Genomic DNA, 70,339 nt, shown 5'->3' on the forward strand with positions numbered 1-70,339 from the left:
TCCATCCCTAATAAATGTTGTAAATTATTAGAAGGAGTCCTTAGCCCTGCTTACTGGAAAGAGAAGCAACAATGAGACACATATCATTCACGTGCATTTCACATGCTATTGACAGAAGACTCTGCCGAAGGGGTAACTGAAGTATGCAGGTATCTTTCAGGGTAAAAAAATCACGCAAAGCAATTTGAAGCGAGCTGAACATACAGCAACATATTCATTCTCTAGGCGTAGGCTATCCATACCATTAGAAATAATTGTTAGTTGGGTACCTCCATCTCTTTAAAAAATCTAATAATCTTTGTCCTGAGTATGTATTTCAATATACTGTGTCTGTGCATGGTTTTTAAAGAGGAAATTTAAAAAAATGTTGAAGTGAGAAAATAAGGATAAAGTAGCTGCCTCTGGTGTTTCTAATGTGCTGGTCCTCCCATTGTCAGGATTTGCAGAAATAAAGCAAAAGTATGAATTAAGGCCATGCACATCTGCACCAATAATGATGCAGTGAGCTTTTAGCTACAAGAAAATTTTAAGTAAAAAGGTAAAAGCAATTCAAGAGACACCTCAAGTGATGTTGGTGACAGAGCTCTGATAATGACACTAGAGGTGGGGGGAGTGGGGGAGGCTTCTGCATCACCAGGGGGCATCGCATCCCCCCTCCCCCAGCAATCTTTGGAGGGGCCTCGGGCCCCGAAAACCCCCGCAGTTGGAGCCTATGGACTAGGTCAAGACCTCTGGGGCCACGTGCTGATCATTTCGTTTTTGTTCTTGTCGTGATGCTGCCACGGTAAGATTCATATTGTTCGTAGCAAACTACATCTAGCTAAAAGCTCACTTTAAGTGAGATTGCTACATGTAGGCTCAACTGTATTTTGAACTTACAGTTCTTCCCTCTGTATGGCAAAGCTGGTCCAGCCTTTGTGCTACATGATCTTAGGAACTAAGGTTAAACAATCTGGATCCTTTTTACAGGTCATGGCTTGGCCACATACGGCCTAGGGCACCGAACAGGCAGGTCGTGCCTACACATGCTTGAAGTTGTGGTGCCCCAACACTGATGTCTGCTAACCACAAACGCCTGTGTTCGTCTCACTAAAGTTATTAAAAGTGATTCAAGCTCACACAAATTTTTTTATGCTGTGGCAACAGATGATAGGGTGACAAGCCACCTTCCAAGCACCATGCAGGTGTGAATAAACAAGTTTGTTCCTGAAAGAAAATGCGTTTTCGAACTGGCAACCGAAAGAAATGTTGTGAGCCTAAATATTTTGGCAATCTCAGACTGAAACTGTATTTATTAACCCATTAACTACCAAATAATATGTATGTACACTGTGTGGCCCTTCTTTAGAATTATTTTTGCCCTGTATGCACACTACACAAATATCTGGTGTCACATTTGTTTAGTGCTACAATACAGGTATACAAAGGGCGTTCATAAAGTTCATATTATCGGTAACATAATACTAGAACGGGCATACATGGTGGACATCAAAATGAGTGCATGTCTGTTTAGTTTTATAGGAATATAAATTTCTTTTTCTATAGTACGATGAAACAGAAGTGGTAGCATCCGTTGGGAACGTTGATTGAAACACGAGCCGGGATCAGCTTTCTGCGTTTCTAGGGACACCATGCCAACGAGATTCATGCCGAACTGGTGGTGGTGTACAATGACAGTGACCATACACTGCCACCTGCTTGGCATGAATATCTTTGCCACTGTGTCCTTTGAAATGCAGAAAGTGGATTGCTGCTCGTGCTTTAACCAATGTTCCTGATGTGCCCCACAGTATAGTACTAGCTATCACAGCATCCATAAATAGCTTTTTACAGCGAATCTGTTAGCCTCTAATAGGTCAGAATCTTTCGTGTCCACATCTGTCAGTAAAAATTATCATCATCAGTAATAGATCATAACCCCCCCTAAGCAAACAAAAAAGCAATGCCCCATACCTGCATAAGGCAGAGGCTACAAGCACTCAGCAAAGTGAGGCGAACAGTGCATACATTCATCGAATTTACACATGCAATATGCAGAACAGCATATGTTTCAATTAAGAACAGGCTCAAAACAACCATCCAAACCATCAATAAAGCATTGCATAACCTCTCAGCAGTTGTAGTGCTGGTTTTCCAACAGCTTTGCTGGACGTCCACTCTCACAGGGCCGGGTAGTAAGTCAGTTTTCCTAAACCAACAAATACCTCCCAGCTGGCAAATAGCCAACTTTGACAATATGGCTCCCATTCTTATGTTTGGCAGTTTGCCAGCTTTGGCAGCCAACGGCTTAAAGGGACCCTGAGCAGGTTTTTAAGGTTATATATTTCAATTGCTACAGAAGGACTCTGTGATTACAATAGCAAAGTTTAGGCATTCTGTGTAAACCCTAAAATTTAGAAGCAGTATTTGATATTAAACCATCGTGACCCAGACCATTCGCAACACTGCACTTGCTCTATGTTCCCAAATGACCCCCCCCCCCCCCCCAACACCTCAGAGTAGAAATTCGCAATTCATGATTATAAATTCAGTGCCTAGGCACATTACTAAATGTTACTGAACTGTCACTGCTCACACTGAGAGACAATGCTGCCTTCCACACAGAGTAGTCAAGAATCAGCATCAAGTCAAGGTGCTTTTGAGAATTCAGCCATCTTTTCCCACCTAAAGGCTAAAAGAACCCGTAATATCCCTTTGTACAGCATGTGCTTGGCAGCAGTGGTCACACAGTGGAAAATGTGTGCACTTCATCTTTGCTTTGAGGGTGCTATTCAAACTGTAATAAAGAACGCACTGAAGCAAGTGAAGCACTTTGATGGTACATTTGGTTGGTCACATTGATCCTATGGCTCTACTTACACAACATGCCTATGCATCTGGTTGCATCAGCATTGCATTGCATATGCATCAGCAGATGTGTAGGCCACTTACAATGTAATTGTGATGCATAGCTACCCAACCAAATGCGTTCTTATCTCACAGCAGTATGTGCCTGTGGCACCATCATGCACTTCGTACAGCAATTATAAACATTTACACTCGTTGCAGTTGACTCATCCACACAGCAGATGATGTCACATGACCCTCTCTTGGCCAGATTTTGCCTGCAAACTCACTTCAAACTGAGATCATACTGAGACACTATGAGCGAGTCTGATGGCCGCTGAGGTTGCAGGATCACAACAGGTTAATGGAGCTGCAATCGTTCACTAACACCTTTGCAGCAGCCCTAACAGTCACAGCTGTGACCACTAACCCACAATTCACAATGAGTTGCAAGTGCAATGGGTTCACACCAAAGGGGACAGGCACAAGTTTTTTTTAACTAAAGATGTTTATTTTCACCACAGTCAAACCATCGAGGGCAACAAAAGACAATAAGCCACATTGGTGGAATGTTCTGCAGAGCTGAAACAAAATTAAATATAGAAGAATGCCCAACAGGAAGCTGAGGACAGTTCAGCTGACCTCGTGTAACTCCACGCTCTCGACCCATCATAAGTCACTCACAATGGTCCAGCAATGCAAGGAACTGCAGGCAGGGCACTCCATGGCTGAGGCGAGTTGTGACCAGTCATCTCTGCAGCAGGTACGAAATTATCACATAACTATGCACAGTCATTCCTGGTAGATATTTGAATGCATTTACATCCCCAAATAGCTCTAACTAGAGAACCACTAAAAAACATACTTGGAGCACTCATTTTCAACTACTTTATTGTGCTGCCACATTTCAAAGCATTCAGGAGTGCTTGAAAGCAACCAACTAAGTACACTGCGACAATATAAGGCACTTGTTTAAACTAACTAAAAGTAGAAATACAATCGACTTCAATTAATTCGACCTTGATGAGACCAACCAAATTGATCAAATTATCCATTGTGTTGAATTAATGAATATGTAGAGAAAAACACCGGAGCACACCAGTGCTTCATTTGGCAGTACTTGCTTGATTATAACGTGTACCCGAGTTTAATGCACATCCAGTTTTTATGGGTTCAAAGCCGAAAACAATGTGCACCCAGATCAAATGCGCACACTATCTTTTAATGAGAAAAAGGCATCATGTCTGCGATCCTGGCAATTGAAAAAAGACGGAACCAACTGAGCTTACCTTCACGAAATAAAAATTTATCTACTCATAAAGGGTCCCTGAAAAAGTTTCGACAAATTTTGTACAAGCGTAGGGGTGCAGCTACAGTAATTCATTTGCACCATAATTTATGTGAAGCGTCTTCTATTAAGAGAGCTACAGATGATTACAAGTTACCTTCCTCCATAGCCATGCATTTTCTTCTCTACTTATTCGCCGAGTTATTGGGGCTAAGCTCCACCTTCACTGGCTCTGCATTTATGATAGGACGTCATGTCGTCTACTTCCAGTTGTCTTGGAGCCAGTCTGTGAAGCCTCTCCAACCTCTCTGCCAGCCACTTGGCAGCCAATCCCAAGTGAGAGCTATCAGAGCAGCGTGCGTTACAAACATTCTGTCGCAGCACCAAGCGTGTCCAGTGTACTAGTAACCACATGCGAGCTGAGCGTTCTGACAGATGAGCGGAGGCATAAACTAAAGCCTCTCCATACTACTACTGCTCTGATGAAGGACCCAAAAGGAGTTTTAATGCAGACGTATGTGAGTGGCCTGATCGGTCTGCAATATCCAGCCACTTGGTGGTGCAGTGCTTAATCAGCTAAACAAAGAGCTAATATTGCTCTAACCAAGTGCAAAACATCTTAAACATTTGCAGAAGCAATATGTTCACGATCACGCTTCCTGCCAAAAGTTTACACCAGCAGCCAAAGTAGAATACGCTTCGTTAGTGCTATATTAGTTCTGTATTTGGTTGAGCTCTGTGCCACACCAAGTGGCTGCATCGTGCAGACCGTTCACATTTGCGCCTCTGCTCAACCCGTGAAACGTCTGCTAGCACTTGTGTTTACACGAACACCAGACATGCGAAACACTATTGTGGCAGTAATCCTCCGGCATACGGTGACAGCCGCAAACGTGCAAATCCTGGTGCCAATCGGGTACCGACAGCACAATGTGCTGCAGCCACTCCACTCATCTGCTGCCTTGCAGAGGGACACCATGTCGCAGCTTGACATATTGCCAGTCACTATGTCTGCAGCCCACAGTGTAAAAAGGGTGAAACATGGTGCCCACGAAAAGAAGATCGAGACCAACAATGACCAATGAGCTCTCGTCAAGAGGGAGCACGTAGTAACACAAACAGACGACACTTGCTTTGTGCTGGAAGTCTTCAGTGTAGTGATAAATTGTCCTTGCGCATTCTCTTTTTGTTACTTTCTTTTTTATAGATATAGTCAACAAAGGCACCTCGCGTCACCTGTTATGGGGCAGAAAAAACTCAGGCGAGTGGCATGCTGCGATAGTTAGTGATGTACATTTTTAAGACTATCATAAATTACACACTTTATACGGAGCACTTAGATGCATCAAATAATGATCAGAAGAACCTATCTTAAGGACTCAGCACATTTCTACAAAATCGTCAAAATCGTTTCAGGGTCCCTTCAAAGTGCCTCTACCAGGTCTAGCCATTTTGAGCTTACAAGTGCCATGCATACAATGCGCACTAACAATCGTGTCTACTAAGTATTACATTGCTATGCGCCACAGAAAGAGCTTAAATTTCAAAATGAATGCCGTTTGCCCTTCTCCTTGCAGGCGCTGGGCTCCAAACCAGAGGGTTGACGTACATGTACAAGCGTGCCTACATACATGTGTCTGTGCTGTGACGTCGCTCACAGTGAGACGTGACTTCAAGAATTATTCAAGGCAACATCAGTTGTTTGTGTGATATGTTGCTTCAATAGACAAATTAAAGCTTAGATAGAGAAATAATAAAACACAAACTGAATGTCTGCATGTTTTTCTTTTACATCGCACAGCAGCAAGACAGATATACTTCTGTTTCGTCTGCTTGTTCCCGCGACGTACAGTCACGCACACACACACCGAAACTATGTCACTTTCTACTGTGTTCCAATGCCTGATCATGCTCTGCGACCTGCTTGTGTCTGCTTCAGTGTTCCCGTAGCACTGACTTATACTGCTAGTCAGGTGTTCTCGTGCACAGCACGCAAAATTGTGTGCTGCCTGAAACGAGACAAACACAACAGCTCACACGCGACGTTGTCAGTCGAATTGCACCATGCAATGAAAAAGCGAGGAGGGGAAAAAATGAAGGCGGGGCCCGTGAAGTACGTGTTGCGCCATTCTTGAGCTCCGGTATGGGAGAATGCAGGAAAGGAAGTTTGCTTCGCGGAGGCTAGACAGGGCAAGTGGAGAGAGTCTCGCTTGGCAGTGGCGCTCGCCTCCTGAAATCATGGGTTCGTGGCACTGAAATATTTCTATCTCAACTATTAATGAACCAATTTGGAAAATTCTTATGGCAGAATGCTCCCTAGAGGACACGTATCAACTTCTAGCATATAACCAGAATTAGCTATGTGGCCTGGTAATGGATCTTTTAAAGGCCAATTGCAACGGACTTTCACAATGGCTAAATTTAGTGCAAATGAGTACCTTATATAGAACTAAATTAATCTTGGTAAAACCACAGAGCTGGTAATTGTATACAGTCGAAACCCACGGTGACTAAATCCCGAGGTAACCAAATTCTTGCCGTAATGAAATATTTTTGGATCCCCGGCGACCACCCATAGAAGTCAATGCATTTCCTATCTCGCAACAACGGAACTTTCTTGTAAAGCAATCCCTCATTAAAGAATTTTTCTGAAATGGCAGTCCGCAAATAATCTAGTCACGTAGCACTAATTGTGTCTATAAACTGCTCAAATGCATTCGTTGTGCGCTTAAATTGCATGAACTACTGGCACAACACACTTGCGTGGCTACCGCCATTTTTGCTTACAATAAATAAAGAGCCCTGCAACACCTCGTGACAGGCGACAGCGATGGCACTTTATCAGTGGGCTTTGTGTACCACCGCACATGGTTGTGTGCTCGGTGTCATCAGCGCTAGAGTGCGTCAACTGTGTGTCTTTGTGCCAATCGGACCATGCGCTTTGCCAGCCTGCTAAGATGCCGCCTCCAGCCAAAAAGCGGAAATTTATGACACTGCAGGATAAGGCTGCAATTATTGCCCAAGCTGGAAAGGGCAGGAAGAAAATGGATAGTATCGTCAATGAATTTGTAATTGCAAGCAGTACGATATCTATGATTCTGAAAAACAAGACCTCCATTCTCGGCACGCTCGGAAATGACGTGAGTGAGAACAAAAAAACAGTGAGCGCTGCGGCATTTCCAGATGTAGACAAGGCGGTGTTCGCATGGTTTTGTGAGCAGCATGCCAACAAAGTGCCGTTGTCTGGCAGAGTGCTTCAGCAGAAGGCACTGGACTTCGCGTGCATTCTCAGGCATGCTGATTTTAAGGCTAGCCCTGGCTGGTTGAGTCGTTTCAAAGCCCGCCGCGACATAGTGGCCAAAGTCATTTCCAGGGAGGCAGCAGCCATTGACCCTGTGACAATGTTGTCGTGGCTGCTGACCAACCAAGAAATATTAGACCAGCACAAGCCCTCGGACATCTACAACACAGATAAGACGGCCTTATTCTACGAGATGCTGCCATCGAAGGCCCTGGACTTAAAAGGCCAGAGATGCCGCGGGGGGAAACACAGCAAGCAGCATGTAACAATTTTGTTGTGCACTAACATGGACAGCACAGATAAACGGCCACTGCTTGTAATTGGCAAAAGCAAGAAGCTCCACTGCTTCAAGGGAAATCATCGGCTGCCCATACAATACACCACAAACCTGAAGGCATGGATGACTCGGACCAGATTTGGCAGCTGGCTCGCGGCCTTTGATACGGACATGGGGAAGGCAGGCCGGTCGGTCTGCCCTTTTTTTGACAATTGCAGTGCCCATCATGTTGACGACGTGGAGCTTGGAAACGTGCGCTTGGTTTTTTTCTCCACCAAACTGCACTTCCGTGCTGCAGCCACTCGATCAAGGCGTCATTCGTAGTGTCAAGTGTGCCTACAGGGAGAGGCTGATTCGAGGCTGATTCAGCATCTGCTGATGAACCTCCAGTTGAAGCATCCTACTGTAGTGGATATGTTCATGGCACTTGAGACGGTGGCCGCCACATGGGGTGCGACGTTGCCAGCCGTGATAGCTAATTGTTTTAAACATGCCAGCTTCATTGCGACTCAGCAAGCATCATGCGCTGATCCAGTGGCATCGCAAGAAGGTTCACCTGAAGGCGCACTCTATGACAGTGCTGACGGCGCAGTGCCACCATTGTTGGCCCACGCATGGGATGAATTTTGTGCCTAAACAGATGGTTCTCCGGATGGCCTCAGCATCGATGAGTTCGTTCATGCGGATGAGGGTGTTGTCGTGCATGAAGAGATGACTGATGAGGTCATCATAAGTAGCGTTTGCGAAGGTGCCAACGATGCCAACGAGCGCCAGATACCTAATCATGAGAAGACGGCAAACACGCATGCCTTTGACACAATTCGTTCATTTTTCGGTAAGCACGATGATGACGTGGCAATGGACCACTTTTGCAGTGCGAATCGAGAGCAGTAAAATTGCTGCAAGACAAGGCTCGGCAAAGTAAGCTGACTGACATTTGGCAATAAACATTTTTTTTTTGCAACCCAATTCCCTTCTCTGTCTTTCCTGCCTCATTCTCGCGCTAACAAAGTTTTTGCAAAAGCAACATTTTTTTGCTTTCCCCGGCGATTTCGTTATTGCGGGTTTTGACTGTACCTTGTTTTTTTTGTTAGCAGCCTTTGATGGTGTCGCTGTAAAATAAGTCCCAGCTTCCCATGGTCAGTCACGGGCACCGGGCGCTCGTAGTGGCTCATGTCGCCACAGATGGAGAACCACAGGGACCAAGCGTCTTACGCAGGGAGAGGGCTTGTCATGGCACCTCACAGCAGCCCCGGTATCTACGCTACGCAGTAGTGCAGCATCCGAAATTCTCTGAGGTCATGTCGAAAAGCTGCATCACTTCTTGTGAGCAGTAATGTCTTCGATATCTACATTATCTTAAACTAGATTTTTTACATAGTCCACAATTTCATTGCATTTGGCATTTAATGTGTGTTGTTGTCAATCTCAGACAGCTTTTTATTGCCGTCCATGAACCACAACATGTCGTCTTCAGTGTTGGTCCACTGTGCATTTTGCATTTACAGATGAACTTAACAGGAATCGCTACCGGGATGGTGGCCGATGCCTAGACTAACCACTTCAACAGTTTGTCCAGCAAAGCATACAGTACTCCGGTACACTGAAAACACAACACGACTTTGTTGCTTAGTATCTAGAATAACTCATGGAAAATCTGACCCGTCTGTAGCTTCATGCTGTAGTCAAGTGGATAACAATTTTCCGTTTCATAAAATAACTTCTCTTTTGAATGAACTTTCATAATCAGAATAAAAGATGCAGTTCATCATTGCCATACTACCCGAAAATTCGTTCAGATGCCCCTTTGTGATGAAAATGGCAATAATGCTGGCCCTCCCAGTAGGCTGTTGTAAACACGGTTTCAGTTTGGTATCCAATTGCACAGCACAGACAATTTCCACGCCAATTTTCTTGAAAAATAAGTCATATGTTAGAATTAGGCAAATATGGTAACCATTATTGCAAGCTGCCCTTTTCACTTGAAAACCCTCCTAGGGCAGGCTAAAAAATAGGAAGCTATGGCAGGAGATAAAGCATTTTAGGTGAGCCAAGAGACGGTGGTACTAATGATCTGCTGATTTGGTAAATTGGTTTCAATTGGTTTCAAGACTTTCCGCGCCACTCACAGACTCACTGCACTATCGAACATGAAGAAGAACTATTCTTTTGTTTTCTAAGCAGCTCGGTCTTTTCCCCCAGGTGGTGATTTTTGAACGTGCTCCAAGTTTTCACGCTTGTCAAAGTAGAAAGCAAAAATGGCCAACCGTTATCTACTAGTAATGTAGTAGTACTACTAGTACTACTAGTAAATAGTACAGTACTAGTAAAGCTAGAAGCTTTACAGAGTGGAGCATGTTTTGAGGTGCCACGTAGGCTACCAAGAACACAGCCTTGTTACTTATTCTTGTTACACGTTCTCACCAAGAAAGGTCATGGGTTAGGGTGCTGGCCAAGTATTTTAGAGAAACAGCTGGGGTGTCCGACGTGTCTCCGGAGTGGGATGCGTGAATTGTTTTATGGGCAATGATACCCAGAGCTGGCCCCATTGACAGTACAGAGCGTGGAGTTAGGACAATCAGAATCAGAAGGTACTTATTATTAGAAGTTGGGCCACATTACAAGTATTAGTAGGCTTTCATTAATTTGACTGGCTAATCTGACCTTTTTGTTAATTTGATATGAACCAGTGCTCATACATTTCTACAGGCCAATAGTTTCATTATATTGATCTAAGAATTGGCTTCCACTGGTTAATTAGAACTTGTTGGCACAATGTGCCTCCTAATGGCTTCATTGTATCTTTTGGCGGTGCTATGGGACAGTGAATTCATCCACCAAACTTCCACAATCGATGCACATTTTGGCAAAATGAAAAAGCATTTTTGTTGAAAGGAAAACATGACATTAGTATCAACCAAACACACAACGTTACTACGGTGCTCTGGCAATCAGGCTCTAGCAGTCAATGCCTTCTCTCCACTACAATGTTGCAGTTATGCATGCATATTTAAATGCAACTATCATGGAGGAAAACAATAAATGTCAGCATCTGCAGCAGCCAGCAGCACAATTCTTATAATCCCTCCATCTGAGTGTATACATATGTTAGACAAGTCATCTTTGATTGTGCATTATACATGGATGATATGGCACAATAGCAAATACCTGTGACAATGCAATGACTTACGCATTTGCTACATCAAACCAAATGCCACTACTATGGCCAATCCAAGTCTCTCACAAAGATCAATTTGTGATCAAGCCAGACCTCCAAAATATAGCACAATATGCACCACTTACCAACACTTGCCCATTGCCCCAGAAGCTGAGTGATGTTACAAGCCAAGTTGATGTCACCACATGGTTGTGGTGCAGTAGCTCTCCAGGGCACTTCAGTCACATAATGTGTCATGTTTACCATTGCCAGTAAGTTTGTAACGTCACGTTTATTTTCTTGAGATGTCATACATATTCTGCACAGAAAAAAAAACATACCCAAAATCACTTTAAATTGTCTGAAAAACAATTTGTGCTCTTTTAGTTGTTGTTTCTTTAAATACAGGGTTTGTCTGTAAGGTAATGAGACTAGGTCTGATAAAAAGAATTTATTGATCCAGTTGGTACATATTGTCACGGTTCACAAGCAGCAAGAACTGATAAAAAGAAGGGCAGGACACTTTCATTGCAGGCCAACTAAAACATGATCGCGCAGGGACCTCTTCTTCTCTTCTGCAATGCGCGAGATCATCCTCCTCTACGTGCCACGTACTGAATGTCGCATTTGCCTCCCTGCAGAGAGGGCATCATCCCGATGCTCACCTAGTGGCAGGAAGATGTGTCTGACGACGTGTGGGCACTTCATTCCAAACAATAGGGCTTCATGCGAACAATGTGCACAACTTCTGGTGGACGTTGCCTCGCCCTGGAGGAAGCAAGACTGTCAGGGATGACCTTGTAGTTCAGGTCGCTGAGGCACCGTAAAACCTTGTACGGACCAAAGTACCGTCCGAGTAGCTTTTCTGAAAGCCCTCGCCGACGGATGGGACTCGAAACCCACACTTGGCTGATATGTGATGTAGTGGCACCGCGGAATGTAGTGTCAAGCGTCTGGTCCTCTTGTCGGGCGATTCTGACGCGGGCGAGTTGTCTTGCTTCTTCAGCATGTTGAGTGAAAGCTTCAGCGTCTGTGCCTGTATCACCACAGTCATGTGGCAACATCGCATCGAGCATCATCGTCACTTCACGGCCATGAAGAAGGCTAAATGGTGTCTTTCGCATTGTTTCCTGTTGAGCAGTGTTGTAAGCGAATGTGATGTACAGTAGAATGTCATCCCGATTCTCGTGCTCCACGTCTACGTACATACTCAGCATGTCAGCAATAGTCTTGGTTAAGCATTCTGTTAGGCCGTTCGTTTGCGGGTGATAGGCTGTGGTCTTTCGGTGAGCTGTGCCGCTGAGGCTAAGCACTGTCTTTAGAAGTGTAGCCATAAAGGCAATCGTCTGTCTGTTATTATCACCGCTGGTGCACCGTGCCTTAGAACCACGTTTTCAATAAAGAATTGCACTGCTTTGACGGCGGTGCCACTTGGAAGGGCCTCGGTTTCTGCATAGCATGTCAGATAATCGGTGGCAACTATTACCCTCTTATTGCCAGTATTGGAAGTCGGGAATGGTCCGAGAAGGTCCATCCCGATTTGGGCAAATGGGGTTGTGGGGACTTGGACTGGTTGTAGTTGCCCAGCTGGTTTCATATATGGTGGTTTGCGTTGCTGACAATCGAGGCACGTGTACACGCACGTAATGTATCACAAAGGTGGCGATCCTTGGCCAGTAAAATTTCTTTTTGACTCGGGCCAGTGCGCACGTGTAGCCGAGGTGGCCAGATGTCGGTTCATCGTGGCAGGCTTGCAAGACCTCATGAAGGAGGCACGTTGGGATGACAAGTAGGCAGCTGCTTCCGCTTGCAGAGTAGTTCTTCTTGTAAAAAACATCATTACAAAAGCAGAATGATGGCAAGCTCCTTGCAAATGTTTTGGGCGCGCTTGTAATCCAACCTTCTAAAAATTCAATAAGTGGAATCAGTTCGCTGTCTTCCGGCTGCTGACGAGCAATCATGGCCGTGTCTAGGACAGCTGTAAAAGCCATGTCTTAGTCATCTTCTGTGACTTCCTGCTCAATCGGTGACATTGAACGGCAGTCGGCCTCGGAGTGCTTTCGTCTGGACTTGTACACCACTGTCATATCGAATTCTTGAAGCCTTAGGCTCCAGCACACTAGTTGACCGGACGGATCTTTCAAGTTCGTCAGCCAGCAAAGTGAGTGATGATCGCTGACAACACTGAAGGAACAGCCATAGAGATACAGGCGTAACTTCATAACTGCCCATACCATCGCAAGGCATTCCTTTTCTGTGGTTGAGTAATTGGACTCGGCACGTGAGAGCGTCCTACTTGCGTATGAAATGACTCTCTCAGCTGAGTCCTGCCACTGCACGAGCACAGCGCCTAGACCTACGTTGCTAGCGTCCGTATGAATCGTGGTAGGAGTGTCCTCGTCAAAGTGAACCAGTACAGGAGGTGCTTGCAGGCATGGTAGGAGATCATTAAATGCTGCTTGTTCTTTGCCCCATACAAAGGCAACGTCTTCTCTTGTAAGGTGCATTAACAGTGAAGCTATATGTGAAAAATTGGCTATAAATCTTCGGTAAAACGAGCAGAGACCTAGGAAACGCCTCACTGCCTTCTTATCTGTCGGCGTTGAAAGCTTTGCGACGGCCGTGATCTCGTCGGGGTCAAGGCGGACGCCTTGATGACCTACAACATGACCTAAGAACTGGAATTCCTCGATACCAAAGTGACACTTTTCTGCTTTCAGTGTTAAGCCGGCGGACCGGATCGTTTGTAGAATCACCAGCAGCCATCTCGGGTGTTCCTCGAACGTTTCCGAAAAAGCTACGTCGTCAAGGGGTACTAGGCATGTCTGCCAGTTCAGGCCTGACAGAACCATATCCACGAGTCACTGAAAAGTTGCTGGAGCTGAGCATAAACCAAAAGGCAGGACCTTGAATTCGTAAAGCCTATCAGGCGTTACAAAAGCAGTCTTTTCTCTGTCTCTCTCGTCAACCTCAATTTGCCAATAGCCACTTTTGAGGTCTAGAGACGAGAAGTAGCGGGCATGCCTCAGCCTGTCGAGAGAATCGTCGATACGTGGTAATGGGTTTAAGTCTTTCTTTGTCACCCGGTTCAGCTTACAGTAGTTGACACAAAAATGTAGACTGCCGTCTTTCTTTTTGGCCATCACTACCGGCAATGCCCACAGGCTTTTTGATGGTTGGATAATGTCGTCGTCAAGCATATTTTTTTACTTGCTCTCGGATCACTTCGCGTTCTTTTGGTGCTACACGGTACGGGTTTTGTCGGATTGGTCTCGCTGTCTCCTCCATGATAATCTGGTGCTTTGTCAGTGGCGTCTGACCAACTCTAGATGTCGACGAGAAGCAATCGCGAAATTGGTGAAGCAGGTCCACAAGGTGCTGCCTTTCCGCTGGTGATAAGCTCGCACTCACGTAAAGAACACGCAACAGTGCCGAAGCGTCTTGCTCCCCTTGTTGTAATGCAAAGCATTCGCCGAATTCCGCAATCTCGTCAAGGTAAGCAACTGCTGCGCCTTTTGCAATGTGTCATTGTTGCTTGTTGAAGTTTGTCAGCAGTAGTTCTGTTTGCTTTGACGAGACTTCTGGCCGTGACAATACCTTGAGTAAGCAAAAGTGTAATTATCTTTTCGGCAATACCTTCCCCATCATACTCCGCGTCGCACCTGACGGAAACAAGACGGCAAGATAATGGTGCCACGGTCACGTCGTCTATGATGCGCAAAGACTTGCATTGTAGTTCTGCACTTTCATCCCCAGAAAAGGTTAGTATGCCTTCTGGTATGTTGATGACGCCGCCGTACTCACGTAAGAAGTCCATACCTAAGATTACATCTTTGCAGCAGTCGGGGAGAATAACAAAACTTGCGACGAATGATGAATCTCCTATATTGACCCTTGCAGTACACTTGCCAGTCGGTGTCAGTAGCTGGCCTCCAGCACCTCAAATGTGCGGCCTGGACCACTCCATTTTCCCTTTGTGAAGTCTGTCCGCCAGTTTTTCAGTTACGACTGAAAAGTCCGTGCTAGTGTCTACTAGTGCCATCACATTATGGCTGTCAGTTGATACCGTAACATCTGCACTAACAATATCGTCTGTCGTCAAATCATCCGGCTGTATCGGCTTCTCGTTTGATGGCAATGGGGGATTTTCGGCACTTCGACGTGTGGCAACTTTCCCCCCTGAGGTCGAGGCCTTCAGTTCTCCCGGCGTGGGCTGGGAGATCGCCCTCACGCCACGTCAGTGGAACTGCGTCTTGCAGCTGGAAAACAATGTCCCGGAGAAGAGGGAGCACAACTGGTAACCGGGAGAATCGGCTTGCCAGCTCGTCGAATTCGCGTCGATGTTGGCTCGACTGCCGTCGAAAGCATGACGAGAAGCAGTGGATTGGAACGCTTGGTACCCTTTGATGCGATAAGGGCAACGACAGCAGATATGGCCCACTTCCCCACAGTGGAAACACAAGAGCCTGTAGTCAGCTGTGCGCCAAATGTCGGTTCTGCAAAGCGGTGGTCACGTCGGTTGTTCCCTATGGTACCAAGGTGATGCCAGTGCTGACTGCTTGTTATACTGCGGCGTCGGTATCGGAGGTGTCGGTCGACGGACAACATTTTGTAGCTGGGCTGCCATGTCTGGGAATGGCAGCCCAGCATTCTTTAATGAATTCATCGACGCTCATTGGCGGGTTCCACACTAGACTGGCATGCAGTTGCTCTTTTACGCCGCCCATGAGGTGGCTGAGCTTTTTGTCTCGGGCATATCGGGGTCTGCACGACAACAAAGACAAGCCATGTCCTCAGTGAACATGGCAACAGTTTCATTCGGCTTTTGAATCCGTGATTCGAGAAGATGCTGTGCGTGGTCTCGCCTTTCGTTGCTCCCGAATGTATGGAGGAAATGGTGGTGGAACTCATCCCAGCTTGGCCAGATTCCCTCGCAATTTACGAACCACGTGCAGGCTCTGTTTTCAAGAGAGAAATACACATGGGATAGCTTCTGTCCAGCAGGCCACTCAATGTACTTGGTTAGGCGCTCGTATTCCTCGAGCCAGTCTTCTGCATCCTCGTAGGCATTGCCGTGGAAGTTCACGACCACAAATCCCGCCTCTGGGGAGCGCGCTACTGGCGACTGCAGCGTCACATGACAGGCAGTCTTATTACTTTACGGACAAGCCCTGTACACTGTCAGGGTTCCTACATGTTTCAGAGGCAAAAATTTAAGGGTATTCAAGGACTTTCAAGGCCCCATCAAAGCTTTTTCAAGTGTGCAAAGAGGCATCCGAAGTAGCAATATCTTACAATAAAAACATTTCAAAAGCACTACAGATAGCTTTATAGCACTAGAGATACAGAAATAAATTGGAAATGTCCAGACTTGATCACTTTAAGTTCTTGGCAAGGCGCGAAGAAAGCAGCGCATACATGGGAGGGGAACAAGCAACAAGCACTGTCATCCACTGTGCGGTTTTTCGGTTCCACATAAGTAGTTGTACAAAGTGGAATGCATGTGCACTCATGCCAGCTTTAAATTTTTATACCCTCATTTCTAAATAGGTAGTTTGCCGGGTTCAAGCTGAGCTGCCATAGAAGGCGGGTCACATAATCAATCCTAGATTGCATTACTCAAGACATTGTGTTTTCAAGGGAAAAAAAAGAAAGCGATTACAGGACTTTCAAGGATCTTGAAAACAAACTTTTCAATTTCAAAGCTTTTCAATAGTTTCAAAGATCTGTGTGCACCCTGACTGTGTTTAGACCATGGTGTCCAGCCACCAGCCTCTTCCAGGAGCACTGAAAGATTAATAGTGCTAACCATGAAAGCCTCAAGGACCTCTGGCCAAGTGGCCCAACAAGTATAGCAAAAGTAACATGGTGCAATACAAGATACTATAAACCTTGTTCAGAGTGTGAGGCACACACGTGGCCTGTATTTAAACATTTTAAAAATAAAAAGAAAAATAAGACAGCACAGTTGTAAACAATGCTGGAAGTGAGACAAATGCCACAGACCATGTGACGCGTGTGGAACAGGGGCTACATGAGAAAAGCATGCTGCACATTTACAGAAAAGAAAAAAATAATAGATACTGGGGTTTGCCCCATGACAAGCGCTGTACATGTTGGTAGGGATGTAACATTTCCCCCTATCATAGTCCTCTGGTTCAATGGAACACTTCAAAGAAAATGACTGCAGCTGCTTTCCACGACCGTTGTTTGTTATGCATGCTGCACACATTTGAAAACATTGAAGAAGGAAGCACTACGAGTCACACTAGAGCCGAGCACATGTTTTGGTCTACAAAGTAGGCCCAGCAACCAGTTCTAGGAAGACCACAGCACCTACAAACTTGCATGCTCCTTTTTTCGTGCCAGCCTGTGTCTTGAAATGGTGGAGCTTGCGTTGAACTTTTTTATTGGCCTTTGGCAGGTCACCACCAGGAAGGAACAATGGTAGCAATAAAAAGGACATGACAAGACACAAAGAAGTTCTCCAATTTGCTGACTGAAATTTCTGCCTGTTTGACATGCTGCTTTTGCTCTTGATCTTTTTGCCTTAGTGTGTGTAGCAAGTGAAGCAATCGAAGCAGACATGTAGAGCAAAGGAAAAGAAGAGGAGGATGACGACAGAGACCATGTGTGCGCAATGATCTGGTCCAATGAACGATGGCTTCGTGGTGCTCCAAAGGTGTGGTGCACTGAGATTCAGTAACACATGTGGAGCATGTGCCCAAAATGTGGGGAGAGAAAGATGGCAGGATAAAAAAGGTGGAAGACTTCAGCCAAGGAGATCAGGTATGACTGACATCTCTGGAGACCCCAACAGTTCAGAGTCACCGGCCAAGGCAGCCAACCGGGCTTCACTGAGCAAGAACGAGGTCTGAGGCTGCATGAAGTTCTGGGACTGCACGGTACCCGCTGCCGAGATTAAGGGCGACTGCGCGAGCAACGGCAGTTGAGCACCAGGCTCAGTCATGCATGGTTGCCTGGGACAGCCTCTGGGCAGTCCTGACCAGCAGCACCAGTATGTCATCGCCACCACTATCTCTATGACCAACGCCACCTCAAACCCTTCCTGCTACCACAAGCCGCAATCAATGCGAGCAGCACCAGCACAGTCACAGCCAGCACCAACAGCATGAGCCACGTCACACCTGCTGGTCGAGTCTACATGAATGGACAGTGCTGTCAGAGCACCAGCCTTCTCTTTGTTGATTGTAGGTTGTATTAGCTTTTAGGTTAGCCATTTACGTATGAACTCATAGAACTGTGAATTGCACCAAAGACCACGTCGTTGGCAACAGTATTGTGGCGGTCAGCGAGATAGGCCTACCTTCTCGTTCAACCATATTTCAATGGGGGCGAAATGCAAGAAATGGGCATGGGCAGGACACGTAATGAGGAGGGAAGATAACCGATGGTCATTAAGAGTTACGGAATGGATTCCAAGGGAAGGGAAGCGTAGCAGAGGGCAGCAGAAAGTTAGGTGGGCGGATGAGATTAAGAAGTTTGCAGGGACGACATGGCCACAATTAGTACATGACCGGGGTAGTTGGAGAAGTATAGGAGAGGCCTTTGCCCTGCAGTGGGCGTAACCAGGCTGATGATGATGATGATGATGATGATGATGATGATGATGAAATGCAAGAATGTGTACTGGGGGCACGTCAAAGAAGCCCAGGTAGTCAAAATTAATATGGAGTTCCACACTGCCACGTGCCTCATAATCAAATCGTGGCTTCAGCAAATTCCCCCCCCCACTCCACCCCCCACCAAAAAAAAGAAAAGCGCAATCTGGGGCGGCGAAGAATGTGGGTGAAACCTACGCAATGGCGCTATAGGGCCTAGAATACTATAGAATACATCGATGGTGCCTACCATTTGCAAACATGGTTAGGTCTATATTCTGTAGCTGTGATGGAAAGCGTGTAAGGCTGAGTCACAAAGAAGGGTGGCTTGATGTGCGGCGAATTCTCGCGCGCACTAAATATGTATTTCCCATTTGGAGCAGGTATGGATAAGCGCAGGCCTGGCGCAATAACTGCCATAAATGACAATTTTGTGCAGCATGTAGCAGGATTTCCTTTACGGCGCAGTTTGGCACAATTGGCACAGCATTCCCATCACCGCATGCATCTTGAAATGTTTCTGATTGGACCTATACTGAAAGTTTGATTAATGCAGTAAAACCTCGTTATATGTAGTTGGCAGGGACGATGGAGCAGGTGTACTAGGCAATGTACTAATTAACTGACAATGGCAGATAAGTGGCTATAGACTCAACAAGGCCTCAACAACTCAACAAGGCCATGCGCCATTTTTTCCATCAGACCCCATTTCTCTGCGAACGCCCTCATGACGACCATTGCACTAGCAGAATTGGATATAGAAGGGCCATCAGCGACATCGTCATCCATGATGACGACGTGGAAGCGCTAGAAGCTATGAGAGCAGGAAACACGCCACGGCTACCATGTTTTGACGTCACTATTGGTGGCAACTGCAGTTGGGGAAAGGTCCATGCACCGCAATTTCGCCAAGTATGGTCTGTGCGCATGACATTTCGCCGATTCCACGCTTGTGAGCATTGAAAAATGGTGTAAGTACTGTGCACTGACTGTTCGACATCCGTTCAGCAGCTACAGCGTAAGCGGTCAGCCAATACATTAGGTTCAGTGCCAACAGGGGGGGACATGCTGAAAGTTAAACGGCTGGGTGTTTGCTCTGGATGTCAGTATGCAGCCCCATAGCAGGTTCACTTCTTCTACTGCTTTTCACAATGTTTCGAGTGGTTGGTTAAGTGCTTTCTAAGTATGCTAGACAAGAAATAATGTCATATCTGATGTCCTTGTAGAGAGTTCTCGCATGCAGACCGCATTGTATAAACTTGACAAACTTGACTGAATAATCTGAAGTTCTTAATCTATTCTGCAACCGTACACTTTGAATTATTCTGAAAATGCAAGAAATATGAAGAAAAATTCTTAATGGACAGAATGGACCTTTTCAGAAACATACAGTAGACCCGCCGCGGTGGCTTAGCAGCTATGATGCTGCGCTGCTAAGCACGAGGCTGCGGGATCGAATCCCGGCCGCCGCAGCCACATTTCGATGGGGTGGAAATGCAAAAATGTTTGTGTCCCGTGCATTGGGGGCCTGTTAAAGATCCCCGGGGTCAAAATTAATCCAGAGTCGTCCACTATGGTAAGCCACATAACCAAATTGTGGTTTTGGTACATCAAACCCCAGGATTCAATTCAAGCATACAGTGGTGCACTCTCCTCTGGTGGCATCTTTTGGTGAGAGGGTGCACCGGGATGCAGCTGTCCATGCAAATGTGAAGGCATCATGTGAATTCTTTCTTTTTTTTCGATTTTTTTTTAGTTTTGACTTATCTTTTTTGGTTGTTGGTTGCGAGCTGCTAGTGTGATACTGCGGAGCCTATGGCAAGCATTTTACTATTATTTCACTGCCTCACTGCTTCACTGCACACCACAGAAAAAGAAGAAAGGTGGCAGGCAAAGGTGCTGTGTACCTGCAACAACAAGAGCTTAACAAATGACATGCGGCAGCAAGGGACTTGCATAGCTTAGCCGCAACATGTTGTGCAATGTGGTGAAGCATACATGGTGCATTGTAGAGAAAGTAAGAATCACAGAAAGCCGATCTTGTGCGCCAACACTTCCCGGCACGCTTTGGCAGCTCTAATTCATGGACCGTACCTGAAATCCTGCGCTATCTGCTTTATCATAACATCAGGTCCTAATGCCTCCGTTGGCCGGTATTATACTTATCTATCTAGGCATATAAAGCTTTCTGCAGTTACTAGCCACATCTACCAAGAGAAAAACTGCAAATTTGTCTTCGTCTGCACTCCTCACAGTTGGCAATGTCTGAAACATGCCTCTAATGTCACTTCTGCCATCTGCAACATGGTAGGAAAGAGGCTTCGGAGTTCGATTCCAATAATTGCTTGGGGTGCATCTGACAGGTGCAGACAAACACAAATTCATAGTTCGTTCTTGATAAAGTAGGCAAGTAACAATGCCAAGTGTTGCTTCAAACGATCCGAGAAAGAAAATGCAGCCCTTCTCCAAAATGTGAGCAAGAACAGAGATGCGCTAAGGGCAAAATGTTCTTTCTACAATTTTAGGGGGAAAATGCATGTCCCTGTACAAGATCCTCGCCGATGGTGCTCCCAGTAATAAACAACATAAAAAAGGCCGACTTACATTATCTTTTTAGGGTTGAAGCATGATAAGCAAATATCTGTACATATGAGAAGAAATTAAGAAGCTTGCAAAGCATTTGCTGACCTAAAACAGCAAGAGAAAACATTTGATGTCGCTTGCGTCCCCAACAACGTCCATGCGGTACATGGCGGTAACAGACGATAGCGGAGCCGGCTCATTTTCATCCGGGTTCTTTGGCGGGCTGCCGCAAGGGGTGCACGTGACTTTATGAAAAGGTTCACTAACTGCCACTTTGGCGAGATAAATTTAGTTGCTGCAGCGGTGGTGAACAGCACTGGATTAAGGGGGAGGGCTAAGGGGGCTGCAGCCCGAGGCCTCACCTCAGACAGTAGGAGAAGGGGGCCCATTTATTCTAAACTGCTTAGTATATGGAACCATGGGCAACGGAACTTCGAGCGACATGTATGAAGCGAGAAAACCAGAACGAGCAGACGGGGCCCCCCGCCTAATGTAACAGCATGCATTTAGCCTGATCATTTGGAGAGAGCTTGTCGAGCTGCAAAAGCAGGAACCCCCGCCACCCCGGCGGGGCCCTCTTTCTTACGAAGCGAGGTGCGTTTGCTTGGAAGAATTTTCGTGGTTTCCTGTCAGTCCGGCTGTACAATGCTGTCTGGAGAGGAGGGGCAAGGGGGAAACACCTAAAACATGTAATGTGGGATGAGGACCTAAATTTCCCTTGCCCCTCGTCACCACCACGTCACCTCTCCACCTCTCAAATAGTTCCACCGCTGTCCTTCTCATAGAAAGAATGCGCTGCAGTACCCAACAGTTCCTCCCATTCGACTTTTCTTTACCGTGATGGTAATTTGGGTGGGGAGGATGAGTCCGATAGCAGATGATGATGAGTCTGATGGCAGAGTCTAGGCAGGAAAGGAAAGAAGACGTCACACATGCTTTTGTCCGCGTGCCAGGGGGCATGGAATGTTCACTGTTTGGGCTAGGGTTGTGGAAGAGTGAAAGGGGAAGTTGGAGAGCTGGACACAAAAGGCCTGTCTCCAGGGCCCATTCCTGCCTAGTGGCTGCGCAACCTCGAGCGCGCTCGACGGAAAATGTAGGTCAGACTGGCCGCCGAACTATCCAGAAAGAAGTAGAAAAAAATTACTCAGAGGCGACGGAGGGCGCGTAACTTCGCCCGCGCTAGGAGTCGCCCTCTCCCCTTCGCTCTCGCGCTCGGCGTCGACGGGGCGAAAGAAAAATCGAGAACCTCCCAGAACAGACGATTGCTCCTAGCCAATAGGAAGACAAGACCGGAACGGGAAAAGGAGTGAGTTTGTACAAGGAACTCTATGCGTATGTGAACGCCTGCCTTGGCACTAGTAACAGACAGACGTGGCGCGCATCTATAAAAGGAAGTTGATCGTGGGCTGCGATTCAGCCCCGAGCCGCTTGTTAAGCTGGCATAAGCCCACCCGCTGAGGAGTTCCCGGCGGATGCACTACTCTCGGCCAGCCACGGATCATCCAGGCAGCATGCGCCAGTCATTGGGACAGCCACCGTTGGACACCTGCGCTTGCGTCAGACTGACGAAGTGCCCGGTGGACAATTAGCATCCATTCATTCGAAAATGCTCGGTTGGAAGCATCAAAGTGGTGTGTCTAAACGAAAGGCGAAGTTAGAAAGAGAAGAGCGTGAAAAGAAGCTACCAAAGATGACAAAGTACCTACTGAATACAGCTTCCGCTAAGCAGCATGATCGCTCTACCCAGAGTCCGTGTCAACCTCCCAATAGTATCGACTGTGCTTCTGTGGAAGACTTGCCAACTCCATCACCACAGTTTCCTGGCAAGAAGCAAGGTTTGATTCATCTTGGTTGTCTGGATCCTGTGAAAACGGTGCCAACCTTGGTCGTCCATATTTCTGAGAAACCGACGCTAACCGAGCCCTGTCCTGTTCCGGAGTCAGCAACGTCTATGATACTCGGCCGGGCCCCTGCCACAGAGCTCTAGGTGACCTGTCCACCACGCCCGATTTCTACTACTGCTGATCAACAGGTGCCAAACCTCCCCGATGAGCCTCCTTCTACTAACGAGCGCCAGTAAACGACACTCCAAGAACCGACTCACTTGTTTCCTGTTAGTTTGGCTTCAAATAATCATGTTCCCACCCACAGAGTGTGCCTCGAGAGGATGAATGAGACGGCCTCTTTTCACGGCAACAGAGAAGTATAGACACCCCCGCTGCAAGAGGTACGTTGAGAGATTCTCCGAAGTGACCCTGCTAAGTGGCCGGACGTTATTACTGACAGCTTTCAGAGTGTATGCCTTGAGAAAGGGCCACTGTATTTTTGAAATCGGGCAGAAAATATTCCGTCTTCCGAAAGGCAATACAAAACTCAGAAATGCTATATGTCACCTCATCTTTTTGTGCAAAAGGCTGTAAATGGGGAGGCGTACGAGCGACACTGGTTAATGTACTCGGAGTCCAAAGGATCCGTTTACTGTTTCATGTGCAAACTATTTCCAATTTCAAGCAACCCCAGTGCTTTCACCACGCATGGCTTTTCTGATTGGAAAAGAGCAGAACAAAAGGTTTGCACACATGAAAATAGCGTTGAGCACCAGAACTACGTGGCAGCATGGCTTGCCCGCTCTAACTCGAGCAGCACAATTGACAAGGAGCTGGTTAAGCATCTTGTCACTGAGACCGCTTACTGGACAGACGTGTTGAATCGCGTAGTCGTTGTAGTTAAGCTTCTAGCTGAGCACAGCCTAGCGTTTAAGTATAAACCCCATGCAAGCGATCTTGCACGCGACAGCGACAAGCGACGCGATGGAGATGGCTGTCGCGTTCGCTCGTCGCCTACAAGTCGTACCCCATGCGAGCGACGACTTCGAGCGACGTCTCCCCAGTGTTGCCGGTATAAGGGCAGCAATATAGGCGCCGAAACTAGCGTGACGCGTGCTTTATTAACTCAAGTTGATGTGTTTTACTGTAAAAAGCAGCATAAAATACTTCTGAAAATCCTGCAGTAGGTTCTTATCCTTGCACGTGTAAAAATTCAATCGTTTGCTCGTTTCGTGCGACAATCAGAAGTACTTGAGTTATGTACATCCAGTTCCGGCTTCGCGCTATTGGCTAGTCGCTCATAGCACTTCCGGGCGACGAGCGACCAATTCTAGATTTGCAGAACCGAGCGATCGCGCGACAAGACCGAGCGATCTGTCCACGCGATGGCCCGATCCGTCGCTCGTCGCTGTCGCGCACAAAATCGCGCTCATGGGGTTTAGCCTTTAGGGGCAGTGAGGAGATTTATGGTTCATCGAGAAATGGCAATTATATGGAAGTGCTTGAGGCCATTGCCAAGTTTGATCCCTTTCTAGAGGAGCACATCAAACGCTACGGGAACAAAGGAAAAGGTCACCCACCGTATCTGTCAAAAACCATTTGTGATGAATTTATCAAGCATATGGCAAAGGCTGTCAAGGAAGGTCTCATTGACGAAGTGAAACGCGCAAAATACTTCTCTTTAATTGTTGATTCGACTCCAGACCTCCCTCACGTTGATCAGCTGTCAGCTGTTTTACAATACTGTTTAAATGGAAACGTGTACGAATGCTTTCTTGGATTTGTTCCAATTGAATCGCATACTGGCTTGTATCTTTTCAATACCGCGATGTCCCTCCTGACAACCAATGGCATCTCAATTGATGATTGTAGGGGCCAATTTTATGATAATGCAAGTAATATGTCAGGAAAATACAAAGGACTACAAGGTCAAATCAAACACCTGAACGAATTGACAGTCTACGTCCTGTGTGCTGGTCATTCACTGAACTTAGTTGGCGCGTGTAGCATTGACAGTTGCCTTGAGGCAGTAAAATTTTTCACTGTAATTCAGAGACTGTATGTGTTCTTTGCTGCCTCACCTAAGCGATGGAGGTATCTTTTGGACAGCATGGGCAGAACTGGCCAGCAGCTTGCTTTGAAAAGTCTCTCCACGACCAGGTGGTCAAGACACACTGAATCATGTAAGGCCATTCTGAAAAATTTCAATGAAGTCTTGTGTTGCCTTGAAGCTATATCAAAGAATGAGGAAGAAAACAGTGACACTAGGAACGAAGCGCACTCTCTTTTCAAGAAAATGACAAAACTAGAGACTGCATTCATGGCGATTTTCTGGAGTGAAATCTTGGAGCGCCTTGACAAAACGAGCGTAGCATTTCAGAAACCAGGCCTAGGCATTTCAACTGCTGTAGACCTGCTAAGCTCTCTAGAAGGCTTTGTTAATTCTTTGCGACCTCTCTTTGATACCTTCAAAGAGAGAGTACACAAGCTAAGTACCAATCAATGTTATCAGGATGAGGGCAAATGCATCGTTTTGTGTAAGCACCCCAACGGAAAAAGCGATAGTGCGCTACAGGGTAGAAAAAAGTTTATCGTAGAGACCTACAATATTGTACTTCACAGTCTAGGCTCTGCTTTGCAAGTGCGATAGGCTTCCTACCTTCCTTCCTTCCTTCCTCTGCGAAAGGTTCGGATTCTTAATATTTATGACAGAAGTTGGGAGCGAGGCCTCTCTGGAACAGCAGGCTGAGAAGTTGGTGAAAACCTAAAAATATGATTTGGAACCAGCATTTTCTGCCGAAATCGTTCAGTTTGCGAACTTTCTGCACAACTATGTGTGCCAGCACACGAGTCCCCTGAGAATAATGAAGTTGCTGCACGAAAGAAAGCTTATTGATGTGTTTCCGAACCTATCTATTGCTTTACGAATGTACTTAAAGCATACCCGTGGCAAACTGTGAGACCGAACGATCGGTTTCCAAGTTGTCGCTGTAAAAAATCGCCTTTGTTCGAGCCTCCTTGACGACAAGGTGAACTCGCTTGTTATCATGTCCATTGAAAGTGACCTCCTCTGCAATCTATCTTTCAAACAGACTATATCTGATTTCGCCAAAGCGAAGGTGCGAAAGATGCCATTTTAAAAGAGGACTGTTTGCGCTATACATGAATAGTTCCAATAAGTTCGTTGTGTCGCCTCCCAGCCTCCACGTTGCCAATGAAACGCTGAGCAGTGTAATTCAATATACGTAAATCTTCGTTGTTCGCCTCTTGTTTGTTCTTCTTGTGATATTTAGCGTGCTTATAAAGAACTGTATTTTTGTTGTTTTTGATATTGCCACGTTTATCTAGTGTCGTCCTTGCTTGTCTTACCTTTAATGAAAATATTTTCGAATAATGTTTTGCAATTACAGTTGGTAATTTTCATCTGTATTCTGGTGCATTTTTATGGTGTTTGTATTGCCTTAAGTATTGTATATATATATTGCGTATTTATAGAGTAACGTGTATAACAATTACTGCAATCTGATGCTTGAATTTTAATAAAGAATGTTTTGGATACAACCATGCATCTCCTCACAGTATTAAACTTAGTGATGCAAACAAAGCCTAGCTTTAGAAGGATCGACATCTGAGCTGTGTTGTCTTTTCTACGTTCTTGTTTGTCTTGAGTGCACTAAACTTTTCCTTAAAGCCTAGCTTTTGCTGAAAACAGAATGCAGATTATTCACAAAGTGAACATATGTGTTGGTGTTTACAACAGCATGCATTTCAAGCAAGTTTTGTTGTTTTCCTTATAATAATAAAAATATTAATAACCCTGGTGATCGCACTTTGTTCTTTTTAATTTGGTGGAATTAAAATGAAACATGGCATATTTCCAGTAGTGTAGCAGGCAACAGGGGGTGGGAGGTCAGTATAGGGAAAGGGGGCCTGCATGCGCATTAGCCCACTAAGAGGCTTTTCTAAGAGGTAGAGATGTAGCACGACCCAGCACTCAGTTGTTTGTATGGGCTCTCATCTCGAAATGGGGCCCTATAGAGATTTACTAATGTCCCTGGGAGCCCCTTGTCCTACCACAGCTTTTGCAAAATAGACGAGCATCCACCACTTATGTGGGAGGTAGATGTGTGCTGCCACCAGTTACCTATCGGTAAAATAGGCACAAGCACACTCCCAGACACCCAGACAGGTACTCTGTAACTACAGGAGTTTCAGATGCTTGAAGGGATACCCACCTAATGGTAAGTTGGCAAAGTGGAACCACCAGACTCCTTGTCGAGATTTGTGTGGTGTTTTGTTGGTCTTAGTTGTTGCACAGCAATCATAGTGGCCTGTACGAACTTCCTTCAAGCAACGCACATCTGGAAAGCTGGACGTTTGGCCAGGGTCTGCTTGAACCACACACTTCCTGCAGTCGAGCCAGGTGTCATACCCACTGGGCCACGGCTACGGAGCTTCTATTGCAACAATGGTCCCGTAGGCCATGAAACCTACAATGGAAATGGGCATGACAAAGGGAAGTCTCAAAGTTTGTTTCTCAATGCATGAAAAGCACTGCAGTGCATAATATGAGGTCGCAGAAGGAGATAAAGAAGACACCATAGTGTATCACTTCAAATTGATTTAGTGAAAAAAGAAGACACACCTTTAGGTGCAGAAATTAGCTTTTCACACGCCACAGTGAGAGCAAGGAGCGAGTGTGAAGGGGGTCCTAACGTTTAAAAGAATGTCTTTTTTTTATATGCTACAGCATTTTTAGCCTACTTCCCCAACTTTGTGTCGTCGGTGTCTATATTTCTAACCTCTATCGACTTGCTGCGAGTGCTCCCTACGGGTACATGTCCAACTGATAAAATTTAGAAGGGGCACTCTTCTAGGTGAAAATGAAAGCTTTAGGCTTGAAATATATGCCTATGGAATTGCATCATAATTTATTCGAAGTCAGATATGCTGAAATCCAATTCTACAGTGCCAGTGGGACAAAACTAGCTGTGGCCGAGAGGCCACATTAAGTGAAGCTTTCTTTGTAAATTCAAAAGTGCAGACACTATGGTCTGTGGGAGCCAGTAGTACAATTCTGGTAACAGTTGGAAGGCAGAGTTTAGTGAAGCTTTCTTTGCGGCATCCCAAGGTGTAGACGCTGTGGTCTGTGGTGGCACTGTGGCGCATGAATGTATTAATGCAATGAGCATCTTAGCCTACTTCCCCAACTACATATTGTAAATAAAGGTGTCTTCAGCGATACAGTGTGTCCCTGTTTCACTGCTAATTGCATTAATGGGAACAATCACCATAAGGTGAGTTCTGCCGTGTGTGTGTGTGTGCGCGTGCGTGTGTGTGTGTGTGTGTACACACACATGGCAGAACAGATTTACATCTGGATTGAATTTGAACTGAATTGAACTGAATTTCACATCCTGTAGAAGTGAAATTAAATGCAACATCAACAAGCTATTGCTTGTTAGGTGAGGGTAGTGACTGCACATACACTTGCCCCACACGTGAAGCAGGTAGTACAGCACCAAACTTTTGCATCAGCTTCATCACAATGGTGGCCCCAAAAGCAGTGATGACTGTGCCGAAATCTTGACAGCATGTGAGACTATGGCACAGAACACAGAAGGAGATCAAGAAGACACCACAGTGTGCCACTTTCAACCAATCTCTCTCTCTCACTCTGTATATATATATATATATATATATATATATATATATATATCTATATATACACATCCAAATAACTGCAAATAACCCTCAAGACAGGAAGGGTATCTCAATAGATAAAAACAACAAAGAAAGTGCTAGAAGGTGCCTTACCAATTCATTACCAGGACACCCGTGGGACCCTGTATTACAAAAGTGTTGCAGTCATCCAGGTGGCATACTCGTTGATCCTAAAGCCATAAGCAGGTCCTGAAAGAGCAGGCAAGAGCAAGAATTTCGGGCATTTCAGTTTAAACAAATCTCTTTGTGGAAATGCAGGATGATTCTGACAGCACCAAATAGCTTCTTCAGTGCTTTAAGAAATAAAGAACAAACTGCCAAAACTGTTGCAGTGCTTCAAATGATTAATGTATTTTTTTTTTCTTCGCGTAAGGTGGTAAAAAACTGTGTTGGGCAGAGTATGGCATAGAAAAATACTGCAAAAGGCTGTTCTCACACACGGTTTAAGAGCAGACAAGGCAGCTGTTCAAAGATAACACTTTATCGGATAATTATCAGCCTTGGGCGATTTTATAAGCTACATCCAAGTACTCCTAGCTGCTACGTATGGAAAATTTCTTCTTGTGCTGCGGGATGTGCGGTGCACATTATCATGTTGGAATGAAACCAAAACCATTCTTGCGCCCTGTTGAGTACAGGATGTGACCTCAGCCAATTAAAAGAGTACATGTACATCACACATGGCTCTTCATATCAAAAATGAATCGTGTCACTTGCTCGCAGCAAGAACATGAACGCGAATAGGAAAGGGAAATAAGTTGTCGGAGAGCTCCTTCAAAACTAAGACGTCAACGCGTTTGCTTACACAGTAAGTAGGACGAAGAGCTTTCCGTCGAGGAAGTGAATATACGGAAGCCAAAGCGAGCCGGGTTGGCGAAGCAGCTATCTGCCTATCTGCTACCTTCGGCTTTCTTGCCAGTGCAGTCTTGAAGTTGCGTCATCACTTCGCCTTAACAGTCTTTGACGTCCAGCTTGAGCCCCGGCCTATCCGGCCTTCCCAGACGCACCGTTCTTCGGATCACGACGCCGGGCCTGGATGATGAGCGGACATGCAGCCGTCGAAGCAATAGCAAGGTGCAATAATCGAGCGAACTTCGAAATTTGGTCGCTGATGAGCCAACCAAATAGAATCGGCCATTTCGTAAAGAAACTATAACTTGTACTGTTTTCATGTTGCATGGAAGCGACTGTCCTGCTGCCGATGAAACAGCAGCGCGAAAATGGGGCGTTCGAACGGCCACGGGACCTACAGACAGAGCCCAACTGACGTTGCCAGAAAGGCCGTGTTGGCCTGTCAGCCCAGACAAACTTTAGAAATTGCAATCGTATAAACGAACCGGACTACAGGCTCAAACCGCAGAACAATCTACTATACCAATTTACGAATGCTATGGCCAGCGCCATATATGACCATATTGCTAATCAAGATTGGATTGACTCAGCTTCGCATACGATTCTGGATAAAGCGCACATTGTTGCGAATTTAGTCCAGATAAGCCGCTAAGCTGGTAGATCCGATTGTCGAAGCGATCGCAATGCTAAAGGTCGCATAAGGTCAAGGGCGTTCTGCAGTATATTTCATGAGATTAGAAACTAAAGTTTGGTGCATATCACAAGCATGCGTGTCAAGTTTGCGTAACACGTTTGCTATTTTTTTTTATGTCTGTGTGTGTGTGTTTACGCAGCACTACGAAATTCTTTCTTTCCCTTGTTTATCTTGCGTCTGGCGCCGTGTTTCCCTCATAGAGAGAGTGGGTAAGGAACTGTCCTCTAGGCAACAGTGGCGTCGACTGCTGTCTGTTTTTTTGACGGTGGAGTGATTGAAATCAGGTTATGGATAGTTTAATATCTAATGCTGTTTCTACGCACGAATTAATCTGACAGAAGCAACCAGTTTCTGCACCTTGGGACACATCCTGTTGCTTGCACAAGCGGTAAGTATGCAACTGATCAATAAGCATTCGTCAAATTAAAATCGAAAGTGATGTCTGCGTTAGTGATCTTGGTGTGCGTTTTTATTATTTCGCCTCCCTTTTGCCCGCTTCGTTGTTATCCTTGTGCAGTCAACTACCACGACGTGGGAATTACCTCTAAGGAGGAATGCCCCAACAGCTATGCACCGCAGCTCTTTTCTTTTTAGTGATTTTGCCTTTTTCTTTTTTTCTCTCGCAGGAAAGTTTAAGCCGTCTGCTTAGGTATCGCAGAATACATGCGTGTGGCTCGATGCCTACGTGTAAAAGATTAATCGAAAATTGCCCGTGACTCTGAAAAATGCGGCTGCAGTCTTTTCTCGTAGATTGGCCGTTTTCATGAGTTCTCGTGGCTCCACTGCCATGTGTGGTGCCAGCAGAAACTGCGTTTAGTCTCAACGCATTTAGACCGAGCAGCCACTAATCTTAAAGGTACACGCCTGTTACGCTCAAATGATATCCTCTATAACATTTCGTCCGTGAAACGAGTACCAATTACATACGTTAACCTTGATTCAGAAGCTCAAGGTTGTCAGTATTGCATTGCCGTTTAATGTTAGCATTACTACGATCGTATTGTACGTACATGGCCTTTCTTTTGCAGTTTATTCTCTGCTTGTTTGTTTATTGATTATATTTGTTGACATGTATGTCCTGTGGTATAAAGAGAGAATTTCAGTGATGCAACACACTCCTTTTGCAGGATGAGCATTGACAGCTGCTGCGATGTGAAAATAGCCCACCCTTTCACTGGGGCCGTTTGCGTGACGTCGACGCCAAAATGGGATCCCTGACTCTCCAAAAGGGCGGCCACAGCAGCCATCACGTCACAACACCCGACGATGACATGTGTGCTTTTGTTTGTGGTTGGGGTGCAGCCTTCGTGAACATAATCTGCACTTTTCCAATGAACAAAGTGATGTTTAGGCAGATGCTGCATGGTGTGCGTACCAACCATGCCCTGGACCAGCTTCGTAGTGAAGGTTTTCGCCACCTCTACCGTGGTTGCCTGCCACCACTTGTTCAGAAGACCATCTCAGTCTCCATTATGTTTGGCACATTCAGTGGCTATAGTCGCTTCACAATTCATCACTTTCCCGAGGCAAATGATCTCACCGTGAAGTTCCTTGCTGGCCTCATGGCTGGTTCCACGGAGGCCATACTCACTCCTTTGGAAAGGGTTCAAGCCTTGCTGCAAGACAAGGAACACCATCACCGATTCAAGAACACAGTTGATGCCTTCAAATTCCTGTCTCCGTACGGCATCAGGGAGTACTACAGGGGATTGGTGCCCATTCTTCTCCGAAATGGCCCAAGCACATTCATGTTCTTTACCCTGAGGGATGAAATGGGACGCCTCGTGCCGATGGACAAGAAGGTTCTCTGGCAGCGGACACTGAGCGACTTTCTCAGTGGTGCTTTGGTGGGTGCATTTGTAAGCACTGTATTCTATCCTATAAACGTTATTAAAACTATAATCCAAGTGCAGTATGGCCCTCCACGCCCTAGCATGTTAACTGTCTTCAAGGAGACTTACGCAGAACGGAAGAGCATTCGTAAAATGTTCTATGGTGTGCACCTTAACTACACACGGGCACTAGTTTCGTGGGGCATCATCAATGCAACGTACGAGTTCTTAAGGACACAATATATGCATTATGTTAAGAGCAGTCATGGCAGTTGGTGAGCTTTTTGTAACCTACTACATCCTGTTCTAAACTTGGTGCGTTATTTTCGTCATGCATGTGCTGTGAATTTGTGCCCTAGATTGGTCAGGGTACATAAAGGAACTTCATCCTTAGGCATGCTTAAATTATAAAGTGGCTTACGTCATTAGTTCACTTCATGCATGTTTATTGGAAGAGAAAGTGATGCTCTGATGGTTTTACCAATAGTAGTGACCCTTGGTATATGTTTTGATTATGAACACACACTTCTTCAGGCCTGCTTCCTTGTAGATAATTTTGTTTTGTTATTCTATCGCTCGTTTATGCAGTCCAAATGCAAAAGTGCATGTAGTGCTCATGCGTGAGGCTTCATAAAGAAGGCAGAACAGACTTTGGAAGCTTCAGTGCAACCGCTTGGACATTCTTGTTGTGTATTTCAGTACATTATGCACTATAAATGAGGAGATGCATCAGTCTGTGTTATTTTGTTAGTCAAAATATTTTAGGCACACATGCTTTGCATAAGAATGCACTCCTGGGGTTATTTTTGTTTTGTTGATGGTAGTTTTGTACTAGCCTTAAATTATCTTAAAATTTGCTTATTGTTGCTGTCACTAGCTGCATTTCAGTGTGACAAAAGCACCAATGCAGGCATCTTTAACTAATTTATTCAAATTGGATTACTTTCCCACTTTTGCACAATACTTGTACTTAAGGTTGGCTTGTGTAAACCCTGTTTGCTTTGTCCCATATTCATGCCCAAGTGGGAAAGCATGACTTCTTTGCTCAAAATTGTGGTGTAAAGCCACTTAGTTGAAAAATGGACTGCAGTGTGCTTGTCATGAAAACTTGAAGGTCATCAGCTGGAATCTTTTTGACAATTACAAGAAATGTTGACCCCATTCTTTTCTTACTGAGATGAAAGTCGGTGAAATCAGTCAGTTGTGCAAGTAGTTGCCAGTATTTCTTGTTTCTTTCACAGCTGTCTGGATTCCTAGGCAAAACCAATTTGGCTGCCTTATGTTACCATGTTTCCGTTGTAATGCACACAAGAAACACTTGAAAAACATGGTTATGAGCAAATGTTTTTCAAGGTTTGCAGTAACAAGGTCCATTTCAAAAGGCATTATGTAGTGATGTGACAGGGAAGTTGGAGAGTTGAGCATACTAAGTAGTCCTCAGTCTTTCAATAGCACTTGGAGCGAGCAGCAAGTAGACTCACCATTACTTGTTTAGTTCCTTCAGTTGTGTTGCATCACAATTTTCAGCCAGTAGCTTTAGTCACTGCAAACAAGCGAGGTTGGCTTCACTCAATGCTACTTTCTTTGCCTTTAATGCTTTTCGATCACCTTGATTTGCCAGCATAAACTCCAACATAAAAGACAAATTTCACTACTTTTCGCACGCACTAGTATTCTGTGCACTGGGAACACCAGTCAGAACTGCGTTTAACTCTAGTGCTGATATTCAATTTTATTAATGTACTACTGTCTCTCTGAGTTGGCATGGTGAATATCTCATTTGCCTTCTGTGGGTGCTGCAATGCGCAGTACTTTGTATTAGTATGTGCAAACAAATTCTTTTTTAATATGTACAGAGCAATACTATTTACACATGTTATTGATAAATACTTTATAATGATGTTCCGTGTTGCATCGTTTTAATGCTTTTTATGCAGCCCTTTCACTTAAGCTATTAATTTGCAGCAGATCATGCATTGCACAGAAATAAAATGCACCTGAAACTTGGATTTTTCACACTCATTGCTTTTGGTGTCTTATAACTGCGTAACACACAGTGCGTAACAGCCTGTGCCAGAGCCACAGGCTGTTACGCACTGTGATAACGATGGCAGCAGCTGAGGTGGTCACCATTATATTTGCCTACAACTTGGTTGTATGTGTCAGCCAGATTGCAGCCGAACAGATTGTCCGACAATTATGATGCTCCCTAATGCAAAAGCTGTATAGGTGTTTTCATTTCGCGATGTACTGAGGCAAACCATTTGAGACCGAAATCACTGTACCGACTGGCAGTTATTTTATTCATTCATTCATTGGATACTCTAGGGTAGCTATGCGACATACATCAAATCTGCCATGGTGAAGTAAGCTGTTGCTGCTCTGCTGAAAAGGTCCATTCTCTTAAAGAAACATCCATACACAGCATAAAGTTCTGTTACAAGTGCTTAGTTGGAAAATGCAGCAGGAAGAACTACATGGCAGTGCAGTGAAAATCACATGTCCAGCACTCTTAATTGCAGCACTTTCGTATAGGGAAGAAAGGGGAAAAAACACTGTCAGAAAATAAGTTGCTCTGCAGGCTAATGCATGCCTTGCAGTAACGATGTGCTACAGATCCAATCTTATTGGGAAGAGCAGTGACCCAACTTTGAAATTTCGTTGCTTGCTTAAAAAGTACCTTCACTGAGCTCTCTTAACATGTTATTATGGGTCCTGCGGTCTTATGAACTATCATTGATAATTTTAGATAGCCTGCAACAATGGTGCCACTTACAGCAGAATACACGGCAAAAGTGCCATTTTCTCAAATTCAGGGCCATTTTATTCTACTGCTGTGTATGTTGCAACGTACACAACTCTCGCTGGCGCCCCTCGGCTTAACAGTGCCAACACGCTTGTCCCACTGTTCATGAGTTTGTCATCATCTTCCACAGCTAGCTCCGATGCCACTCATCATGCCACCGTTGCCATATTGCCACTCGTGCTCATGCCACTGCTCGCGCCTTCGTCCTCATCTTCCACAGTTGGCTCCAGTGTCGCTCATCATGCAAGCGTTCTCATATTGCCCCCTCCTCTGCAAAGGCGTTGACGGCACTGGCCCACTGCTAGTCATTGCAGAGATTTCGGTCTCATAATCTTTGCCTCAATATGTCGCGAAATGAAAACACTTATACAGCTGTGCTCATATTTTTCATTAAGGAGTTTTGTAATCATCGGACATTCTTTTTATAATGAGTTAGGTGAGGCGTTGCGTTTATCATAACGCAGCTATCATTTGGTGACACTACCGTTGTGAAGCGCCAGTTCAGAAGATTCTAAAAAGAAATAATAAATGAGGCCAGATTATAAGATTGCACTTTTGGATTTGCAAGTAAGTGAGCCCTACATTGCAGTGAAAACTAGACTACGGCATACAGTCATAATAGCTATCATGGTTGGTTGCCCCTGGACTTCTTGCAAACTGCATTGTATGTAAAGTTAAGCCACCGTATATAAAGTCTTGGGCATTGCATATCTATATGTAGCAGATGGCTCTTATTTGCTATTGCTGCAGAAAGGGAAAGAAAGATTAACAAAGTGTACTGTGGCCAACCCGCCTGCAGGCGGTCATCCCCTCGTCGGCTGCAGCTGCCCCTTCCCGCCTGCAAGAGCCCACAGTACGGGCAAGTGGTGACTGTGACCACAAAGAGCCCTTGCCTAAACTTTGGACGAGGATGCGTCGGCAGCCAACTGGGCCACAATACAACCCAGCGAACAGCCCGAATCAGGGTGGCCATGAGGTCACTCTGCCACAGCACTAATCTCAAATTTGCCGCCTACCGACCAAACAAAGTCATGATCCTTGACTACTCTGTCACCGATCGGATGATGACATAATAGTCTTCATGAAGTACCCAATATGTGTGCCCAGTGTGCACTAGGTGTGCGGCAATCGAGGGAACAATACTCAGCGTTCGCACGCACCAGCGTCCCACGCTTCTCATCTCCGAGGCCACACGCGCACTTCTTGGCCCACTAGATGGCGCAGCGTGTCCAGAAATAAGCGCAAGCGTCGAGCCCGGTTGCCGCATCGCGTGTTTCGTTGGCATTAGCACACACCAACGCGCCATGCATTTCGGAGGCCACGCGCAGGCTTTGCGCCGGCGCCTCTAGATGGCGCCGGGTGTTCTTAGGGAAGCGGGAAAGAGTTACGCTGCAGTACACGCCTCATACATAACTCATTTCGACGGTGGCAATACGTTATTGATTGAATGCTAAACGCATTAGCGTCGACAGTCATCGTGAAATGGGTTCCGTGGAATTGTTTGTAGCGTAAAGCTACACTGCGCGGGTTGGAGCAGAGCTTCGCGTGCTTCTGCACATGCGCGAGGGCCGCGTGACGTCACGAGAGGCGCAGCTGCGTAGCCCCCGCCGCCGCCGACTGCGGCGCATTCCAGAGGTGTGACGTCGCAGTCTCCGCAGACGCGCCGGCGCCGTGTGCGCCCGCTGCTGCATTTACGATTGCGGCGCCGCGCGGCACTGCGCATGCGCGAGAAGGGCGCTCCGCGCGTATAAATGCGCGGGAGAGACGGTTGATACAGCGCGCTCGACATGAAGGTTAAGGAGAGTCGAGCCGCTGACAGTCGGCGCAAAAGACTGGAAAACCTAAATTCTTCAGACCCCGAGGTTGTCGCTTGGCAGTTGGCCGTCGAGCGTCGAAAGAACGAGCGTGCCAAGGCAAAACGTGCAGTCGAGACACTGTAGCAACGCGAAGAACGCCTAGTGAAAAGACGTCGCCAAGAAGATCAACGCCGTGCTATGGCCTCCCAACAACAGCGCCAGGATCAAGAGAGTGTCACAGACGATCCCAAGACTCGTCGGTGCACTGAACATGCTATGAAACTCGGTGAAAATGCGAGTGCGTCTACTTTGTGAACAATCCGTTTGGACACATTTGTGACGTATATAAAAGACTGGCATTTGAATTACAAGGCCATAGCCGGATAAGCTAAGGTTAGCAAGCAAGGCAAGAGATTAACAAAACTTATAGCCGTACCTTTACGCTACGTATATCCTGACATAGCCGAGCTAAGCCACTGCCAAAGTTTTGTACACGGTATGCCGTGGTCTAGACTTTATAATTGTCTTACATTATATACAAAGCGGTCTTCCAATCGTCTATAGGTAAGCTACAGAGTGAAGAAGTGATAGCTATTACGAGCTAGCTGTATACTCTACATTAACTTCAGAAGCAATGCTCCAGACTTCATATACAGTTTTCTAACTCTTGTGTACAAAGTGGTCTGCAAGAAGTCTAAAGGTAACATATAGACTCAAAGACAGAGATAGCTGTTTTGAACTGGTGAACCCTAGAGCCCAACCCTAGAGGAAGCACCGTTTGCAGTGCGCGACATATTAGAGAATCAGAGGAGGGAGAGACGGACTTACGGCCATCCGCACTCCAAATCAAATAGAAGACAAGCCCAAGACTGGCGTCGCATACAAACCAATTCATACCCACACCTAAAACCTTTTACACAAGAAGCACCCGAAATATTACACGCACACCTGGCCGTGGTGCGGCGCAAAACCCACGCTGGCCCACATAACGTGGGAATGTACGGCTCGGTCAAGCAACGTCAACTCACCTATTCTAAGCGTCACGGACTTCGTACGGCAGTGGGAGGCACTACTCGCAAGCGAGGATCAGGGGCGCCAATTGGCCCTCCTGGACCAAGTTCAGCGAGCCGCAAGAGCCAGTGGAGCCCTGGTCTGAGGGCCCCACCCAGACCTGCCATAACTCCGATTAACTGATCAATAAAGTTTTTTCTCTCTCTCTCGTACTCCTTTTATATTATATCCTTCGTTGCTGGCTATTGCTACGGGTTCTCAGCCTGGCGAGGTATTATTTGATGCCATTTTCATACGACGTTTACAAGTTACTAACCGTTATTTTTTCTGGAAGGAGTTACAAGATAGCCAGATCCCAGATACGCCACACCCGTGTGAAGTCATAAAAAAAATGTCCGACGATTACGATACTCCCTAATGCGAAATTTGAGCGCAGCTGTATACGTGTTTTCACTTCGCGATATATTGAGGCAAATAAGTTGAGACCGATATCACCGCATCGACTGGCAGTGGGTCATTGCCGTCAGCGCATTTGCAGAGGGAGTGGCAGTATGGGAACGCTAGCAAGATGAGCGGCATCGGAACCAGCTGTGGAAAAAGACGACGAAGGCGCGAACAGTGGCACGAGCGCGAGGGGCAGTATGCGAACGCTGGCATGATGCTTATCTATACAAAAATACTTTGGCGGAAACAGGTTACATACATACTCGCAACTATTTCACTGCTAAGCTTAATCGCTGTAAATTATACCGTAAATGTGAACTTTGCTCGCTCGTCCGTATTCTTGTGGAATAAGGTCTGGTTCTTCCGGCAGCAGACATTTAATCGCAGCCTTGTGTTCTGCTTTCACTTGTCTGCTGTATTCCTCATGTCCATGCATTTCTTCGCGTGGTGCTATATCTGAAGAGTGCGTGCTCAATATTTCCTGCACTGTATTCGCGATTAGGACCTTGCACGGGGTGTACAATATATATTCTCTCGCGTGGCCGCATCAGCTTACTCGTTTTCTAGAGTATGGGCATAGCTCAGAAACCAGTGTGAAGTGAGTATGTGTCCACATGCTTGCAGCTCACGGTGTCAGTGACCTGATCTTTCTCACTGTCCGGCTCTCTGTCCTGTGAGACGCGCACGCCCTGACTGCCTACGGCGAGTCTTCGTACATTTAGACCCGTGTCGGACTCTTAGATTCATATCGCCGCCTCTCTTGTTGTAGGTCGATCGCCCTCGAAAGACATGCAACTTGGTTGCGTTGTCCTCTATAGGTGTACCAGGCTATAGCAGCCCTTGCGTTGATTACTGCTGTGTCCATATACTGAGTGTCCCACGTAACTTGCGCCAAAATTTGAATATACGCAAGTGCTACGTAGCTGAACAGAACCGAGTTAATGTTGTTTGCCGCCGCTTGGAGCAAGTCTGACTATTTTTATATTTCGCCTAATCACATAATTAGTCGTTCGTAATTAATAAACTGCTCAACTATTATATTCCGAGCAAGAGTGTCGATGGGGAAATTGTAGACCACGCCGAAAAATTCCTTATCCAGCTTTCTGTTGCTCAATACCCGCTACATTAAAGTTTTTTATCAAGCCTGAAGGAAAGCCCGCAAAATACGAACGAATTCCGGGCGACTAGTCGCGTGCAGCGTTTTTGTTCTGTTCTGGTTCCCCCGCACAGAAGTCCTATAGTCTAACCATCAGGCACTTTGCGCTGAAGCTTTTAACAGCTGATAACAGCGCCAGAACATAAAGCTTAGCGAGCGGAGGAAGCGGAATTGGAAAAGATTGATTTGAGTTTGCGACATCGTGGTTTGCCATGCCGCTTCGGAATGCTTAATGCGAAGCAAGAGACACGCTAAAGCGTGGCAGCGGACAGGATCTGCCCACCAACACACCTGTACGCCCCGTCTGTTATCGTCGGCTCCCTCTGGGAGTTCGTTACAGCTGCGGACCTTCAGGGCGGCTATTAATCCCTCTTCCCACGTAGGCCTGTGTGCCAGCCATTATATTAAAGATTTTCACTCATTCATTCCGAAGCTTGTGCTCCCGCGGCCTGGTGGTGCTTTGGAGTGGGAAGAGCTCGGTATGTAACATCCCGACAAGTGTCTCTTGGTATTACTGCATGCGATAGCAACTATATGGACCCTCCAGGCACATTTCTGCCGTCGCAGTGATATCGCGTATAAAGCCTAAGGGCGATAACATCGTCGCTGCGCGCTGTATGCTATATGTGCGAGTGAGAGCGTGCGAGCATGAGCCGACGATGGCGGCTCAATCTCGCTCGTGCGAGGGAGGAAAGCGTGCAGTAAGCGCGCCTTCTTCCGTCGCGCGCAAGGCACCTGGAGGAGGGGACAGAGGGTGGGGGGGGGGGGGGGGGGACGTTCAACTCCGTAGGCTGCTACATGTGGCGCAGCCGCGCGGACCCAATCTTGAAAGCGATCCGCGATTGGGACAGAGTGAGCCGAGTGCTGATATCTTCGTGTACGCTGTGTTTTCGCCGCTTAGACTTGAAGCGAAAGGTGGCACGAAGGTCAATTGGCTCGCTGCTGCTGGCACTCTTACTCACACCAGCGTTTTCAGAGCGAGTTTCCACGGTCATCGAGAAAGGTGTGTTCATGTTTGCTTGTGCGCGAGTGACACCTTGCTTGTTAATTTAGTTAGTAAGCGAATGTTTACAAGTTTATGCGGCCTATAAAGATGATATCCTTACTTCGCATAGCTGTCTGCTAATTTGCTATCGCAATCGATGCTTCGGCCGACAGAAGAAGCATCGACGCTAAATCTTGTTTGTATGAGCAAAAGGTGACGCACAAAGGAAGGACACGCGCGCGCGCACTGCGATGCCTGCTCGTGTGAGCCGTGCTTTTCGCTGGTTAAGATTCTGGGCTCGAGTGGCAATAAGATGGCACGTGAGCTCATGGAGGCATTTTTTAACAGGGAGAAAGCTCTTGCAGCACTGACGCGTCGATTAGCTTATATTGCGCTGAGATGCACTTATTTGAGGCCGATTTGCTACATTATTGTTATACTAGAGCGTGCATGCCCTGTTTGTGGTTGCGCGTGTGCATGTGTGCGTGCGTGTGTGTGTGCGTGCGTGCGCGTGGGTGTGCGCGCATAAGAAGGGTGTAGGATTGGGTTTGTTGATAATACATCCTTTAAAGTTTGAATAACAGCGCAAGGACAGCAGAGGGGACAGAAGAGATAACAGAGCGCTCTGCTCCCTCTTCTGTCCGCTCTGCTGTCCTTGCATTGTCATTCAAACTTCAAAGGATGTTTTACCAACAAGCCCAATCCTATACACCATTTTTAATTACATATCTCGTACAACGGGCCATTTTCAATGCCTATAGCGCTCTGTTCTCTCTTCTGTTCCCTCTGCTGTCTTTGCGCTGTTATCCAAACATTAGATCATGTGTGCATACACTTCTAGCAGGTTTGTTACACGTTGTGCCAAATGAAAAATAAATACTGTACGCATCGCGTACTGTAGTTAATTAACTTGTTACAGTTAAATACAGTGTTTAATTAACCACTTCACATATGTTCCAACAAGTGCGTTAAATCTGCGTGTGCGAGTGTGCGTGTGCGTCAGTGTGTGTGCATGTGCATATAGCTCCTCTGCATGCCTCTGTATGTGTGTGCTGAAGCCCATGTGTGGGCCCTTCTGCTGAGATGCGATTGGTTGTTTTTCCATTATTTCAGTAAAGACCATTGTTGACACTTGTGGATATAGATTTTCTGGCTTATCTCTTCGTAAATGATACTGACATTAAGACTTCAATGATCGCAACCTTGGGCAGTGCCATTTGAGCTCGTTTGATTTTACACGCTGATTTGATTTTACACCGGACAGCTCCGCGTTGTGCACGTCTAGAGTTTGGTTTGCGTTTGTCTTTTGTCAATAACACTGAAGACCAAAGTCACCGTTTTCGTTCATAAGTAGCTGTATTGCGTTAGTAAAATAATTTTCAACATTTTGGTGTGTTTTATTTGTGGCAGTATTCTATACGTGCAAGCAGTGGTCACGAAAGCATTGAGAAACCATCATTAAGCAACGATTTATTCTGAAGGGGTTTTCTCTATTGTTGATTTTTTTAGTTCTGAGACTATATAAAGCTTGCACTCCGTTTCACAATCATATGGGGCGCTGCTGGATTAGTTCAAGCTGGAAGGCGTGTGCATGGCATTCGGAACTGCGCTGGAGATTGCACGTACGACACTGCACGGAGTAAGGAAGCGCGCGTTAGTATGATAGCTCTCCTGATTGACTGACGTCAACTGCAGCTTACAATCCACCGCCTTGGCTTTTGCGAAACAGAGCACAGTGTGACGCATTCTGAGCGTGAATGTGCGCGCGTGCTGGCTGGAAGAAGCAGAGAAACCAACAAACTAAATTAGGTTAAATTTGGGGTTTTACGTGCCAAAACCACGATGTGATTACGAGGCATTCCGTAGGCTTAGTTTTGAGCGTCTGACCGGGATCGAACCCGTGACCTCAGCCGCGCAACGCCACAACCACTTGGCTACCGCGACGGGTAAAAGAGAAACGAAGACGCAAAGAATGCTCCGTTCTCCCTAGAGATAACGCATGCGATAACGCGCAGTCAACTGCAATATTTTAGGGAGCACGAAATCTGAGAAAAGGCTGAATATCTGCGCAGCCTCACAACGCAGCCTGTAGTACTCGCATTTACAGCCTCTACCAGTATACGTGAACGACATTGTGATGTTCGGTTTTACTGACTACTGTTACAGGCTGCTCGGAAACTGAACGTTTCCCGAGATCCCGTGGTCTGTATACTTTTGTGGTTGACTGTACGTAAGAGAACGTGAGTCATTAGTACGAGTCTTGTTTAACCCTTTCCAGTGCTGAGCCCCAAGATACAGGCAAGGGTAATATGCGCAAGTCGGTAGACTGGCATCCGTTCGAGTGATTGGCATTTCAACCTGTAATAGTGTGGAACGTATGCTGGACTCTTGCAAAGGTGCAAGGTGCCCACCCATGGCGCTTGGCGCTCGTCTAAATAAACGATTGAATTTTGAAAATTGCGCTGAACAAAAACTCATGAATGGCGCCTTAGCCTTTCAATAATATTTTACAAGAGAAAGAGCAGAAGCCAAACTATTGCTGTCACCACTCCGCATGCTAAACTTCTTTTCGATCTGTGGCGACATTGCTTCCTTTCGTGCAGTGGGCCACTATCCCGGAGTGACTTGCTCAATATATATATTTTCTTTTTACAGTATCTTCGTGGTAAAAAATCGGCAATCAAGGTCGAACTTCCCGAGTGTAGTTGAGTTGACCCCGCACTAGGTGCACTTTGGTCGGAACGACAGAGTAATTCTGAACTTACCGTTTCATCCGTGCCATATCAAGCATGCAAGCGCTGTGCCCAGGGTGACGGTAATGCCTTGTGTATACGGCTCCTCGTGTTGCCGTTACGAGAAGATCAAACAAGACGAAGAAGAAGCCACAAGAAGATGGACGCTTTAATTGATCAACAGTCGTAGAATAACGGAAGCCTCAGCCCGAAGCCATGCAACGTTTCGATAAGGATATATCATCGGCCTGGCGGAGCAAGTACCCCAATCGAAACGTTGGCTATTCGGGTTGTACGGCTGCACATGTTCGACCGCTGCTGATCATCGCAGGGAGAGCACATATAACAGGGTGCAATTCCGTGACATAAATCGTTTATTATCGTCATGCCTATCAACATGTGTACAGCTCGTGGACAAAGTATTTCGCTTTTACGATATATATATTAGTAGCCGACGTGTTGCGAGCTCCAGCTGCGTGTCACGTCAGGAAAGTGTCGCGCGGTTAACTGTATTTTTTTTTACCTTTTTTAATTAGCACTCCTACAAAGCAGTGTATGCTTCGCCGTGGCTGCGTGTCTATGCCTAAAGATGCACGTGTGTTTCCTACGTTTCGCTACACCTGAAACTCAAGCGAGCTTTGCTTCTGGCGCGGCACGTTCTCCTACAGCAGTGCCCAAGCAAGAGGGTGGGTGTGTTCTGGCTAATTACACGGGGTACGACAGGACCACTCGGCCCTGTCTTTTGAGCGGGAATCGGACTCAAGTGGATCGAAGATTTCCGGGCAATACAGGCGCCTGACGGCTGGAATACACGACGAGGACCGGCGGGACAATGCAAAGCAACTCGAACTTGAGTTTTTACGCACATGTCTCGTAAATTGGGGTTGGCTACGAGCTGCTCATCGCGGGCGCCGCCGAAAGGTGGATGCTACTAGCTACCTGTGAAAAGCAGCACTGCCTCGGATATGACGGACAAGTACATGACAACGTGTGTGTGTGTTGAAACTATGTTGCGTGACTGCTAACAGACTCAAGCCCGCTTCCGTGTCACTTGCACGGACATGTTCGTGGCTAAGCGGATCACTTTCTTTTCTGTGTTTAATCAATTATACGAACGACCACCTGCACTGCAACAAAGAAACGCTAGGACTAAGTTCGCTATGGTAACTGCGTTCCGGGTGCGAGATGTTGATGTCGCCATAACATTTCGCGTTTATGGCAGGTAGCTTCGATGCCTCCCTCTATAGCGCACAACCTTCCTATAGGTTTATCCTTTCGTTTACACATGTATATTTCTTTATTTAGGTTTATTATGTTGAATGCGTGTTGCAATATTTCGTGCTCTCAAAGACGCAAATGCGGTACCACACTCTTTGCGACTGGCTGTACATGAGCTTAACCTTGAGTGCCTACGATGACAAGCTACACACAGACGTCTAATAATTGGTTCTCCAGAAACAATATCTCCACGAGATATACCGTCAGCTGAACGAGAAAGAAGATTTCAGCATCAAGGTTTTAAGCACGGCAAAACAACACTGCGCCGTTCTAGAAAACAGCTTACTACACGCCGTCTAACCAAAATATCCCGGCGGCTCTGTATAATAGGTGCAAACAGGGCTGCCTTCAACGCCATTTTTTTTCCCCTTCGGTAACTCTCTGCAAACAAATGCATTTCTGTATTGCATATCAAAAGCTTTTGTGCAACAAGTTCCTTTCAAAGCCGTAAACGGTTATAATGTACACCTGGATGAGTGTCCTTTACGACAACGGTGCGTCGGGTACTGTTCCAATGCTGAAAGCACAAGCCTACACGTCATGACGGCTGACGATGCCCTGGAATTCGAACCTCAACTGCCCACCTGTCGTCTAACAGATGCGGTACTAACTTCCAATGAGGGGCGCGCCTGTTATACGTTTTCCATCACAACACCACCTCTTGAGTTATACACGTCTATAGATATATACATTTCTGCTAAAAGTAGGTGTTTCCCTAGTTGCCTAGATTGAGAATAGCCTGCGGAAAGGTACAGGGTGTACGAACACGTGCTCTATAGAAAACTTCGCAACTACACCTCAAGGAATGAAACGTCTGCCCGTGTTTATTTAGAGCTACGGTCACTTACTCATTGTGAACTGAAGGATAAAGCGTCGTAATAACAGCTACCGTATTTACATATTATAGAGATGGATATATGTATATAGCCTACAAAAGCAAGTGCTGTAACTTTTTGAGCCCTCTCGACGCTCGGGCCCACGGAATGCCACTGAACGACCAACAAACCACATCGAAGCGAAAGTAGAACGGTGTAGGTATATCCTTTCTCTCAGTTTGTACGCATCCAAAGGCTGGAATGACTCGGATATGGTTGAGTTTAAAGAGCGAGAATAATGGTGCAGAAGGAAGCAGTCGCGTATGCTTGAAGGAAAACGGGAAGCGCCACAAGACACGTCTTGCCTTCGATGGCGGCTGTGTATGGGCCGAGCGAGGCTCGGTCGTCACCCATACCCACCCAGTACTTCAGCCAGGCGAGACGTAGAGGAACGGCACAGTACGCATCGTGTTGAAAAGAGAGAGAAAGAGAAAACAAACGAAAGGCGAGGAATGCGGGCCACAAGGACCTCTGCAGCACTTCCACGAGGTACATACTAATACGACAAGACACGAAGGAAACATTAGATGATACGAGCACAGTCGCGAAGACGCTGGCTATCCGCTTGTGAGACACGAAGAACCAAATGAGAGAATGCGATTAGCATTCATCGAACAGTAGTGCGGATCATGCGACGCAATAGCTGCGATGGGCTACGGGCCAAAAGATACAATAAGTTTCGTAGCTTCAGCAGAACCGGCGGTGTTCCAGCGTACTCCAGCCAGTTGACGTCCGGCTGCAAATAAGCAGCTGGGTCCTCATGGAAACTTTCCTATCCTTCTTTTTATTTTATTGTGATGGGTTAACCAGGCGCATTCGTCTCAAGCTTTGTGCCTCACTTTCGCAAGTGTAGGGTGGTCAAAGCACAGGGTATTTTTACCTCATTTTATGCGCACGTCTGGATCAGCTATTGTGTCCTTATGCGTTTTGTCCTTTGCTACTGCGAGTGAGCACAAGATCTTAAAGCACTTGCATAGTGTGACAAGCTGAGCCAAGGTGATAACAGAACCACCACCGGCTCTCTACGTGCTGTAAGCGATTCCAAAGAGACGCGTCGAAGCATTTAGCCTAGAGTGGTGTCCGACTGAACTTGAGAGTCCGATAGCGAGCAGAGTGCTGTCGGAACAGGTCGCTAACCCTGACCACACGATCTTCTACGTGACTGGCTACAAGTTGCTTTCACATGTGGCGCCCTGAAGTCCACTTGTTCAGTTCCACATCGCGCATTGCTACAGACAGCCGTCAGCGACGAACTTTTGCTGCGTGGACCACCAAACGGGAGGTCACGCGAGAGGTGACATGCGTGGCAGAACAGTGTGTCGCACTGCCCTGCGTCCCACTGTGTCGCGAAACTAGAAAGAGATAAAAGCGGGGGAAGCCGGCAACGCGAAGGCGCCCCCCCCCCCCCCGAGCAAGTAGTAGGGTGCCCCTCCCCCCTCCCCCTATGTTAGCGGTCCGTCACTGCCGCAACGTCAGCACGCACAAAGAACATTCGTCGAAGGCGCGCACGCACTGCAAATTTAGCTGTCCTGGCTGAAAGAGTCCCACGAAGACATTGAGAGACACTCTCCCTCAGAAGGGTCCCATGGTGTGGCTCGTGCTGGTCGTCGGAGGCGGCTGCGGCGGGCCTTCCAGGCTTGCCAGAACCATGGTCGGCTCTGTGTTGCGGCGCCGGATCTTGCTCTTGCTCTTCTTGAGCATCGTGGCCTGCGGGCACCAAGGGGATCGGGAGTGGCGGGGGGTAGAGAAGCAGAGGAACAGGAAAAGAGCGGACAGAAAAATAAAAAAAGAAGAAGAAGAAAGGAACGGAAAAAAAAAAAGGAGGAGGATGAGAGAGAAGTCGTTAAAGAAAGGGCGCCAGCCTTCTAGGCGCTAAAGAGTAGCGAGAGAAGAGTGTGCAGAGATGAAGAGGAAGGAAGGCAAAGGGGTTTGGGCAGGGTCCGACTGGCGTGTGTGAGTCACTCAATGGTGGTGTGGCTGCGCAAGTGTTTTGTTGTCTACTACAGTCGCGTGTGGAAGTAGCAGATATAACTTTCCGATCGTGTGCAGGCAATAAGGATGCGCCTGCGCGATCGGCCGAAGCCATACGACAGAAGCCATACTGTCGTTGATTTTGCTTCCACCCGTTGGTGGCGACGGTGGCGATGACGATGATGGGGTCTTCGAGCACTGGGTCAGTGGTGGCTTATGGATATTCTCTACATGTGCCGAAACGGCGATTATTTTTTCACCTTAGTGTGTTCACTGAATGTGCGAAGTATGTCGTAGCTCATAGCAGCGGTAGTTTCGTTTGCATTTGCAAGACAGTTTGTATCAGCCGTACTGTTTCCTTCCTCTTCTGGCGAGAACGAAGAAACTGCATAACGTTTACTGATAGCTGCAATCCAACATTTGTTCGCAAACGGTTGTTCGCACATTCGGTTCCTGATTCTGACATCGTAGAGCGCAAGGTATATGAACATGAAATGCCGTTCGTGCGAGAAATTTATGAAATAAAACGTGAAACCGACATGTCCTGTCTAAAATTGAGTAAAATATGTTCAGCGATGACAAAAGTCGTCGAGAAACTATAATATCGAAAAGAGAAAAGAACAGTATCCGCTTTCGTCCGCTTATGGATTTTAGCCAGCTAAATACGTCGCATTAAACTTTGTGTCTTTCCCGTAAATTTGCGCCACAGATCAAATCGTTCCTTACTCAAAGGGTTCACCGGAAAGTTGCAGACACAAAGTAACGGAAGACTGCTTGTCATCTTTCGCTGGATTGCGTATGCCAACAGCCCCATTGAATAAACATCACACTATCGTCTCTCCTCGAAGGTTTGTCTCTCACGCGGTGCCTAATAAACAATCATCGCCTTGCAGCGCGTAATGAGAAGGAAAAGTGTGGTTCTGCTTCTGTCGCAGAAAACTTCAGAATTCATTCAGGCCGCTCAAACGAAGAGTGGGCCGATAAGGTAATGTTCAAGGCCGTTCAGAGTTGACCGGGTTTTTCACTTATAAACTATGCAGAAACACGAACACGACAGTAATGGTTTCCAGCAGTATAGCGTTATCGTTTACGCGCATAACTTTTGGTTATCATGGCGGTGATTCGTATGTCGGTGGTCCCGATGCAATCAATGCGTGATCGAGCTTGAAAAAAATTACACTGATGCACTGATTCAAGCAAACTTCTTTGAATACCAATGGCACAGCGCGGTGCGCGGTGTACAAGTGCTGTCATGGAATCGAATGTACGGATGGTCTCGACAGTTTGTGAAGTGCCGGCAAACACAACATGCGGACCAACCAAGAAGAGCAGTCCTGCTCAGGTTGTTACAGCAACCAGTTTTCTTCTACGCCGCAAGATTCACAAAAGTGTCAAAACGATGACGCTAATGTCTCTCCGTGTACGCTTGAACTGCAGTTTCATATATATATCAGGGGTCAAATTTTGTAACGATCAATTTCACATTCCATCATTACTTTCTTTTTTTTATCTTCGCCCCGAGTGGCCAACCAAGCTGTGATAACGGCAGCGTGACCTCCATCGAGTCAATGAAGCAGAACGACTAGAATGAAATATGAAATGAATCGTTACAAAATATGGCTCCAGATCTGATTTTAGCAGCGTTAACAGAAATCCCGGTCAACCCTGAACGCGCCTCCTAGAAGAAGGTGCTGTTGGACGAAAACCGTACCTGTGCGTTCCTCGCTGTCTGACGTTGCAAACGCATCATACAATGGAAACAAATGAGCAGCCGTACGAGGATAACGGTAAGACAGAGATAGCGGGGACCGGGAGGTGTAAGATGCAGGGCCAACGTAAGACTCGTGAGAAAGAACGGAGTGGCAACATAGGAGAGCAGTCATTCACGTCGCACGTGAGTGCATGGAGGAGGTGCAAACTGTGCAATCGACTACAGCCAGCTGCGTGGGCAGGTTCATGACCTCGAGCTGCTTAGCAGGGCATGCGGGCGTGCCTGGTGCAAATGAGCTTAGGTGTACGCGTGGCAGTCTCTTAAAGGAACGGTTGCACATATTTTGGCAGGGATCAGAAGGGCGTACCAGAAAAATTGGCACATTGCATATCTTGTAGAGTGTAGAACGTCTGTTCTTTCAGGTTACCGCATGCATAAAACAGATGTTGTGTTGTCATCAGACGAGGGCACATCGGGCCTCCGTGGTATGGAAAGTAAGTTTGAGAGGCGTTCCTTTTAGCACACATCTGTTGAGAAGCCATCGGGTGGTCAGGTTCGGCCTGATGCAGCGAGTAATCGCGTTCTACTGGCTTATCGAGTTCACAGATTCCAGTCATAAATTCGATCACGCGCCGAAAGTGACTAACAGCGAGTGCTGGTTCACTGTCGCAACTGCATCTTTTTTTTTTTTTTTTTTTTTTTTTTTTGCTGCTCCTTTGTATGTGTTTCTAAGCTGTTGAGTAGTAGAGTGCCTGTCACTTGCTTTGCGAAAAACAAGTGCTCATTCACCCTCCGGCCCGCACACCTCCAATACGAAGAAAGATAAGGCAAGTGTTTCGTGGTGTCTCTTATATGCCTTGAGAAACTATACCACGACGCAGCACGATATGATAGAACCGCACAGTCATGATTTTTAGGCACTTTCAATATCCAGCCCGCAGTAAGGCTTTGTTCACCTTGCGTTCGCCTCGTAAGACCATTATACCAGATTTGAACGGCACTCTGTTCGTCATCAGAGGCGAATTCGTTGTGGTAATCGCTGGCTTTCATTATTCCTCAGCGCTACCCCGGCAATCCGCCGTGCGTGGGCGCTAAACCACGTGTAGCAATCTAATAAAAGCTTGCAACGATAAGATGTAACAATTCTGACTGGTTCTTCGACACTGTACCAACCGCAAAGCCTATAGACACGGTTTCTGCATTACTGCGCTGCGGTTCCCGTTCGCGCCGACCATTTGTGCCTTCATTGTAGTATCTTAATGCTTCCACTACGTTTGCGATCGATTCAAGTATGTCGGCGCTAATGTGCTGGTCATTGTGCTCTGCTTGTTTTGTTTTCTATATACCTATATCATTTGTATTTCCCCATGTGACAAGCAAACTTTGTGGAAGATCCGGTGGAAGCAGTCGCCAACGCTTCCAATGCCATGAAATCATTGAATCCAGCAGTCTGCAGTGCCACAGAGATGGACTGCAAGACCTGATGAGAACAGTCTTCGAACAGATTTGATCGCTCGTGCTCGCCCAGCGTAAATAGCTGTTGTGTCGGTGTACCCGTGGCGTTACTCTACTAAGAGGCCAGGAGAATCAAATTGAGTGACGTTAAAAAAAATAAAAAACTTTGGTTGGAACACTACGATTGAACACTACGCTGAGAAATCTGCTGATAACGCAGAGTGCTTGCTCTTGAACTTATACTTGAACAATATAGCACCTCTTCGTGTGCATATGCTAGTGTTTTTATTGCACATAGTTATGAACGTTTATTATACATTACGTGTGTGCCTCTGTGGTGTGCACGTGTCAGACCAGGGAAGTAGTAGCGCTGCTTTCCTAAATGTGCATTGGGACAGCCGACTCTAAATATCGCCTAGAAGAAATCGTTGCTCGGAGAGCTGGTACATCTTAACCGCAGCCTGAAGGGCACAAAATACATGCACGCAATGTGTAGCCGTATGTTTGTCTGCCCGTTATTCTCCTTTCGCTGTTACATTGCGCGCGTGTGCTTTGTGCCCTACGGGCTGTCGCTATAATGTCATCTGTCTTGTCATTTGCCTGTAGTCTTTTAAAACAGCGACGACAAACACACGCCGGGCGGACATCAGCAGCACTCGACGCGATGCTTGCCTTGGCGCTACACGCAGCGTTCACTCCATGGAGAAGGCGCTTTCGTGTACGAGCACAGACGCACACAAACGACGACACGCACAACTTACAGCGCAGAGCTTTAATCTTTTTTTTTTCCTTTTTTTTATTCGAGAAGATAGCAACCAAATCTCTCTTACGCACACTACAAGTAGAACCTCCGTATGGACACTCGAGCATGAGAAGGAAAACGGAAAATCAGAATAACACATACTATACAATTTGCACCGAAACATAGTCTTGTATGCCGGGATTTCCATTAAGGGTGCGTCCGCGATGGACCGGCGCTAAAGAGGCCTCGCTTTGAAACATAGCTACTTGCCACTGACCGCGTTTAAACTGCAGTAATGTATTTATACCTACGGCGTGAAGAGCTCTACTTCGTACTTTCTCGTTTTAAAACGATCCGCGCGCAAGGTACACTCGACCCTGGCGTGAAAATGCAACCACCGACCGTCGTTGAAGAGAGTGATTAAATCACAAAGACTGACTGCCTCTGCACGTGACACACATTTTTTCTCTCTCTCTCGCTATCTCTCTCCACAGCGCGGTACATCGCGTTCCCGCATTACCTGTATTATCTGTAGTAGTGTTGGAACATCAATTATCAAGTATATATATTCACATTGTGCATTGCACATGACTGCCTATAACGTGACGCCTGGCGAGACTATAGGAAAGAGACTCTACAAAGCATATAAACCTAGAGCCAGAAGGAATGGTGTGTGTGGCGCGACGGGCGACTTTTCCTCTTTCTTTTTTAAATTCCTTTTTTTTCTCTCTCTCTCTCCTGCGTCGCGTTCGCCGTCACCGTTTTCGTCGTCTTCGTCAGGTGCACAAGATCCAAACTCGATATAGATAAGAAAACACCCTAGCTATACAAATAAGTAGTGTTGTTTTATGTATAGACCGCTATATACAGGCCCCTTCGTTCGGGTGATATACACACGCACACGCTCGCAATAGTAGCACACACACGCACGCACGCACGCATGCACTTCCCGCAGATAGAGAGATACAGGAAAGGGAAATGGAAGGGGGAAATAAAGAACAAGATGGCCGCCACACTCACACAGGCACACACCGCACTGTCGCGACGCCACTGTCGCGCGCGCTACGTGAAAGGCATTCACACGTGGTGTCCCGAACGAAAAAGGGAAAAAAATGAATGAAAGAAAGAAAGACAGAAGAAAAGAAAGCATCGCGAAAGAGCGGCGCCAACGAAAGACGAGCTGAATCCGAAACGTCTGTACAAAGAAGCGCTTCCGTTTCGGCGCATTAAGTCGTGGGCGAAATCCTCGTCCTAGGACGCTTCCTTCTTTCGTCTAATATGGCTTTCCCACGCAAGAAATAGGCTTAGCTATACCGTGAATCAAAATGCCTTAAAATCAAGCGTACAGTGCGACAACCGAATGCAAGGAGCGATCCTGAGGTCACGAGACGGGAAAAAAAATTATCTCTAGTATGACAAAAAAGAAAAAGAGGAGAACGATTTTCAGTCATGTACAAGAAAAAGGCACTTAAGCTTAAGCCCTTAAATTTTTTTTTCGTGAGTACAATACGAAAAGAAAATTTGATGGGCATAAATCCGGAACGAAACGGTGTATCATATTGTACGGGATTTCACGGCAAACGTCTCAGAATAGCTGAAGACCGACGCATCATCTCGTGGAAGTGGACGCTCGGTGAACTGGATGCGAATAAGTCGTTAAAAAAAGTCCACCCTGGGGTTCGACGTGCTCAACAAAAGGCGGCGTCCTAAGCATAAATGCGCATGCTACAAAGCTGTGTTCCTTCTTCGCGCGTCGAAATCAAAGCACTTCCGTCTCGTGACTTGCTTACCGGCGAATGCGGCGATACAGCAGTGATGCAGATTGAGGCAATTCTCCTCCAATGCCTCACTAAACTCCGTCTTGTGATTCGTGCATCATGCTGTAACCCCGCTTAGAACGTAGCCCAGCAGGTAGCGTGGCCGCTGTTTCCTGCCTTTTCTAGCCGTAGTTATTCGGGCCGATTTTAAGGCACCGCATATTTCAATTGCTTCTTTCTCGAATAACATACGAAAATCTGGTAACTTTTTCTTCTGCTTCCTCCTCTTTTTTACTGTTATGACGTTACTCGCCTGCTACTCTAGTGCGATGGGCATAGCAAGGCAGTCTTTCAATGGCTTGTTTAATTTTCTTTTTGCCTTTATTTCAAATCGGCACAATTTCCGGCGCGAGAGGCGACACGGAGGCGTACGAGTGAGCGCGAAAATGAACCGCGCAACGGTTGTTTTTCTCAAGTCAACGTCGAAAAGCCACGTATATATCAGCCGGCGGAGCGCTATAGTTGTCCTCACAGGATGCCGTCAGTGGAGTCGAAACCTAAACATATTCCAGCAATTTGGGCGCACCGAGGGGCCCAGTGTCTGCGGTGATAGCAACAATTTCTCCCACGATCGTCACCGAGCTTGTTTCTTAAACGCCACTTTCACGGAGCGGCGAAGGAAGCGTCGAGCCGCCGCGCGTTGTTCCATTCTGGAAGCCAAGCAGACAGGCACTACGAACAAAATAAAATTATTTCCTAGCAAGAATGTATCCGGAGAAAAAAAAAGAAAGAAAAAAGTCGGTTCATTTACATTACAGTTTCAAAACACGTTCGGCCTTTGATCTCAACAACCCTTCCGCGCTTTTGTACTCTGATGAACTGACCATTCAATGAAAATCTTGGAGCTTCCCAAGGCCGATGAAGAAGAAGAAGAAGACGAAGACAAAGTTGACTCGAATGTTTCCATTGCTTTCTAGTCAGAACTAAAACTCTTTTCTTCTGATTTTATCCGGCGCTTGGCTAATCCCCCATGGTAGGGGTGTGCCATCAGGAAAAGGAAACCAAATCAACCATTCAGAGAGACGAATGTGGCTAATGTGACCTTGACAACGAGACAACTGTGAGTTGAGTACACCACGAAACGACTAAACGTTTTACGTCTCAGGTCTACGTCTAAGCGACAGGTATAAGTAGCATCAACGACCAGTGCCACACACTTAAACAAGGATATTTCAGCTCATTGTATTCTAACAACTAATTCCCCACAAGTGTAAAACTGCCGTTGAAGCCGACCGCGCTTTTTGAACATTCACTCTCGTCTTTTTTTCTTTTTTTTAATGAATTTGGTTCGGCGAAACAGGGGCCGCTCCCTTAGTTAAGCTGACCTCACATTCTTGCGGAATTTATAATAATAAACAGCGCGTGAAGTTTCGCTTCCTGCAGGTGGCCCACCTCAAGACTCGCAGTTACGAGCGCTTTTATGTGCTGTTGAGTTAGATTGAGTTAAGCGTAGCAAGGCAAGAATTTTGTGTCGGTCAATTAAAAAGAAACCATAACTCAAGGAAGTCTCACGGTTGCACACAGTCGGAACGTATGTACAAAAGGAAGTTCGCTACTGAAGCACTAAATATTGAGTTCATTGTTTCTCTCTGTTTCCCACGCTGTCGTTTATGGAATTGGTAAGGAAACCTCGAGAGTTCCGAAGAAATAGCGCGAAAGGCAAGTGAAATTGCTTGACTGGCAATACGCGAACGTTTCAGTGGTGTTAAGGAAACGTAACGTAAACATTGTCTGAATGTCTAGAAGCCGTCCACAATTGCCGTCACGGAAAGGCTAGTTTTTATGTACGTCGCTCTCCTAACCGGAGGAAGCATGTAGGCAGCGATTAAAAAAAAAAAAAGCAACTACATTGACAGGGACGAATACCGAACGCTAACGAAAGTGTAGTTCTGAGCAAAGTAACACCGACACTCTACAGCGCTCGCAAAATGATTCCCGTCGCACAATACGGCGTAGCTACGCAGGGATGATAGGTGCGGGCCATTCAAAACTACTCGAAAGACTATTTCAGGCCAGTACGGCTCGCTTTATTTGCAACGTAACATCACCGGTTGATTCGCGCCACACACGCACCTGAAACAACGTTAGCACTCGTATGTTTGCATAATCGATTATTAACGTATTCCTATAGAAAAAAAAAAAAGATATAATAAACGGTCCAGTCGTCACGAGTCTATACAGATTATACAGACCGCGCCGTTTTCATTCGCTCACTCTATTATACTTCACCACCTGCGCTGAATTGTGGCGCGCCTACGTTGCTGCAACGAGGAAATGCATGTGATCGACCGCACTCGTGATACGGTGCTGGGGCACGCACAATTTCAAAAACGCAGTGTCGTACTCTACATAGGGGACGCGCAATGTACAGGCTTCGACCTCAAAAGGGGGTGCGGCGAATGATCGGGAACAGTAACGTGCGCATGCTCGCGCAGCACCTGAAAAAGAACGCAAGGCTCGCGTGTGACAGTGTCCACCGTGTAAAATGCGTTTGACGTCTTCGCTGTTCTCGTTTCACTGAGAGTTGTCCCTCGTACTCTCTCTCTTTATTTATTTTATGTATATAACGCATTTTATACTGCTCAGTTTCTCTACGCTCTTTATACGGGGCGTTTCTTTGGTGGCACGAAATTCCACTCGAAGAAATATGCACTGGATTAGATTTACAAAGCGACACAGCAGACTGCATAAGGATACCCCCCCCCCCCCCCCCAGTTAACTTCTTTACTTATTAATGATCACTCCGAAAGTACAAGAGCAAGGCGCCTTCTTCAGCACAGCTGTGAAAATGACTACGTCTTATCTTTGAATGATAAACTAGGCGCTCGGCTGAGGGTATTGCCTCTTAACAGCAGGGCTGACTAATTTGAGTAATCTGAAATGTCGGCTTGCAAAGCTTAACGCGCCACTTATCTCCTTTTTTGAGGTGCTGGTTCTAACGACTCAACAGCGGAGACCAGCCTATTTCGATCGGAAACTACTATTTCACTCTAACGAAGCCGTTGGAAACGCCCTGTATAAAGTATCTACTGCTGTACTAGGTACGTAACTAGTACTAGCGTCACTAGAAGGTAAAATACAGTGCCAGCCGTGCGAATGGAAGGAAGGTGGGGACGACAAAACCAGCAGTCTCGACTCGGGAACCAGGGCATTTAACCACTTGCCCTAGTGGACACCCAAGGCGAGTGCGTGCCGACCAATGCTTCGCAGGGATTGGTCGTTCGACCACTCGCGACAATGATCGATTGGCTTCGTCACCGGCGAAGAGCAATGCATGCAACGAGTGAAGATTGAAGTGTGTACAACCTTGTAGTTTTTATACTATTGTATCAGAAACCATCGGAAAGCTATGTTCTGTGACTAAACGTGTGTCAACCACACTGAACCACATAGAATCCAGAAATCCAGCCGCCTACCCGCTACTAAGCACTACAGCTTCGTGACGTGTTCGAAACAAGAAATGGAACGGTTCATGTTTTCTTCTTCTTCGTGTCTCTCACCACTTCTCTCACCACTTTCTTGTACTTTATTAATTCGCCCTGTTCGCTAATCAGTCGCCTTCCTTCAAGTGTCTGGCAGCAAACTCGGACAGAAAGTAATTCGGCAGCATAACCGCCACCTCGTGGTCTCGTAAAGAAAAGAACAAACGTATGCACAGAAATAAGTATATAGGCTCATACTAATATAGGTGATTCGTCCGGTTGGTCGGGGATTTCCTCAGGGGCTCAGAAATCCGCGCTTAGGATCGGTACGTCGCGCTTTCTGCAGCCCAAGTTGACGAAGAAAAGGAAGGTGTCCGAATAATAAGGCTGGCGGAAACTGGCTAGGCCGTCGTATCGCACGGTTTAGATTCTCACGACTGGACGAGCGAGTCGAGATTGCTTGCAAAGCAAGGATCGCTCACACGCAAAGCACGCGCCGCTTACTTAACTTAGCACCTGAGGACACGTAGTGATGTTCCTTTCGGGCAGGCCTTCTAAAGCCTTGCTGCTATCTAAAGTGAGCAGTTTAATTGGGAGCTACAACCCACTCTCCTTGACTGTTCAGCGCTTAGCAGCCATACTTGCGCGACTGCTACCAGCAAGCACGAACAAAACAAACAAGCCAAAAAGCATTAAAGTGACGCCGTTGTTATGGTGCTGTTTCCGGGTTATTTGTTCAGCCCATGACGACGCATTCCGTGAGAAGTCGTAGCTTGCCCTACGGTCAACTGAGGCTGCAGCTTCGTCTAAATGCTCAAAGACTGCTCGTCAGTGCGGGAAATAGTGGTTCTTCGATCCGTATGGTTAAGTACGAAATGAGAAAAAAAAAAAAAGAACAGCTGCGGATGTCAAAATCGCTATGGGGATTCGATAACTTGCTTGTTGTGCGGGGCCTGAATAAGATGGGTATACCTTCGAGCGACCGAGGCTTTCTACGCCAAGTGTCGCAATAGGAACAGGCCTAAATTCGTCGACGCTGCAGAGACGCTACGCCAGCTACGCAGCGTTGCGCACACTCACACACACACACGCACACAGTCACACATATTGCGCCGCGCCCTAAAGAACAACAGTGCGCACGCACGGTCGCGCCCCCCCCCCCCCTTCTTGCGCAGAAGAGGGGGCGCAGCTGTGGCCCAATAAACAGCGGGGCGTTCTCAGTGCAAAACCGTGGGTTTTCGGGAGCCGAGAGAGAAAGGCGCTTGTGCGGCGGCCGCCTGTACAAGAAACCGAGACGGGTTCCAGCAAGCCTGCGTTGTCATCGTAGTGAGTGTGGGCTGCGGGCGGGGTTCCACGGGATGTTCGACGAGACTGAACTCGTCGTCGTACAAACAATGCCAAGAATAGACCGAGAAGTAAGTAACAGCGTAACAGATTCGAGAGAGAAGTGAGCGTCCCTGCTCCCATCTCGTGCACGAGTTCAGCGACGGAGAAGCGCACGGCCGTCCCCGCGCGCAGGGGGTCAAAGCGAAGCAGCATCGGCAGGAGCTCGACATAGGCCGGTAGTCGGTCGGCGGCGGCGAAACGGCGTCAGCGGGTCCCGTGCATCGTGTCCCTACCCCTTCACAACCTCGGCCACCCCTTCCCGCACTGTCGCCGTCCGGAGGGAGAGCGAAAGATGTAGCAAGAGTCCGGCGGCGCGGAGCCAACTGAGCGAAAGAGAACAGTCCTCAGCCGTCGTCGCGCGGAGGGCGGCGCTGTTCGCCCGGTCCGAGCAGGTATGCGGCGCCGCAGCAGCAGGCGTGCAGGAACGCCAGCACCACACCGTGGGCGACCGGGTTCGCGCCGCGCCGGCGCCCATGCCTTCGGCCGCTGGCTTCTCCGCGGCGGGATCGCCCCCACGGCTGGCTCGGCGGCGGCAGTGCGGCGGCGGTCGTCGCCGCGTCGGTGGTGGCCGTCGTGTTGTGCCGGGGCCGCTGCCCGCCTCGTCAGTCTTCGGAGGACTTCTCGCCGCTCGACGAGGCCAGCATGGGCTCCGTGTTGCGTCGCTTCATCTTGCTTTTCCTGAGCATGGTGGCCTGACGACGGCGACGTTACGCGATTGTGTGTGTTATGTTTTTTTTTTTATGTTGTTGTTGCAGCGTGTGCGTCGCCGCGACCGCGTTTACGCCGATTCGTGGTTGTTGTGTTTTGCGCACGGCAAAGAGCGCAGGATGCGCATTTTGATTCGGAGATTCGAATCCCAACGCAGCGTGGACGGTAAGAGGAGACGACGAGGGCGAGAAATGGGGGTAGGGTAAAAAAAGGTGGGCGGAACGGCGAGCCGTGGTAGTGAGAAACAAGGAGGTGGAGGAGAAGCGGGTCGGGAGGAGAAAAGGGGAAGGAAAGAACAGTGAGTGAGAGGGTTTCGAGTACGGCCCTTTGGCGGCAAGGCGGCAAGCAAAAAGTGTACAAGTGCTTCGGCTACAGCGGTGGCACATAATCAAGCAGAAAGAAAAAGGGGAAAAAATTCAAAGTACCACATACTGTATCCTTGCCTCATTTTTCACCGGGGTTTGGCAGATATAGGGATTCTGCGAACTTCAGAAAGCTATACGAAAGTTATCTACGTCCGCGCCTTGCAACGTACACAGACATCCGATTCCTGGCTGTTAGGTACTGTTTCAGACTGTAATGCAAGTGTTCTGTACGAAGCTGGGCTAACAGTGCAATCACAAAATCGTATAATCATAATTTCGTTGTGGCTGTCACTGCAACAATAAAGTCGCGGCGCTCGGAATACATTGCGGGCACAGCAAAGAGACCGGCAAATGCTGGGTGCTTACACGCCACGTCTCGACAGCAGGGTAACCGACTTTACGAATAATGTTCCAGCTCTCCAAGGGCTCTAAATAAGCAGTGCGAAGCCGCCTGTACTGAAATTCAACCTGAGGCGAGGACGCAGAAGCAAACATTGCGGCGCTAAACCTTAAGTTCAGCAGCGGCGGCGGCAGCTCAGGTCTTATATTCAGCTAATTTTCCACTTGCAATTATCGTTAGAGCAAAGGCAACACGAAGTATAGTTGTGCCACGTTCTACTGCACTCTTACCACGTTATTTAACAATAACTGCAGCATAATTTTCGAGTGAATGTAATTCTTAGTTCGTCGACACTTTGAGCTATATGTTATGTCTATTTCTTGCCCTGATGCTAATTATCCAATTATGTTATCGCAAGAATTGCAATTAATTGTTCGAGTCTGGTATTGCGAGCATTCGTAACGTGTCGTCACGTGGGCTGCCTTTTCTGGCAAGAGTGACAAAACACCGGCACGTTTTCGGGACCTTGGAAGGGTGTGTATGCAGTTAAGAGTGGAAATTAAGAAAATCTTGAATGAGAACGAAAAAGGGACATATTGACTTCGGGAACATTCACGACACATGCTCACCGTGTTTCTCAGGGAAGCATACAGAGGATGTGCAAGGCAGGCAAGGATTCAATCAACCATTCGAATAACGCACCAAACCAAAAACATAATTTAATCAACGGCAGCTGTGTCGAAATTCTAAAGCCTTAGTACACCCTTTCTACTTTGCAGCAAGATCCTATTGACGGATCATAAAGGCGCTTTTCTTTTTAAGCCAGCGATTCTGCCATCGATTGGTGCCATTTGGTTTTGGCTTCTTTTAGTGGTAGAGTCATGTGCTTTCTCCCAAAGCAGATAGATGAAACTCCTTACGATAAGCATAATAAATTTACACAAAATATTCCGAGTTTCACAGTGTGGGCCAAGCCATCCTTACATTAGTTAGCCGCAAGATTTACTAGGTCGGCATGTTATCGTTGCACTCACCCGACCTCCCGTGATAAATTGCAGCAAAACATGTTCGACAATATTGCTTACTTCGAGAGTGTTCCACGGCTGCCAATACTCCTAGGTGACAATGAATGCCCCGGAGCGTATTCAGGAATATCGACAGCGCCCGCATTGAGCGGCTGTCTGCGATGTCACGTAAGCACGCACAGTTACGACGAAGCGTCAGCAAATGTTGAGGCCTGCATGAGGGCACCCTTACCTGGAGTCGGGTACGTTTGAAAGCGACGTGATTTAGAATCGCTGCGAGGCGGTCAGCTGCAACATTCGCGGCCGCTAGACAGTATCTCGACGCCCTATTTCCCAAGGGCACGCTTTCCGAGCTGCGAAGGGCACGGCGAGCTGAGCATATCCGTGGAACAGTCTCGAGTCTGCGCAGACCACCGCGACGCTTACCTTCAAGGCCGATCTGAGCACGACGACTTCGCCAGGCGCCTGGATCCAAGGCTCGCCGTCGACTTGAACGGGCATTTCTGTGTGTAGCTTTATCCGCAACTGGAAGGCGACATCGCAGAAACAGAGTTGTCATTTGATCGCACCGTCCGAGCAAGGGGTGTAAGCATGCAATTAAAGATACACCCTGCGAGTTCCGGAGCTTGTTTTGTAACCAAACGATAATCCTCATCTGTCGTCCGCGTACTTTCATTCTTTAGCACTGCGATAATCTCCTGTCATGTATATAAACGCTAACGTGCGCACGCCGTTTACAAGCAAGATAAACTACGAATATTGTTTGGGGACGAGATAAGCTCCAAAGGGCGTAAAATTTTTTAGAGCGAATACTTTAAGCACGTGACGTATTAGATGCCGATTACACTTTCTTGAGGATTAACCTTTTAACACGGCTGAGAATTTATTACGAATAACACCAAGCCACGAACTACAGCTACCTGCTCGATCTTAGCGCAACATTTCTTGGAAATTTAATGGCAGACGGTTTAAAACCCTCTATGAGTCAACAGAGCCGTAATATGAACTTTCTTGCGCTAATAAGACTCGTAGGACAGCAACGGAGACAAACGAAACGCTACTGTCAACTAAATTTTACTTCCGGAAGCGCCTCGGATAACTACATTGCTGGTGCACGAGCACCAAATCCTCGGATGTGCGCTCTTGCCGTACCAAGGACCAATTCCTTGTCGCTTAAATATGTGGATGGAACGTTGACAACGCCCGCTTTATCAGCCTTCTCTCTATTCTTTCTCCGTGGTTTTTATCAGCGGTCCTGCGCCATGTAGCCTTATTTTCGCTTCACTGAGCAGTTATTAGCAGGAGCCTAAAGTTTTGACGAGCACCTTTGTTCGTCGTTAGACTTTCACATGTACAAGAGCTGTTTTTTTTTTTTTTTTTTTCGCGATACACGGAACAGCGCAGGTGGCCATTCGAGTCACACAAAGACGTGTGCCTTAAGGCACGAATTCGACCGCCCGCTGACTGCGCGTAATCTTGTGAGGTTGTCATGTGTAAACAACTAAAGGCTTAATAATATGGTAATTGCAAGGTCATGGACTATATTGTGAATACGAGAGAACAGACAGGACGACGAGCAGCCACATCCTGTACGACACGCGCAAGTCGAATAGTTATGTTATCGTGTATAACGCAGAAATACTAACGTAACGTTACCACCATGTAACACTGCAATAAAGCTAAATTCGGAGTATAGTTCCTAACCTAGGCGGGAACTATTTGCTAAGAAAATCTTTGGCATCGCGTAATTCCGCATGAGTTTTGTACAGTATACATGAGATATACAGCGTAAATGTGCGCATGTTCTGTGTCGACCATTCGATCACTATTTACGTGGTTACGCTACGCTGTGGTGTTATTTTACACGCAGTCGTGCGTACATGTCGTTCTATGCGCATTTAAATCTCGTTGGGAATTGTTCACAACGTTGCCTTCTCCACAATAAGAGACATTATGAGGAGAAGCCAACCTCTTTGGTAAACTTTATTTATTTTTTTCTCTCTCTATGTCGCGCATATTCGTGCATGCGTCTAACCCAGAACGTTACGGTGATAACAATAATCGCAGGGAAGGCGGCGCTGTGCATGCCTAACGCTGACGATGATTTCAACGCCTATTATGAGGGTAGTCATGTGACGAACAGGGAGCACTGCAGACGCGGCAGGCGGACAGAACTCATGTAGTGTATCAAGAAGAACGAGATGCTTATCAAAAGCACAAAAGCGAATATTAGACACCTCGAGATAAACTCAAGGATTTCAAATATTAGACAGAGACATTGGAAAGAAGCACTACGGTAGGCCGTCCGACGCGTCTTAAGCGACTTTGGGTTCACAAGCCCACTAGAGCACACGGTGTTGTATGACGCCGTATGTATTTTGCACTGATCAACGCTGCTGCTTTAAAATGTACTCTGGACTGCCCACATCTGCTATGGACACCTGTACAGGTGCCGAAGGTACACTGTCAAGATCCAGCCATACGTATTCCGGCGCCTACTTGCGGATGTAAGGGCATTGTTAAATATAACTCATTCAATTGGCTGCTGAATTGCCATTAAATGAGTTAAACGACAATTATTTCACGCCTCAACGCGAGTGAGGCTGTCTTAAAACCTGTACGAGCCGGAGTAAGCACAACAAAGGTAGCGCTCAACAACAGCTGAACCGGCACTTGTGACACCGCTGATTGGTTGCTGACGTGGCCCTTTGGCGTCGTGGAAAGAAAGAATGCGCGAAGAAGCCTGGTCCCCGAGATCAGGCGGCGCAGCGCGCGCTGCCCGATCTCGGAGGCTATAGAAGAGGAAAGTGATGCTACTCACGTGTCCCCCCTGCGCGATGCGGATGGCGCTGCGCAGCCCGCTCTGAATCTGGCCCATGTGGACGACTCCCGTGACGCCAACGACCTCGAGCATACCGTCGTAGTGCGTCGGTTTCGAGAACATGTCCTCCTTCTCGGGCCCCCAGGGGTTAGCACCGGAACCCCAACTGCAACGACACCAGTGGGCGCTTACATTGAAGGGTCTCGCACGTTGAAAACTGGGAAAAGCATGAGCTTCCTCGCACGAGCTGCCAACCCTTTTTCAAAGGGGATGCGTTTGAAGCATTGACCAAAATCTTTAGCCTGATCAATTGGAAAGTTTTAATCGAATAATTAATCGATTAAAAGGATTTTTGGAAGTACGTAAACATGAGTTAAATGATCAACGAAACAAGTCATCTGTGTCCATTCACTTGTTCGTTCGTTCGTTCGTTCGTTCGTTCGTTCGTTCGTTCGTTCGTTCGTTCGTTCGTTCGTTCGTTCGTTCGTTCGTTCGTTCGTTCGTTCGTTCGTTCGTTCGTTCGTTCGTTCGTTCGTTCGTTCGTTCGTTCGTTCGTTCGTTCGTTCGTTCGTTCGTTCGTTCGTTCGTTCGTTCGTTCGTTCGTTCGTTCGTTCGTTCGTTCGTTCGTTCGTTCGTTCGTTCGTTCGTTCGTTCGTTCGTTCGTTCGTTCGTTCGTTCGTTCGTTCGTTCGTTCGTTCGTTCGTTCGTTCGTTCGTTCGTTCGTTCGTTCGTTCGTTCGTTCGTTCGTTCGTTCGTTCGTTCGTTCGTTCGTTCGTTCGTTCGTTCGTTCGTTCGTTCGTTCGTTCGTTCGTTCGTTCGTTCGTTCGTTCGTTCGTTCGTTCGTTCGTTCGTTCGTTCGTTCGTTCGTTCGTTCGTTCGTTCGTTCGTTCGTTCGTTCGTTCGTTCGTTCGTTCGTTCGTTCGTTCGTTCGTTCGTTCGTTCGTTCGTTCGTTCGTTCGTTCGTTCGTTCGTTCGTTCGTTCGTTCGTTCGTTCGTTCGTTCGTTCGTTCGTTCGTTCGTTCGTTCGTTCGTTCGTTCGTTCGTTCGTTCGTTCGTTCGTTCGTTCGTTCGTTCGTTCGTTCGTTCGTTCGTTCGTTCGTTCGTTCGTTCGTTCGTTCGTTCGTTCGTTCGTTCGTTCGTTCGTTCGTTCGTTCGTTCGTTCGTTCGTTCGTTCGTTCGTTCGTTCGTTCGTTCGTTCGTTCGTTCGTTCGTTCGTTCGTTCGTTCGTTCGTTCGTTCGTTCGTTCGTTCGTTCGTTCGTTCGTTCGTTCGTTCGTTCGTTCGTTCGTTCGTTCGTTCGTTCGTTCGTTCGTTCGTTCGTTCGTTCGTTCGTTCGTTCGTTCGTTCGTTCGTTCGTTCGTTCGTTCGTTCGTTCGTTCGTTCGTTCGTTCGTTCGTTCGTTCGTTCGTTCGTTCGTTCGTTCGTTCGTTCGTTCGTTCGTTCGTTCGTTCGTTCGTTCGTTCGTTCGTTCGTTCGTTCGTTCGTTCGTTCGTTCGTTCGTTCGTTCGTTCGTTCGTTCGTTCGTTCGTTCGTTCGTTCGTTCGTTCGTTCGTTCGTTCGTTCGTTCGTTCGTTCGTTCGTTCGTTCGTTCGTTCGTTCGTTCGTTCGTTCGTTCGTTCGTTCGTTCGTTCGTTCGTTCGTTCGTTCGTTCGTTCGTTCGTTCGTTCGTTCGTTCGTTCGTTCGTTCGTTCGTTCGTTCGTTCGTTCGTTCGTTCGTTCGTTCGTTCGTTCGTTCGTTCGTTCGTTCGTTCGTTCGTTCGTTCGTTCGTTCGTTCGTTCGTTCGTTCGTTCGTTCGTTCGTTCGTTCGTTCGTTCGTTCGTTCGTTCGTTCGTTCGTTCGTTCGTTCGTTCGTTCGTTCGTTCGTTCGTTCGTTCGTTCGTTCGTTCGTTCGTTCGTTCGTTCGTTCGTTCGTTCGTTCGTTCGTTCGTTCGTTCGTTCGTTCGTTCGTTCGTTCGTTCGTTCGTTCGTTCGTTCGTTCGTTCGTTCGTTCGTTCGTTCGTTCGTTCGTTCGTTCGTTCGTTCGTTCGTTCGTTCGTTCGTTCGTTCGTTCGTTCGTTCGTTCGTTCGTTCGTTCGTTCGTTCGTTCGTTCGTTCGTTCGTTCGTTCGTTCGTTCGTTCGTTCGTTCGTTCGTTCGTTCGTTCGTTCGTTCGTTCGTTCGTTCGTTCGTTCGTTCGTTCGTTCGTTCGTTCGTTCGTTCGTTCGTTCGTTCGTTCGTTCGTTCGTTCGTTCGTTCGTTCGTTCGTTCGTTCGTTCGTTCGTTCGTTCGTTCGTTCGTTCGTTCGTTCGTTCGTTCGTTCGTTCGTTCGTTCGTTCGTTCGTTCGTTCGTTCGTTCGTTCGTTCGTTCGTTCGTTCGCTCGTTCGTTCGTTCGTTCGTTCGTTCGTTCGTTCGTTCGTTCGTTCGTTCGTTCATTCATTCCAGTTCTGTTATTAATACTGTGAGCCCTCTTTGAGGCTATTACAGAAGTGGATGCAAATGGTTCTTAAAGTGCAATCAATATTCATACTGGAGTGAAACGGGTTCTCAGTAATAAAAGGAATACAAACTAGTAATCTTCGTTCGTTCGTTCGTTCGTTCCATTTCATTTATTAATTTGTCAGCTCCAATTCGGGTTATTATAAGGGTGGATGCAAACAGCTCTTAAAGAACAAAAAGTATTCTTGCAGAAGTGAAACGATATTTGCTCAATAACAAGAAAGAAGGCACAACGTATGCATAAAAGCTAGAAGGCTAATTAGCGGTCCCAGCGGACCAAAGGTCAGAGAATATCAAAGGGCTGGTATTATACTAGAATAAAAAATTGGAGGACGCTTAAGCTTCGCCTTCAAGAGTGGAACGCGATAGCGTTACCGCACCCCGTTCGCACCGCCTGCTCAAACGCGCTACGCCAGCCAAACGTCGCGATCGGCAGAGATAGCCGGGCCCCGACGCGCCATGAAGGCGGACGCGGTCATGGGGCGAGTGGCGCGCCACGTGTCGGGGCAGCGCCGTACATTGCGAGGAGGGGGTCTTCTGTGTTTGCCGCAAGATGGCTCTGCGTGTGCGCAGAGCGCAGAAGAAATTTAGCGGAAACGTACTTCGCTACTCGTGAAACTGCGACTTCTGTAAGTTACATGGTCATAATTACCGATATACACCGCAGTATAACTTTCTACGGCACGTTTCTAAGGCAACACCGTATTCACTAGAGGCGATTTTGTCCCGTTTTGAAGTAACGAACTCGTGGCTGAGTAGTAGCGTCTCCGTCTCACACTCCAGAGACCCTGGTTCGATTCCCACCAGCCCATCTTGCAAGATGTCTTTTATTTATGAAGTGCCTTCTGGGATTTATCGCTCACGGCCGACGCCGCCGACGCCGACTTTTCTGCGGCACGAGCTCCTTAACGCTGTCGCGTTAAAAATCTAGTAAGGTGAGGTAACCACACCATATGGCAACACGTACCATTGTGCAATTACTTTAGGAAAAGGCAATTCTTAAAGCAGTCAGAGGGAGGGAAGGAATCGACGTTTTATGGTGGTGGCGGCGTACGTAAATGTTCCAAAAAAAAAAAAAACAGACCGCGCTATATCAATCGGCAGTTGCTTGTCAGCAACACTAGGCGTGAGTGGCCATATCAAGCATGTCAAGGTCACTCGCACTCAATCAAAGGCTCAGCTGCGTAGGCAAAGAACGTTGTTAACGTGCCCTAGAAGTAGATTATTCATTTGCTTATTAACAATCATACCAGCTGCGCTGAAGAGATGCTCGCACGGTTGGCTTTTATGCCGAGGGACCTACAGGCGCCGTCTTGGACGGAGCACTAAAGCTCGATCTGTCCTTCCTTGCTGAGCGCGCAAAGCAGAGGCATCGGGGCCCCTTCGCTTTTCTGATTTTGCTTGGAACATCAATCGATTATTCTCAGTAAAACATTAATTATCAGCAAAGCAGCAATCGATTAATCGGAATGTTAATTGATCAATCGTTCACCCCTTTTAATATTTTAAGCATTTTGCAGTTTAAATAGGACCCTTTAACAAAATTATTGGGTCCCAAAAGTGTGTACTCTGCCATTGTATATGTTAATTATGTTAAATAAGCTTTCAACAGGATAGGCTTTCTTTTTTCTGGGGAGGAAGCGAGAAGGTCCGCCATACTTAAAGCTTGTTGTGTCCGCCTCATCCAAAACTCAGACGTCGTAGCGCCGATTTTTTCCAGCTCTTGTTGATCACGCTACTGTGCAACTTCCTAGCAATTTACACATCTTTATAAAGCCAATACAATCGTTAGGCTAAATCCTCATCTCTCATTGACGTTCCCTTCAAGAAGGGGCACTGTGAGACACAATGACGGTGACAGTCAATTTATTGCGGTTACGACAAAATTAAAAAAGAGCGTCTTTGTTCTCTGTCTCTCTCTCTCTCTCTCTCTCTCGCTTCGCACTAATCCCGCAGCGACTACGGCGAAAGAGAAAACTCCGTTACTTTTATTTTCTCGTCACCGAGTTTCAGGCCAACCTCTAAGCTTTTCTCTTACAATAAATATCGATCTTCTGCATCGAGAACGACTGACTACACGCACGACAGAAAGGCGACGTTCCGCGGCCAGCTACCGCAGCAGCCACTGCCCCACGCAAAAAAAGAAAAAAAAGAGAGAACTTGTCTTGAGAGAACGGTCGCCCTAGCGGTAAATCAGAGTATCCTAACGTTCTCGCATATCGCTAGCCACAACATTTCCCAAGTGCAGGAGCGCTCCAGACGGCATGCCTACCTGAGAATGTTGAGAATAATGATACCCTCTACAGGGGGCAGATCGACCGTTTTGCCGTCCACTTCAAGATCGATTTCCTTGTGCAGATCCTTCCAGGTCTTCCTGCTCACCATTTTGCGGAGACCCATCTTCACGTACACGCCCTTGTTGTGAAGTCTGAAACAAAACAAGGAGAGCGAGTGAAGCCCGACATCAGTGCGCGAATGCAGTAGTTCGCGAACCCTCGCGTTAGGTTCTTGCCGTCAGGTCACTGATAGGTCGACGTGCCCAGCGATGGCTTAGGCTTTTTCATGTGACTTTTCATGTGACTTTCTGTGACTTCCGCACAGTACTATACGTCATATATGACCGTGCGAGGCGGAGTATAGTATAGATGGAGTATAGGTGCGGATACAGCTGGCAAAAGCTAAACGTTATCACTGAATCGCGTAGTCAATCGCAGAATCCGCGATGCAGCCGTGATTCTCGCGATAACGAAAGCAAAAAGAAAAAAAAACGGTTGCATTCGGGAGAAGAATTTCAGGGCTCCTTTCGGGCAAGTGATCTTTGTCACAAGTCACATGTCCATGCATTGCTGGAGCATGTAGCGAAGTCTGTTCCATGAAGATTAATTGATACATGAAAAACATGCTATATTTGCAATTGGTTATGTAGTAACCTACCGGCCTCACAGGCGCTATCGCGTTTTGGATTTTTGTACGTATTTTCTCTGGATGTAAAGACTTCTCTATTATCGCGATATGATTCTACATCAGTCTTGTTCGCCTTTCATTCGGAATACAAGGCGCATTCTTTGAGACGGCGTTCAGAATAAATAAATAAATAAATAAATAAATAAATAAAATGTGCTATAATTTGACAGCGGAAAACTTTATTCGTCCTTAAGAGCAAGCACGCAAGCAAGCCTGGCATTTAAAAGTACTGCATGTCTTCTCAACGAGCCCTCGCAAAAGACGCGGAAAGGTGTGAAAGAACATCGTTATATTTCTAGATATGCCGCGACATATTGCGTGGCACTTCTCATGCTAACGAGACGGCGAAGAGACGCGGCCAAGTGCTGCAGGGGCTCGAAAACATCTCTCGAAATGTCGTAAGCAAAGCCTTGGAAGGAAATCCACTCGCCTGCTGTTGAACTTGTTTGGGTTCTCTTCTCGGGCGTTGTGGAAGTCGAGGCAAAGGTCTGCGTCGATGCCTATGCCAAAGTAATTGTTCATGACGAATATGGCCGTGGTGTCCTCCGAAGTGGACCCCGAGCTGTTGGTGAGTGAGCCGGGCTTGTCATCCGGCTTGTCATCCAAGTGGAAGACCACCGTCCACCTGTCCAGGCGAATCTCCTCGGCGTCGATGACGTCCTTGAGCAGAGTGAGGGGGTCCTCGCCACCAGTGTAGCCGGGTCCCCAGCGCAGTACTCGCGCCAGGTCGTTGCCCGTGCCCAACGGCACGATGGCGCACGGCGGGGACTGGCACTCGGAGTCCTGGCCAACGTTGTCCAGGCACTGGAGCACCCAGCCGACGGTGCCGTCGCCGCCGCACACCAAGATCTTGTAGTCGCGCACGTGTCGAAACACGTACAGCCTGCGGCCGCGTTTCCTCCGTGTAAGAGCAGTCCAACAGAACGCGTTGAATCCGCGACACTATACTATACATCCACTTGTAATGGCGTTTCTTCATTGTGCCAATCTAACTTGTGAAACAGTGTTTCTTTTGTCTTACTTGTATCAACACAATTTTCGTGTTCTAGACCCCTTGCAAGCCTCTGGCTATGGGTCTAGACAGCTTTTGTGTAATTTTTCTGTGATGCAAAACTGAAGAATGAATTGAATTGAATTGAACGCTTCCTAAACCCACTGACTCAGTGGTTACTCATGGGTGATTTTCAGACTCTCGGAAGTCTGAATGCTAGGACACTGACCTCGACCAAAATCAGCTCGAAGAGGTCTTAAAGACGCTGCTACGCTATTACAGTGATGGCAGATTGAGTGACAAACTGTGATCGTCGTGATGGGCTTCCCCGTGAGTTCTAGTATAGCTCTTTCTGTTCCCTACTTTCTTCGCTCCTCTGATCTGTCCCTTTCCCTGTACAGCTTTCCGAACCAGATATTCCAAAACGTTAACGTTTATGTATTTCCTCTCTTTCTGTCTTCTTCCGTTAGGTCTAGAAAGGACAAATCAGCGACGAGAAATCCAGGGTCATGTTGGGGTGTCATAAACGATGAAATCATGCGACATTGAACCATTGAACCGCGTCCCAGCATTACTTTCGGCACTCCGTATGTCGCTCGAAGTATGTGCTCAATGTTAAAATAATATTGTTGAATAATGGAAACGACGATCCCGACATCGCCTATACGGGAAGGAGTCCTGGTGATGTTCAAAATCAAGCATATTTAATGTTTTCGATTTCTCTTGCATGGAAGTGGATAATGCGGCTCCTAAGAGATTGGTCTTCTGCAAGATCATCGCGAGGTGTTTTCTTTACTTTTTTGGCTATCATTTATTAACAATGTCCGTCAGAGACACGTCTATATGCGTACAGCTGTGCTTGCGGGCGTCCGCGGATGTTCTTGATGGCCCCCTGCCATTTTGAGAGAATGGAGTCTCGCGCTGAAATCGCTAGGAAATCTGGCGCTGGTGTCCACGTGATGATTAGAACAAGAATACGTATTTCCGATTTCTAACGACCGTCTCGAAGCTAATTTGTCATTGCTAATTCATTGCGTTACACTTAATGGCCTCACCTCGACTCTCATTGCCGTCACCCATT

At 46.9% G+C, this 70,339-nt stretch overlaps 2 protein-coding genes and 1 long non-coding RNA gene across 6 annotated transcripts in view; 1 reads left to right on the forward strand and 2 right to left on the reverse strand.

Moving 5' to 3' along the window:
• Positions 1-3,315: 3,315 nt before the first annotated feature.
• On the reverse strand, positions 3,316-30,013 carry LOC129382277 (uncharacterized). Of its 3 annotated transcripts, none has more exons than XR_011895104.1 (6): positions 29,410-30,013; positions 28,698-28,793; positions 27,116-27,370; positions 24,962-25,074; positions 10,996-11,168; positions 3,316-3,580 (listed from the first exon to the last, which is right to left on the reverse strand). It is a non-coding gene; the product is annotated as an uncharacterized lncRNA (long non-coding RNA). The 3 variants fall into 3 exon arrangements; XR_011895103.1 differs by having other exon boundaries at positions 24,962-25,111; XR_011895105.1 differs by lacking the exon at positions 24,962-25,074.
• Positions 30,014-30,351: 338 nt separating this feature from the next.
• LOC126521437 (mitochondrial nicotinamide adenine dinucleotide transporter SLC25A51) lies at positions 30,352-33,991 on the forward strand. The gene is made up of 2 exons (XM_050170135.3): positions 30,352-30,538; positions 31,278-33,991. The coding sequence occupies exon 2, from the start codon at positions 31,356-31,358 to the stop codon at positions 32,259-32,261; it is 906 nt and encodes a 301-aa protein (XP_050026092.2). The 5' UTR covers positions 30,352-30,538; positions 31,278-31,355; the 3' UTR covers positions 32,262-33,991.
• A 12,512-nt stretch (positions 33,992-46,503) lies between these two features.
• The window catches only part of LOC126521423 (diacylglycerol kinase theta), a 70,758-nt gene continuing 46,922 nt past the window's right edge, over positions 46,504-70,339 (reverse strand). The window contains exons 16-20 of one of the 2 annotated variants that reach the window (XM_050170116.3): positions 68,698-69,150; positions 67,576-67,731; positions 62,829-62,994; positions 60,434-60,532; positions 46,504-46,772 (exon numbers count right to left, since the gene is read on the reverse strand). In XM_050170116.3, the coding sequence (XP_050026073.1) occupies positions 46,638-46,772; positions 60,434-60,532; positions 62,829-62,994; positions 67,576-67,731; positions 68,698-69,150 (1,009 nt within the window). In that variant the 3' untranslated portion in view covers positions 46,504-46,637. Of the gene's footprint in view, positions 46,773-50,959; positions 58,262-60,433; positions 60,533-62,828; positions 62,995-67,575; positions 67,732-68,697; positions 69,151-70,339 lie in introns of those variants that run through there. The other variant, XM_050170117.3, reaches the window with a different exon arrangement.

Source organism: Dermacentor andersoni, chromosome 6 (genome assembly GCF_023375885.2).
Source record: "Dermacentor andersoni chromosome 6, qqDerAnde1_hic_scaffold, whole genome shotgun sequence".
NCBI classification, from domain to species: domain Eukaryota; kingdom Metazoa; phylum Arthropoda; class Arachnida; order Ixodida; family Ixodidae; genus Dermacentor; species Dermacentor andersoni.

Bases quoted from the DNA above. Each gene is read 5' to 3' on its own strand.
- LOC126521437 (XM_050170135.3), top strand. From the start codon at position 31,356: ATGGGATCCCTGACTCTCCAAAAGGGCGGCCACAGCAGCCATCACGTC.